Source organism: Urocitellus parryii, chromosome 2 (assembly GCF_045843805.1).
Source record: "Urocitellus parryii isolate mUroPar1 chromosome 2, mUroPar1.hap1, whole genome shotgun sequence".
Lineage (NCBI taxonomy): Eukaryota > Metazoa > Chordata > Mammalia > Rodentia > Sciuridae > Urocitellus > Urocitellus parryii.
In genome coordinates this window covers 142,511,575-142,569,479 of record NC_135532.1, presented here as the reverse complement: position 1 = coordinate 142,569,479, position 57,905 = coordinate 142,511,575, and the positions used below count along the sequence as shown (strand labels likewise).

The 57,905-nt window shown below is 40.2% G+C and overlaps 1 protein-coding gene across 2 annotated transcripts; it reads left to right on the top strand.

Moving 5' to 3' along the window:
- The first annotated feature begins 6,253 nt into the window (after window positions 1–6,253).
- Window positions 6,254–44,557, top strand: Lamp3 (lysosomal associated membrane protein 3). Of its 2 annotated transcripts, none has more exons than XM_026382934.2 (6): window positions 6,254–6,441; window positions 13,114–13,817; window positions 16,464–16,592; window positions 28,702–28,759; window positions 32,245–32,415; window positions 43,041–44,557. In XM_026382934.2, exons 1-6 carry the CDS (start codon window positions 6,393–6,395, stop codon window positions 43,172–43,174), a joined length of 1,245 nt encoding a protein of 414 aa, XP_026238719.2. In that variant the 5' UTR covers window positions 6,254–6,392; the 3' UTR covers window positions 43,175–44,557. The 2 variants fall into 2 exon arrangements, with proteins under 2 accessions (XP_026238719.2, XP_026238718.2); XM_026382933.2 differs by lacking the exon at window positions 43,041–44,557 and adding an exon at window positions 35,162–35,371.
- The last annotated feature ends 13,348 nt before the right edge of the window (window positions 44,558–57,905 follow it).

Sequence of the window (57,905 nt, the reverse complement as noted above, 5' to 3'; positions counted from 1 at the left end):
GTCAGAAGAAAATGTAGTCCCGCCTAATGGATGATGGTGTATTTTCAAACTTCTTATAAAACATATCTATACATTCAGTCTCAAATGCATGTGTATGTATATCTCAGCAGACTTCTCTGCTTATCTTGTCAATCATGATATACCCAATTCTCTATGAGAATATGGCAGAACTTCAACTACTTTTGTATCTTAGCTGAACACAAGAATCTTCAGGATGCTGACCATTTGCCTCAGGAAACACCACTTAGATGGTCTCAGACATGTTTGATCATTGAATAGCCAGCTGCTCACTACAGAAACTCAGCCCAAGGCATGTTCAGTACTTTGGGCCTGAGTCCATGCCTGCCATATGAAAATGTCCACACTTGATGGTGCTGGCAGGGGACAAGTGCCCTATCTTCCCAGAAGGAGTCTCTCTGCAGATATTATGCCACAGAGAGGTGACCAGAGGAGACTTTCTAGTACCAGGAATTGCTGGATGTCCTCAAGTGCTGGCCCCAGTGCCCCAGGACTGTCCACTCTGATCTTCTACTCCAGAATCCTTGTCAAAGCCCAGGCTGCTGCTCTGTTGGGCTCCAGGAATCACAGAGCTCATGGTGGGCTGCAGGGGACACAGAAATAGGGGAATATTCCTTGTGAAGCCATCTCAGTTATCAATAGATCTCCAGTGGACACTACAATCTCTACTGGGGCCTGGCCACACTGTTCACTCAGGAAGTAGTTGTGAACCTTTAGGCTTATTAAAAACAGGGTGGTAATGCAAAATAATAATAATAATGCTCATGTAAAAAAATAAATAAAAATTTAAAAAAAAAACAGGGTGGAGAAACAAAGGGTAGTTTTCCGTGAATTAAATATGTGTTCTCTTCCCGTTTGAGTAAATGGAAAGGAATCCAAAACCACCAGATGAAACCCCTCAGGCCTCTTTTAGAGTTGTTCAAATCCCCCATGCCTTTAAAATGTGGCCCACTAGAGGGACTTGGATTTCATTGTGTTGCCAAGGGTTGAGAATGCTGTGGCCACAGATTATAATGGCCTGGCTGAAGCAGCTAAATCCATAAAATCTAGAGGGGTTCTGAGTCTGTACTAAATACCAGCCATACATTATGCAATGTTAGAACTAGAAAGTCAAAGATCCTCTATCCCAGCATTGCTACAGTATATTTTACAGAATATGCAGAAGTTATTCAATGAGTTAATCCATTTTCTGCTAGGCAGAAAAAAAAGTTTTTAATAATCTATTCCTCTCTTGGTAGATGTCAATTAATAGATTCAAGAATCTGAAAGCTCTTACAGGAAGGAAGTCTATACACTTTTCCCAAACTTATTTGATCATGGAACCCCTTTTTCTTTTGTGAAATATAATATCCCATGTATATTAGTAAGGGGAAAGGCTAAACTTATAACAAAGAGATACAATAAGATATGATGACTTAAAAGAATATTTTCTGAGAAACACTTGGGGGGATTCCACCACTATGTGGAGAGAGAGAGGACAATCAACAGGAAGACCTAAAGCTAGAGTGGAGCAGACACTGAGAAAACATTTGAGCAAACAAATGCACACACACACCAAACATATCACTTGAAGTGCACCCAGTGTACTTGGGGTAACCATAGCAACAACAAGCCCAAGGATCTATACAAAAGAAGACTAAGAGAAATAGTAATTGCAAGAGTTAAGACTAAAAGCTCCCCCCCTCCTTATTTCTTTTATCTTTAAAAAAAGATAATGACTACTTAGCTTAAAATTTATGACAATATGTTACAGTTTCTGATTTATGACCAATTAAAATGGACGAGAACAACAGAACAAAGACCAGGAGGAGGGGCTGGGGATGTGGCTCAAGCTGTAGCGCGCTCGCCTGGCATGCGTGCGGCCCGGGTTCGATCCTCAGTACCACATACCAACAAAGATGTGTCCGCAGAGAACTAAAAAATAAATATTAAAAATTCTCTCTCTCTCTCTCTCTCTCTCTCTCTCTCTCTCTCTCTCTCTCTTTCTCTCTCTCTCCTCTCTCACTCTCTCTTTAAAAAAAAAAAAAAAAGACCAGGAGGAAAGAAATTGAAATACTGTATTATAAGTCCCTTATGTGTACAGCAGCACAATAACACTTAAAGGTTCACTGTGATATTATAAATTCTGTAAACCTTAAAGCAAACATGATGGAGTCACACAAATAAGCCAACAAGTGAGATAAAATAGAATTTAATAAACATATCCAAGAGCTGATAATGAAAGAGGAAATGTGAAACTAAGAACAGAAAAGTAGAAACTACTTACCAAGATAGTAAACATTCTCATATCAATAATGAAGTAGTCCAAACATCTCGATTAAAAAAGAATGATTTGGCCAGGTGTAGTGGTGAAATCCCTGGCTGGGGAGACTGAGGCAGGAGGATCACAAGTTCAAAGCTAACCTCAGCAAAAGTGAGGTGCTAAGCAACTCAGTGAGACTCTGTCTTCAAATAAAATACAAAATAGGGCTGAGGATGTGACTCAGTGGTACAGCACCCCTGAGTTCAATCTCCAGTACCAAAAAAAAACAAAAGAGAATGATTGTCAAACTGGATATTAAAAACAAGATAAAAAAGCCATTCTAAGTATAAAGTTATAAATAGATTAAAAGCAAAAGGATAGAAAAAGTTATACCATGCTAATGCTAACCAGAAGAAAGCCAAAACGACTATGTTAACATAAAACAGTCTCAGAACAAAGATATGTTTAAAAAAAAAAAAGTCATATCAAAATGACACAATGACCATCCCACCAAGAAGACCTAATAATGTTGGCTGTTTGTGTGTCAATAATAGAACCCCAGGACAAATAAATCAAAAACAGAATTGCAAGGAGAAATAGAAAAACACAATTATATTCAACTATTTCGGTTCCTGTCTTGCAAAAATTGATAAAACAAGTAGAAAATCAGTGAGAATACAAATTATACTATTGACCAATTTAACCTAATGAACATCAACAGAACACTGGGTTCAATAATAGATTGGACATGTCCTTCCCAAGTGCACTCGAAACATTTTACAAGACATCCCGTTGTGATAGGATGAGCTGTGTCCTTCCCTTTCACCACCAAATGCATTTGCGGAAACCTTAACCTCAGTACCTCAGAATGTGATTGTATTTGGAGATAGGGTCTTTAAGAGGTTATCAGGGTGGACATTAATTCAATATGACTGATATCATTATAAGCAGAGGAGATTAGGGCATAGGCATGCACAGAGAAATGACCACAGAAGACACAGAGGAGAGAGCCCTTAAAGGAATGAACCCTACTAATACCTTAATTTCAGTTATCTCTGTTATCTAAGCCCCCTAGCCTATGGTACTTTTGTTCTGGCACTTCTCACAAAAAACATGGTCAGAAAAATGTGTCTCCATAAATTTGTAAAACTTAAATCCTGTATTTCCAACCATGAAATTAAATTAGAAATCAGTAAAGATCTTGAAAATTCCCAGAATTGATTGGAAATGAACCTACTCTATTTTAAATAACTGTGAGCTGAAAATATCAGAAAGAAAATAAGGAAGTATTTCTAACTAAGTAAAAATGGAAAGATATCAGAATTTGTGGGATCCAGATATAGAAGTAATTTGAGGGGAATTTATAGCAGTACACGTTTATTAGAGAAGAAGAAAAATCGCAAACCAGTGACCTCAACTTCCATCTTCAAAAACAATTAAAAGAAAAACAAACAAAATGCAAATTAAGTAGAAGAAAGAAAATAATAAAGACCAAATGGAAATCAATTAAATAGAAAACAGAAGAACAATAACAAAACTATATTTTGATTCTTGGAAAACATGAATAAGATTGATAGACATCTAGTTAGACTGATCAGAGAAAAAAGAGAAAATGCAAATGAAAAAGAGGTGACCTCACTACATATGCTACAAATATAAGACTAATCAAGGAATATGATAGTTTTTTGCTAATAAAACAACACTTAGTTAAAAAGAAAAAATTCTTTTTTTAAATTTTTTTTATTATTAGTTGTTCGAAACATTACAAAGAAGAAAAAATTCTTTAAAATAATAAATCACTTGATATTGTGATAAGAAACACATATTTTCTGTCCTCGGTTCCTCACAGATCTCCTAAATCCCTGTTAATAGGGTTGCTAGGAGAAATTTTATTCTAGTACTTGGTCTTTGATCCCAGTTCCTGACACAGAGCTCCTAAAACTTTTGTATTCGTTTCTTACAAAAGGAGAACAATTTTCAGAATTTGAAATATGCCTTCACAGGTCCCTGCAATCCAGCAAATATTTTGCCTGTTAATGGACAGTGGGGATGGTCTACAACCTGGCTTCAACCACTTCTGAAACTCCAGCTGTGACATTTCATCTTTAATCAAAGGCAGGAGCCCTGAAGAAACAGGCCAAAACTCTGATCCTCTGAGTGCCTGCTCAGGAGCCTGGTTCTAGACATCCTCCAGGAAATATCAGCTGAACTAATGTCTCAAAGCCACCCAGCCCTTACCAAGTGTCAGGCCAACACTTGCTCCCAAATGCACCTGCCTATTTCGAAGCCTCCAGGGAAGAAAGACTAAACTCCTGTCTGACTTCTTCAGTCCCTCCAATGTGGCACCATCTTGATCTCTTGATCCTATTCTCCACTGCTCCCCAGTACCCTCCAGTACCTTCCAGTCAAACCTGTCACCACTCCTGAGATTTTCCCCCTGTTGATCAGCAGAAGACAAGACATAGGCCATTAGTAAATTCTTAATCTGTTGTGTGATGTTGGGTGGTTTAGTTACCATATTAGTAAAACAGAGATTTTAAAAATTTACCATGTAGAGTTGCCTTATGCATTACAGAGTGTCAGACACATAAAAAGAATTCCTTATATAGATTTTTTTTTTATTTTCATTATTATTACTGCTATTCTCCAATTATTCAGATCCCCTATGACCTCAAAGCTCCTCAAAGATCCAAACATCATAAAGTCATCTCTGGCTATTTCATTCTTTATCTAGTATGGCTCTAGAAAACAATTGGTCAGTCACACTGTGGCCATTGTATATTAGTAAATGTTGTTTCTCGACTAGGCAGTATGCAATTGGAAAGCTGATAGCGTATCCTAGTCTAGAACACCTCTTAAAATCCTAGCTTAACGAGCTAGCTTCTCAATCCTGGATGAGTAACCCCGCTTCTTCGTTTATTACCTTGACCTCTCTGTGCTCAGCTTCCCCGTCTGAAATATGGGAAGGCAATTATAAAAACTGCCCACACCCAGTAACCATGAGGCTTAAATGGAATAAGGAGAGTACCTGGCACACAACATCTACTAAATTATTGTCTGTGGAATGAATTGACTAGAAGATCAGAAAGCAGGTAGTTGCTAACATTAGGCACGTTTTACCATAAAAATTCCATTTTGGAACACACTGTAAGCTTTGGTAAGTTTGCTTGATTAGGGTGTTTAGGACAAAATAGTAAGATAATTATAGCTAAAATTGTTTTTCAGAAAATGATCTGAGACTGTGCTAAAAGCCACAGACCCACTCATGGGGTGTGGGGGGGTACCCTAATACACGGCCTACACTTATTCCTCACTCAGACTCACAGCCTTGAGACAGACCATCACTGTTTTGTCTAATTACCAAAGAGAGGAGAAAAACTGGAAAAAAAAAAAGTTGCCTTTCAAAGACATTGCGTATTTTCTGTGTTCCAGGAATTCAGGGTTTGTAAAAACCACTTGGGTGTAGGCATTACTATTCCAATCATAGCCGAGGTCAAAGAGGTTGCCCAAGGTCATTCAGCTGAAGAATTGGCAGGGTCAAGTTCCTATACCCCAAGATCCCAAAGTGAGGCCTCCCTGGGCATCAAAATGAGCTGCTCAGATGCACAGGAGCAGAGCACTCCACCCTGGTATTGTAAGTGTCCCTCTCAGCCTTGATTCGGTGACTGGTTTTCTCTCAACTGGCAATGATCTCAGGATTTACAGAAATGTACCCAAGCCATCAGAGAAAGAGGACATCCAAGTTGTCAGAGACCCTCCACCTCCTAGGAGAAAAGATCCCAATGCCCTTCACCTTGGCCGGCCCCCTCCCACATCCCCACCCACGTCCCCACCCCTCACCAAAGCTCCAGGCAGAGAGGAAGGCGCCTGCTCTCCCACAAAGGGCACTTGTGGTTTCCCTTCTTGCGCAGCATAGGGCTTGGGCGGGTCTTTCAGATCCTTCTCATAACGTAAGTGACTTTAGTTTCTCTGCCACAAGTGAATGTGGGGCAAGGAGCTGAAACTTCCTAGGCGTTCCAGGGACTTGCCCTGGAATTAGCCCTGTGCCAACGGTTCAGACATCCCAGCTGTGCCCAGCGGAGACCAGAGCAGCAGAGCCTTCGCACCCCGGGTTCGCCCTCACTGGCCAGCCATGCCCCGGCAACTCTCTGCAGTGGTGGTGCTCTCCGTGTCCCTGGCTGGTGAGTGACACACACCACTTTCCGTGGTGGCCTTTGCCATATCTGATTTTTTAAACCTAAATTCATTCTGATGCCCCTAACCAAGCAGAGACAGGTCAGACTGTAGATATGGCTTCTGCCTGTAGGTGTTTAGATCAAGGATGTCTCCAACCTTCAGTTTTTCCAAGGGTTTTCACAATTTGGACGTGTTGCCTGGGCATTAGACAGAGTAGGCATCAACTCCAGAGCACAGCGACTCTATTTGACTTGCACATGGGTTGTGGGCACCTTATCAAGGGCATCCATAGAAATCTCTTAGATTCAGGAGAGGGAGAATTGAGCCACAGCTCAGAAATGGGGCTTTCATTTTGTTATCTGTTTAAAGAAGTCATCTCTTCCTTTTCCTGTTTTTCTTAAATAACAGTGCTATGTTTATATTATGTAAACAGTGAACTGTCAAGATGCATCTCATGTGGTCTGACAATTGCTCTGCTTAAGAAAGGTGTAAACCCAGTGTCAAAGATTTTTTTAAAAAATATAGTACCACTGGGGCTAAGACGGTAGCTCAGTAGTAGAGCGCTTGCCTAGCATATGTGAGGCACTGGGTTCCATCCTCAGCACCACATAAAAATAAATAAAGCTATTATGTCCATGTACACCTAAAAAACAAATTAAATGTATATAAAAATATAAATACTAAATATATAAATATTATAAATATATAAATATATATATACTGTCATTGCACTTTGGCTCAGAGAGGCCAAATGGGATGATAAACATATAATTATTATTTGATGTCCTGAGTCCCTGCTTTCACCAAAGCACCTTCTTCCAGGACATGGAGTACTCTTGGGTGCTGTGGTTCTGTTGCTGTTATCAAATTTGCCTGTCAATTCCCAATTTTCCACCTAGAGCCAGTGAACGTAGCATGTGAGAGAACTAGCTCTGTCCACACTGCCCTGTTAGCATGCTCAAGTGCAAGACACAGTGGTCCCTGGTGCCCCATGAATATTACGAATATCTTGAAACTGTGCGAGGGTCATGTCAGCTCCTCTGATGCAGGCTGTTTTCCTTTGTGCCATGCTTTGAGAATTATACTTTCGTGTTCTTTGGGATACAGAAAAAAATAACTTGGGCTGGGGTATAGCTGAGTGGTACTTAGCACCGGTGAAGCCTTAGGTTCCATCCCCAGTACCATGGACAGAAAGAAAGGAAGGAAGGAAGGAAGGAAGGAAGGAAGGAAGGAAGGAAGGAAGGAAGGAAGGAAGGAAGGAGGAGTAAAAGAAAAAAAATGATCACTACAGGCTAATACAAAAGCAAACACACTCTACCTGGTCCCTGTAATGACAAGTGTGAGCGCGAACTGAATGACTGACAGACGCAGGCACACAGTGAGTGTGGCCAAGTGCCAGCTAGGCAAGTGAGGGCAAATGCCCTTTCCTTTCTGAGCTGTAATTCTCAGTGTGAAGGGGTGAAAGAAGTGTGAGGATCTTCCTCAGGGGTGAGCCATGAGCCACATTTGGCCATGAGGCAGATCAGTGCCCCAGGATTCAACCCTTACCAGCAGGGAGGCCTTGTTTCTATAAACAGACCTTTCAGCTGTTTAGTTTCCTCACTAAAAAGTGGGGAAAATAGTGTCTTCTCCCAGGAGTGCTGGGAGGACAATATGAGAGCAAGTCAGTAAAACAATTGTGAAAGTGCTTTGCTTGACTGGGTCAGTCCCCTTCCTGTATTTTTCTCTCATGTCCCTCTCTCCAGTCATCTTTGCAACCCCCTTCTCCCAGCACAGGGCTTATGGGCACAGAGTGATCACTACTTCATGGTACTTTCTGTAGGCCAGCATTGTTGTGAGCTATTTAAACCTTATAACAGGGTCTCACTAGGTTGTAAGTACTGGCAACATCTCCATTTTGCTAATCAGAAAACATAAGCACAAAATGATTTAAAATTTTGCTAATGGTCACAAAGCACAGATTTGAGCTTTGAACCAGAGCCATGCTCATAGCAGATAAGCTAAGGGCTCCATATGTGCATCTACTTGCCTATATTAATTCATCTAGTTTCATTAAGAACTCTGAAAAGTAGGTGTTGTTCTCTTCCCCAGTTTATAGATAAGGATCCTAAGATAGGGGCAGGCTAAGTAATTGTTCATGGACTCCCTATTAGTAAGTGGCAGCCCATGGAGATTGCCGTCCATGAAGTCTGGCTTTGGGATTCATGCCCTGAACTACCGCACTACCCAACCGTATGTGCAGAGGCTCAAGAGATACTTGTTGCTGGGCATGGTGGCACACACCTGTAATCCCAGAGGCTTAGGAGATGAGACAGGAGGATCACAAGTTCAAAGTCAGCCTCAGCAACCTAGCAAGACCCTGTTCAAAATAAAAAATAAAAAGATCTGGGGATGTGGCTAAGTGATTAAGCCCCTCTGGGTTTAATACCTGGTACCAAAAAAAAAAAAAAAAAAACTTGTTGAACTGGAGATTAGCTAAACTATTAGACATCTTGCTAGGAAAGATATAGCTCCTAGGTAAACCAGATGAGTAATCTTTATCTAAGACTTTTGTTTCCCTGGCCTCAAATTCCTGCTTCAGAAAACTTCAGAAGATTTAAATTAGTATCTGTTAAGTTTAGGTTCACCTGTATAAAACCAACAAGCCCAAAATGACAATGGATGAAACAGATAGATTATTGTTTGTAACTCTTTCCTGTGAAAACAAATCAGAGGAATTCAGACCTGTTCTAGCATAGGGGCTCATCTTCAGGTACCCACCATCTTGTGTGACTTTCACCTTCAAGGTCTCCTGGTGGTTCTGGATGTCTGCAGACATCCAGTTACAGGGTTGTTGAAAGGAAAAAAGATGTGCAACAGAGAGGCAGGCCACCCAGGTGACTGAGCTCCCTTCAACCAGCCTTCCTGGAAGGCCCACATAACCCTGTTGCTTCTATTGCCTTGGCTAACACTTGATCATGTCCCCACTCAAGAAGGGAGAGTTGGATGAAAGGCTCTTTACTCCAGGAAACAAGTGTTGAGATTAAACTCAGCATTCTGTTCCTAAGGAACAGAGGAAGACAAGATTTTGAAGTAGTCAGCCAGCAGTCTCCACCCTTCTGTTCTAGGGCATGACCGTCTCTGCTCTAGCTGCCCCAGGAAGTACCAAGCAAGGTGCTGGGGTCAGGTGCTAAAATCTGGTTCCCTCCTCCTGTACGTGGGGTCAGGACTCCAATTACCCCCCCCGACTCTGCTCCTCAGAGGCCTGCAGACAAAATGTGTCCTCCAAGGCCTGTTCCTGCTGACTATCCCTGCTTCCCCAGGCTCTCTTCCTGTCCTCCCAATATCCCAGGCCTCCAAGCCTCACGGCACAGCACATCTCCTCTTCCTGTCTGGAGTACCTTCTATCTCGACTGCCCAAAGAATTTCTCCTTGATGAGATGCTCCACCCTATACTCCCCTGGCCCCCTGGGACTGTTTCAATAATAACACTTGTCACACTGAGGAGTATAAACGAAATTGTGCATCTGCCTCACAAGGCTTTGAGCCTCCAAGAACAAAGACCCAGCCCCGGTGCTGGGCATGGAGCCTACCTTCAGAGGAGGGCTCTACATACCTGTTTAGTTGAGTGTGGCAGGAAACCAACCAAAGTCTGTCTGGAAAGGACCTGTCGGGGGGGAAAAAAAACTAAAGAAGTGGTCATCCTGAGCCCCTGTGTGGCCACTGACTTTCCCAGGGACTGGGCAATGACTCAGCTCTCAGCTCTTCTTGCTGGTTGTAGGGGAACTAAAACCTTCTCACACCTCTTCCTGTTAACAGTCTCTTAGAAGAGTCAGAGCAATGGATCTAGGCCCTGGGGTATTCATTTGCTGAGCCTCCTGAATCCTGGACAGCAAATTCTGGGGTGCGAGTGGAGGTGGGGGTTGGCAGATTAGCATGTGAACTCCAATGCTATGTTCTTTTGAGTAGAGGGAGGGTCAAGACAGATTCTGAGCTATGCCCTGCCTTCCATCCTGTCCCCTGCCCTCTTTTTGGGCAGACAGAGCAGTGACCTTGACCTTTACTAAATCTCTAGGGGGTGAGGTTCTCATCTGAAAAGTATGCCCACTTTCAAAGACCTGAGGACTTCCTAGAGGCCCTACCTCCTGAAGTTTTCACCACCATTTCAACATGTGAACTTTTGAAGGTTTCACCAAGAACCACCATTATGAGAAGCTGGTAAATTAGGGTCACTGCAAAGGACCTCTCTCCTGTGATTTTGTCTCTGCATTCCCCAGTCTTCCCAGCCACACACTATACCTTCACACTTCCCCAAATCCAAATACAGGCTTTGATTCAGATGTATAAGAACTTGAGTCTCACCTCCAACATTGACAAGTTGTACAATTACAATCAAGTTGATGAAATTTTGTAACCCAAGTTTCTGCTTTTGAAAAATGGATAAAGATAGTTTCTACCAGAGGATTTTTAAGAAGAGTTCATTAAAAAAAAAAAAAAAAAAAAAAAAAAACTTTGATCTGAGGCCTACAAGTAGTAAATGTCCTGTAATTTGGTAATTTATTGTTATTTATTAATAGGAAGAAAGTAACCACTTAGAAATGTATTGAATGGAAAGAGATAAAAGGGTGTTTATGGATCATTTTTATTAGATATGATTATTAGGACTTTATAAATACCAATGTAGAACCTTCTCCTTTCCCTTTCCACATGCTTTCCTAAGTCTCAGCCCAACATCTGGAAACAATGGCTCCAATGACTGTCTGAATAAATACAATGAAACCACAGAATTGGAGGACAGAACTCTCTCCCTGTGTACCTGATCAGACTCCCAAGGACATTTTTTTTAAAAAAAACCTGAGATTAAACCCAGGAGCACTTAACCACATGAGCCACATCCCCCATTCCCACCCCTCCCCACTCTTTTTTTTAGAGAAAGGAACTCTCTAAGTTGCTCAGGGTCTCCCCAAGTTGCTGAGTCTGGCTTTGAACCTGCAATCCTCCTGCCTCAGCCTCACAAGTTTCTGGGACTACAGGTGTGTACCACCACACCCGATTCCCAAGGTCATTTTGTGGCTCCCAAGGCCATTTTGAGCCTGTGCTTTGCATACTTTTCTGGATTGTTACATGCCTAGAGAAAGCAAAGATAGAACCGCTCTATATTCTTTTTTTTTTTTTTTAAAGAGAGAGTGAGAGAGGAGAGAGAGAGAGAGAGAGAGAGAGAGAGAGAGAGAGAGAGAGAATTTTTTTTAATATTTATGTTTTAGTTCTCGGCGGACACAACATCTTTGTTGGTATGTGGTGCTGAGGATCAAACCCGGGCCGCACGCATGCAAGGCGAGCGCGCTACCGCTTGAGCCACATCCCCAGCCCAAAACCGCTCTAGTTGAAAGAAAGCCAGAGCTCTTTCATGCTGAAAGACACCCCCAGAAAGAACTGTGACGACAGTAGACACCATGTATGTTCTCAGTAGTCTTGAAGCTTTCACTAAAACCAACTCACTTGAGCCTTATGATAGCCCTAGACCTCTAAGGCTATCATCCTCATTTATCCATTGGGTCATTTATTCATTCAGCTCAGATTGACTGAACACTTTCTACACACAGGCACTGGTGGTGAAATTATACACATAAATTCCCACCTTTGGTGACTTTTAGTCTAGTAAGACATGTGCAAAAATTAATAAACCAATAAATACATGTTTTTTCAGGGCTGAACTTCTGCTGGTACCCACTGGCCAGGCAGATCCCTAGTCTTAATTCCAATACCATCTGTGGAAATAATTACAAATTGTAATTCGTACAGAGAAAACAATGAATATAATGTTGAGATGGAGAATCATGGGGGTTGGGACCTGTTTTACATAGGACAGGGAATGCTGTCTGAGGAGCTGTCATGAAGGACAGGCCTCCTAAAGAGTCAGAGCAATCACACCTTGTTTTTCCTTTTTGGCTGAGAAAGACTGGACCATACAAAAGTTTAAGAAAAACAACAGGAATTGGTTTATATTTAGAAAACTTATGATTGGCAAGATAAAAGATGAAGGGGATTATATTGTAAAGAAATGAGTCTCCTATCATTAAGGGAAATTAAGCATAGATCAGATGAACATAGAGCAAAGATTCATAGATTTAATTCATGCATCAGATTAGAGTTTGGACTCCATGACATTTAAATTCCCTTTCAAACCTGGGATTATATGATTCTATGAGAACTATAAAACTCTGGGCTGGGGTTGTGGCTCAGTGGTAGAACACTTGCCTAGCATGTGTGAGGCACTGGGTTCAATCCTCAGCACTGCATATAAATAAAATAAAGATTCATCAATATCTAAAAAATTTTTTTAAAAAACCCTCTGTATATTTTATTACCAATAGACGTGCTGCCAGATTCCATCAGAACATCACAGCAGCAGGAGCACTATTTGATGTCAACTGTCTGGTTTTACATTTAAAGGTGGGAAATGAAGAGGCGTACACACCTAGAGCTCTAGCTGAGTGTGATCACTTTAGGGTGCATGAGTGCCACATCCTGTGTACACAAAGAGGCTTCTTGCAGAGGAATGTCAGAGCTTGTAAATTTCCCTAAAATCTAAAAACATGTATATTGTCTTTTTTCTTAAAAACCAACATTAAGATGGGAATGGAAGAGGAAACTTGTAAGCAATTGATGTTTTGACACTCTTGTTTCCTAATTTGCAGTTATTTTACATGATGGTCCTCCAATAAGAGCAACAGCATTTCCAGAAAGCAGATACCATCTTCAGCCCAGGGAAGTAGCAACAGGGCAGATCACAGCAAAGCTAACTCACCAAGGGCCTCACAAAGCAGTGGCAGCAAGATCGATGGAGGGTCACATCACGTCTCCAACAGCTATCAAAACCTCCAACTCTGAGAACCCCAGAAACACAATGATGAAAACTCCCCCTGCTACCCCAGTAACAATAAAAAGTAACCCTTCTGCCAGTCCAGTGACCTTCACCCTGGCCACACCCAACAAGTCACACCCAGTTACTGAAGTCACCATTGGCCCCACCTTGACTCCTTCAGAGTCACCCATCACACCACCAGCCCCTACAGCTGGAACCAGTACATCTGCTGTCAGCCATACAACTAGGAAAACCATCCAACCCAGTGAACAGACCACTCTCCCCAAAACTTTGTCTACAATACCTCACAAAAGCACAACCAGTCCGAAGCCTAGTCCACTCACCCATGCCCCGGGAACATCCCCAGGGTCACACAATGTCACCCAAACAATCCCACCTGCCACCATAGTTCCTGGGCCCACCCTTGTACCTCAGCCATCACCAGCCAAGACCGGAGTTTACCAAGTTCTAAATGGAAGCAGGCTCTGTATCAAAGCAGAGATGGGGATACAGCTGATTGTTCAAGAAAAGGAGTCGGTAAGTTGGGGCCATAAGATTCTAATGCCACCTTTAAAATCTGTGAGTGGAATTTGCCTTGCTAGGAATGCACAATCCCCTGCATCTGGTCCTTAAATGAAATATATAACCATGAGCTCATTTTTCTCCAAGGTGCTCCTTTAAAAGGCAAATATGTTTTAGAGAACACACAAAAATAGAGAGAAGGCTGGGGTTGTGGCTCAGTGTTAGAGCACTCGCCTAACATGTGTGAGGCCCTGGGTTCAATCCTCAGCACTACATAAAAAATAAATTAAATAAAATAAAGGTATCATGTCCATCTATAACTAAAAAAATAAATATTTTTAAAAAATAGAGAGGAAGGCACACAATGAGAACTTCAATACGCATACTCTGACTTCTAGCTAACTCAGCATTGTAGGGAGTGGTGAGTGGGGTGCTGGCCACACCCCTCTGCCTGACTTTCCCTCAGCCTCTTACCAGAGACATGTGACATTTGAATCAGACACTCTGCACAGTTCTGGCCACCATGATATTAATATGAAAATCCAGATTAACAAAAAGATTGGGTCCAGCGCGGTGGCATACGCCTGTAATCCCACTGGCTCTGGATGGTTTAGGCAGGAGGATTAGGATTATGGGTTCAAAGCCAGCCTCAGCAAAAGCAAGGCACTAAGCAACTCAGTGAGACCCTGTCTCTAAATAAAATACAAAAAGGACTGGGGATGTGGCTCAGTGGTCAAGTGCCCTAGAGTCCAATCCCTGGTACCACCTCCCCCCCAAAAAGAATGGAGGGGCTGGGACTCAGTGATAAAGTGCTTACTTCGCATGTGTGAGGCACTGGGTTTGATCCTCAGCATCACATAAAAATAAATAAAGATACTGTGTGTTCATCTACAAATACATAGATATTTTTTTAAAAAAGAATGGAGAGAAGGGTTAAAATTAATTGATGTGTAAAGAAATCAGAGAATGATTCTTTTGTACAGTTAAGTAAATTCACAGTATTCTTAATTTATGGACTTAACTATTTTATAACTATGTGTAGATTTTTTAAAATATCTGATCATTCAGCAAAATTATTTAGTATCTACTCTCTATATAGAAATCTTTATAAGATGGGTTATAACAATTTGTTTTTTGTTAAATACATTATAGTCATTTAAACCAACCCTGCATGTACAGAATTCAGATTTTTTTCAAAGAAAGAAGTTGTTAATTTTTGGTTTAGCATATTTTTTTTATTGTTGGTCGTTCAAAACTTTATATAGTTCTTAATACATCATATTTCACAGTTTGATTCAAGTGGGTTATGAACTCCCAATTTTACCCCGTATACAGATTGCTGAATCACATCAGTTACCCTTCCATTGATTGACAAATTGCCTTTCTAGTGTCTGATGTGTTCTGCTGTCTGTCCTATTCTCTACTATCCCCCCTCCCCCCCTCCCCTCCCCTTTTCTCTCTCTACCCCTTCTACTGTAAATCATTTCTTCGATTTGTATTATCTTGTCTTACCCCTCCTTTCCTCTTATATGTCATTTTGTATAACCCTGAGGATCGCCTTCCGTTTCCATGTGATTTCCCTTTTCACTCCCTTTCCCTCCCACCTCTCATCCCTGTTTAATGTAAATCTTCTTCTCAAGCTCTTCGTCCCTACCCTGTCCTTGTTTACTCCCCTTATATCAAAGGGGTCATTTGGTATTTGTTTTTTAAAGATTGACTAGCTTCACTTAGCATAATCTGCTCTAATGCCATCCATTTCCCTCCAAATTCTATGATTTTGTCATTTTTTAATGCAGAGTAATACTCCATTGTGTATAAATGCCACATTTTTTTATCCATTCATCTATTGAAGGGCATGTAGGCTGATTCCACAATCTTGCTATCGTGAATTGTGCTGCTATGAACATCGATGTAGCAGTGTCCCTGTAGCATGCTCTTATTAGGTCTTTAGGGAATAGACCGAGAAGGGGAATAGCTGAGTCAAATGGTGGTTCCATTCCCAGCTTTCCAAGAAATCTCCATACTGCTTTTCAAATTGGCTGCACCAATTTGCAGTCCCACCAGCAATGAACAAGAGTGCCCTTTTCCCCACATCCTCTCCAGCACTTATTGTTGTTTGACTTCCTAATGGCTGCCAATCTTACTGGAGTGAGATGGTATCTTAGGGTAGTTTTGATTTGCATTTCTCTGACTGCTAGCGATGGTGAGCATTTTTTCATGTTGGTTTAGCATATTAAAATAAACTATCATTGCTACAAAAATAAAGAAAGAAATCAACATAAAATAAAACCTTCCTTTTTTCATAGTATTTATAATTTCAAAGAAAACTTCCACACCCAGATTTTCATTTAAAAACAGGAGTACCCCAGAACACAGATCCTTTATCTTTCAACTTGCTTAATTGAACAAATTTAAATTCCACAAGTTTATCAAGAATATTTCCACCACAAGCCACCTGTCAGGGAGCTCCTGTCACAGGCAAATGCCTTCTTGAAGAAAGCTTTGGAGCATGAGTTTGGAAGGGAGAGGATGTCATCCATCTGAGGTCTTCCCAGTTCTCAAGCGAATGCCCACTTAGTTCACTTACTAGTCTGTGCTTCGACTCCCTTGCTCGAATTTTCTTCTCTCTCTCATTAAGCTGATCTTCCTTATTCGGTTTAGGCTTTTTCACCTCAGAGATACTTCAACATCGACCCCAACACAACCCAAGCCTCTGGGAACTGTGGGTCCCGAAATTCCAGCCTTTTCTTGAATTTCAAGGGTGGATCTGTGAATTTCACATTTACCAAGGTAAGGAGTGGGGTCCTTCTCACCAGCTGGCCCCAGTGTGGCTTTGCTTGTCACCCTACCCCTAGCCCTGCCCCGGGGTCCTGGTGATGCAATGCTTCACCTCTGTCCAAGACTCGGCAGAAACAGACCTCAGAGCCTTTTGAGATCTTTGCTGTTAAGAATGAGGAGTGTGGGGATGGAGAAGAGGGAAGTGTCGACATTGTATGTTTGCTTTCATCCCCCTTCAGCCTCCTCTGTGCAGGTCAAGACAGACTTTAATGCCTCTCAGGGGAGGCTTGGCTTTTGGGGAACCTAGCCTCCAGTGCCCCTTGCAAACCACCAAAGGAGGAAGTTGTACACACGAGGAGATCTAGAAAAATTCCCAGTGAACCCCACATTCAACAGGATTATCCTACGTCCAAAACCAAATGTCACAATGGGTTCTTTCCAACCACAGAAGGTAAAATTACAGGATTTAACCAGGTCCTGGGTTTTCCAGACCATATTCAGGAAGGGGTAGAATACAGCACAGAGTGGACAGGGCATGGGTGCTGAGGTCAAGAGAGGCAGCTGCCAATTTGACTCTGTCACATGCTCTTCTGACACTGGGCAGGTACTTTAACCTGACTAAGCTTTTATTTTATTATTTGAAAAAAAAATGGGGGGAAGGAATTAGTGATCTATCAAGTGCATGCCCAGCTCACAGTAAGTGGCAGATGATTGATAGCCATCAGCTGTCACAGCAGTGACTTAATTAGGCAAATATCCTGGGAACCAGAAAATCTTATCATCCTACTCTCCAGGGAGAGATTTTCCCCAAGGTCTCTTTCAAATAGGCCAAGTAAGAGCTCAGCTCAGGCCAGGTGGGGCCTGCTTCCTCATCTGTAAAATGGCAATAATTAGACTCACCTGATAAAACCCTTTTAAAGATTGTAAGTGATATATGTAAATTGTCTAGCACAGAGCTTGGCACATAAGAATTGTCAAATGACAAAATGATAAGAAATCTAGTTTAAAGATCTGAATGACCTCTCATTTATGACTCTAGATTGGCCAACACCTCATTCTATCAGAGAGAATGAGGGTTCTGGTGAGCTGAGCAGAGGAGATTAACTTTAAGGACAGAAGAATAGGGAGGAAAGCAGAAAGAGAACAACATGCAAATCAGTTATTTCAAAGTTACTTTTCTTATAAAGGTTAAAGCAGAGGGGACTTCCTCATTGTGCCACCCAAAATTAGCTTGTGTGAGGATTTGGCTACTCTCTCTTTCTCTCTATCTGGATTTCTGGGAAGATCAGATAAACAACTTGGTTTTGGCTTGGTGGCCTGAAACTTCAGCATGAGTAACTCTATTGTGGTTGGGTCTGTTGAACCTGGAGCAGGAGCTCAGTCCAAACCAGTAGCCTCCTAAAAATTTTATTTAATACCCTTATTTTGTTCAATAAAGGGTGATTTGTTGATTTATTGTTGCTCTTGTTATTAACTTAATCTCCAGGGCTTTATTCTCCTGTTGTATACTTTTCTGAGCAAGGCAGACCTGCTTTGGAGAAGTCAGGGATTTCTTTTTGGTACCAAATGCTAAAGATATAGTTCTTCATCCCAGAAGACCACTTAAAGCAGAATTAATGCTCCATCTCTGGGCAACTGAAATTAAACTTTAGAGGTGTCAGGAATTTCTTTAAGACTCACCTTGAAAAAATGGTAGGGGCTGCAGACATAAGCATTTATGCTCCAGTACAGGGTTCACTTCCACCTGAACCACTGCTCAGAACAATGTGTGAAGGAATAATTGCTGAGGGGAAGGTACCCAAAACCTCCAACACTTGTTGGTGTTTCATTATGGCTGCTGCCACCAGGCCTGAGGGAGAATTGCCAATCAAAGTTTCCTTGGCTGCCTTTCAACCTCTCTTTTTGTCAAGTCCCTCTGTCTCCTGATGCTCTGACCCTGCCTTTCCAAGGCCTTCAGGCTAGACTCTGGTTAACCAAACTCCACCAGAGTGTAGAATCCCTGCCTTTCTGAAAATCCTCTGTGCTCCAAATTTTCTCTCCCTGCAGAGGTATGGGCAGGAAATGAGGGCCCAGATGAAGCTAAAAGCACCAACAGGCCTCCTTCCTCCCTGCCTCACCCACCTTTTGGAAGCCACTCTCCATCTGTGGCCCCAAAGTATTGCACTAATTGCTTTGCCAGAATCTCACTAGCCAGCCCACCTTAGTTACTCTAACCCCAGCACAGATTCCCAGGCAGTTGATTTGGTTTCAGCACAGGAGGAAGCAAAGAAGCTTCAAGAAGGTAAAATTTGGGCTGGGGTTGTGGCTTAGTGGTAGAGCACCTGCCTAGCATGTGTGGGGCACTGGGTTCAATTCTCAGTACTACATATAAGTAAATAAAATAAAGGTCTATTGACAACTAAAAAAAAAAAATGAAGAAGAAGAAGAAGGTAAAACGTCCTGCCAGCCTGGGAAGTTTCTGCATTTGTTTAAGAATTTGTTTAAGCCAAACAGGAACTCCAAGTTCAAGATTGTAGTAGCTAAGCATAAAATTCAATGAATGAAGCAAGCTAATAAAAACATTTTTCCCCTTGAAACAGGTAGTCTCATGTTTTTAACTTTTCAAATGTTTTAATTAGAGACAAGAAAGATATAATTTTCCCCTTCAATCTAATAAGAAAAATGTGAAGGTAAGCATGGAATGACAAGTGACAATAGACCATGCCTCAGTAATGAGGAGACACATGGGAGAAAGAAGAAAATGTCCACATCCCCAGAGGGAGCCGCCACTCCTCAGCTCCAATCACAGTGCCAATCGCAGGGTCCAGCCATTGGGGAACCTTGATCCGGAAAGGCCAGGTGTCCATTCTGAGTGGCTTCCTACTGTGCCAGTTGTTAAATATTTGACACACACTTCTTTCAAGTGGTAACAAGAGGCCAGTGTTTCTAGCTCTTCTGATTGTTCAAGAAAAGGCAGAAATTCAGATCTTTAGGTAAAAAGTATTTGTTTAAGTGTTGGTAACACGTTTAAAATATTTGAACACATGCTGGCCAAACAAAACAAGCTAGATTTATGTTATGGACCCTGATGCTGTAACTTCTGCCCTAATAAATGTATTTATTATATGAAATACAAGGCAAGAAAGCCTTCCAGATTTTTCCAAAAGAAAAATGGGCTCTACAGTTCAATCTGTCTCTTTTCAAATGTTGCTGCTTTCTGAATTTACATTTCTCAACAGCAGCAGTGTTAACATTTGGGGCCAGATAAATTATCGTCTTGGGGACTGTCCTGTGCTTTGTCAGAGGTTTAGTAGCATCCCCGGTCTCTACTCAGGAGGTGTCAGGAATAGAACTTGACACTTAAAATGTGTCCAAGTATTTCCAAATGTCTCCTACGAGGCAAAATCACCCTTGATTGAGAACCACTGCTCTAGAGAAAAGGAGGACCTTAGAGAATGACTTTATGTTTCATTATATTATAGTAGATGTTACGAGAACCGAGTTGTAGGATAATTATGAGCAGGCCTAATGCATTGACCAATTCATCAGTAAGAATTTACTGAATATCCACTTTGTCCTATTGGAGAGAAAATGTAATTTTTTTCTCAAACCTCATAAATCTGTTCCCATAAGTTGGAGACAAAAGATAGACTAATGAGAGGAAAACAAGGCCGTTTATTAATGTGTGCTGTGTACATTGCTCAGGAGAAACCTCCAGGAAAGATAACTCAAAGCCATGGCTTAGAACTCTGGCTTATATATCATCTTCAACAAAGAACAATAAATTTTGGAGATGTGACAAGACAAAAGAAAGCCATTTTAGGCTTCCACAGTTAGGAAACTGTGGGAAGGTAAATATATGGGGAAAACACTGGGAGATATAGGCTAGTTAGTAAGATTGATTTTGTAGATTGTTCTGATGTGGTGCCCAGCTGATGGGGGTCTCCAGTAGTTTTCAGTGACTCACTTTTATCCTTCCTGGTAAATAGAGAAGAGAGTGATATCTTTAAAAGTTTCTGTCTTGCCTTTAGGGACCTGGGGGAAGGCAGAGAATTCTTCTGCACCTGCTTCTTCTTAACTGTCTTTAGCTCAAGGGACCCTACACAGTGGGGACCCATGATCCAGTGAACAATGAACCAGGTATAAGGGAGAATATAAAAGAAATACAGGCTCTAGTTCTGGGTTTCAAATTATGTCTAATAATTTGCAAATTTTTTAATTGAAATACTACTAGTGATAACAACATAAAGAAAATCTGCTTTCTGAGGTGCCACCTAACCTTATTATTCTTCAATTAGACCTCTCATTTGCTCTGTGACCATAACAGATTGTTAGCTATTCCGCACCTCTTTTCCTCTTCTCTAAGAGTGGGTGGATAAGAAAAAAACAAATTTTGAAATGTTCTAAATTTAACTACAAGCGCTATAGTTGCTCAAGCCAAACCCCTCTCCACCCCCTGCCAAAAAAAAAGCTCATTTCACAATCCTGAATGTCTATTAAAACCTTCACTCAAATCCCATCCCGAGCCTCTAAGAGCCACCTCATTCTGCTTTCAGCTCCAGCTAATCCAGACCCAACCATCACTGTGCCTTATGGACTGTGCTATCCCCAAGCTTTCCCTGTTTCACATTGTCCTGCCCTCTTTATCTATAGCCAAGATAGGTTCAAGGTCAACAGCTTGTGCTTTTCTTCTCCAATTTTTTTAAGTTGAAGATGGACACAATACCTTTATTTTATTTATTTATATGTGGTATATGTGGTACTGAGGATCAAACTCGTGCCTCATATGAGTGAGGCAAGTGCTTTAGCACTGAGCCACAACCCCAGCCCTCCAATTTTTTGTTATGAATATGTTTGTAGCTCTAGGTTCAGTGGGCACTGCTTCTATCTTAAGCCCTACTGCTGGAATTTGTGAGAGCTTATCCCTAGATCTGGACCTGGACCTTTTCTGGCTACATCTGTAATAGTTAATAAACCCTTTATTCCAGAGACCCCCTTGGTCTCAAGAGTTTTATGATAATCACTGGGAACTGTGGGTCCCAGGGTGAATCAAGATTTAGTTTGAGGACCATAGTGGAGGTGGGCCAGGCTCACATATGTGAACCACTGGCCCACAGTGGGTCAGGAAAGATGGATTTCCCTCTGTTTCACTTTTTAGAGAACTGAAAACCTTTTCCTGTCAATGTCCCATTTGATTAGGGTAATATACCAAAAGTTGTTCAGATCTTTTAGGGTCAAGATAAACATACCTCCTCTCCCTCTTTCCCACAACTTCCTTCCTGCCCAGATAAGTTTGTTTTAAAACACCATCCTGTGCCTTGTAGAGATATACAGTCAGCACTGTGTATCTGCAGGTTCCATTTCTATGAATTTAATCAACAGCTCATGAAAATATTCTGAAGAAGATTTTCCTCTGTGCTAAACATGTACAGACTTCTTTTTTTCTCATCATTCCCTTAAAAACAATGTGGTTTAACAACTATTTGCATAGCTTTTAAATTGCAGTAGATATTGTAAGCAATTTAGAGATGATTTCAAGTATAAGGGAGGTTGTGCAAATATTCTGTGAATATTGCACCATTTTATATAAAGGACTTGAGCATCCTTTGAGATTTTGGTGTCTAAGAGGGATTCTGGAACCAACCCTTCATGGATATAGAAGGGAGAGTGTATTTTTCTACATTCAACATTATGCATTTCTCACCTACTTTGACTGGGGAGCTTCAGGCCTCTAGCCCTGGATCCAGGACATGGGGAAATCAATCACCATGTGGAAAGGGGGAATGGGCCAAGCAGTACACTGGCCAGCCCAGGTCTTGAAATCAATGCTAATGATCTATCTGGTGTTTTCTTCAGAGCCTTTGAGGTGTGTTTGGGGTCCTCCTGACTCATGAGCTGGGCTCCTGATAACTTAACAGTGTTCAAATATTAATACCCTCAGAACTTTCCAAGTATGCCATGCCATTTCATGCCCTGCTTTCCTATATGTTCTGCCTAGAATGACCCTTGTACCCTTAGCACCTTTTAATTTTTAATTATTTTTTTACTTTATTTAATTAATTATAATTAATTAATTAATTTTGAATTTTTTATTTATTTCATTAAAATTTATTAATTAATTTTGAATTTTGTTAATTTTGAATTCATCCTGTAAGATGGCCTGGTGATCATCAGCCTGTAAAGATGAGAATTTCTCCTCTTTGTTCCAAGTCTCCACGTCTTATTCCCCAACCTTCATTAATGCATTTGTCCATGTTGCCGTCTTGAAGACAAAGCCTATGGCTGGTTCACATTTCTCTCTAGGGTCCAACACTGACTTTATACATAGCATCTCTTTAGCAAATGTTTGATGAACAAGTGAATGAATAAAGGAGTGAATCTAAATTGTGCAGAGCACTCTAGGCCAAATTGCCGCAAAAGTAGATCAGGAGAAACAGCCTCTTGGGCTTCCTTTTCCTCTGTCTAGAACAAAGGTTTTTTGTTTGTTTGTTTGTCACTATGATTCTGAGCAAAAAAAGTCTTAATTAATGTTGAAGATAAAAATCCACACCCTGAGTATCTGTGACTATGTGCCTCCCACAGCACCTTTTATAAAAGGTTCTCAACAGAAGAACCTCAAGGCATGCTGGTCATTGGCATGCTGGCTTCCTAGAAAGACCTGAAGGGCTGATTTGCATTGGAATCCTGGGTCTTGCTGTACAAACCAGTTTGCTAAGGAAGATATTAAGGTTCCTTGAGGAATTAGGATCTCTTTGATGAGATATTCAGAGAGCTCTTTCAGACACCAGTAGTGAGAAGCATGGTGTCAGCACCCCATTGGCTGAGTATGGAGGTGAGACTTTTATAGGTGGTCCATTCAAATAACACCAGTTAAAATGTAAGTGAAGACTCTGTTCTAAGTTTCTTACATGGAGCTAAAATGCTGCATGCACCTATCAGTTAACGCCCATTCAGCCAATACCCATGGTTAAAAAAGAGGGTTTTCACTTCATCTTCAAGAGTCTAGCAAGTAGAGTTATTTGTCATTCTCTAACCCATACCCCAAAAGAGAAAAACATCTGGTGGGAAATAATGCCACATATTCTCTCTCCTCAGAGAAATGAAATGCTAAATGTCATTTCCCCAGGGTTTGGGTTAAATCTGACACCTGGGGGATGTTACTCAGTGATAGAATGCTTGCCTAGCATGTGCAAGGCCCTGGGTTCAATCCACAACTCCAACAACAACAAAAAGAAATAGCTCCCAAACCCCAGACTTCCTCCCCATTCACCCACCCCCATCCCACAGAGCAGAAGTTAGCTTTTTTTCTTCAATTAACAGAGCTAAATTGAGCTCACTTGCTTGTCCCCCCACGGTGTGTGAGTGTGTGTGTGTGTGTGTGAGTGTGTGTGTGTGTGTGTGTGTGTGTGTGTGTGTGTGTTTGCCATTAGAGCTGAGCTCTGGGAAATAGATAAAAATTATCATTTGATCTCAACGGAAAAAGTTTACTGGGGAAGGGGCAGTCTAATTTATTATCAGCATTATAAATAACATCAATTAAAATAAACGTGAAGGTTCTGCATTAAGTTTCTTCCATGGTTTTCTTCCTTTAATCCTCATATCAACATAAGAAAGAATTCCTGTTACTATCCCCATTCATTTACTGAACTAGTAAAAAAACAAAAGTTAAGGACAAAGATTTGACAACTTAAAGGATGCCAACATGGGGACAAGAAGATGTTTCAAAATTAGTGTTAAAAAGTTCTTAGCAACACTTTGTTCTCCCAGTTAGAAAGTTAATCACTCTGTTTATAACACGGATTCCTTCAGCAATAACCGACTGGCTGACTCATTACCTTTCTTTCCACTGATGGTGTAGACCAGGGTTCAACAAACAGTGATCCCCAGACCAAATCCAGCCCTCCACCTGAGAATGTATAGCCAGCCATCTAAAAATGATTTTTACATTTTCAAATGGTGTGTGAGGTGGGGTATCTTTGACATGGAAGCATATGAAATTCAAGTTTCCAGGTGCATAAATGAAGTGTTTTGGAGCATGCACAGTTGTCTATGTGTTCTCTGTGGCTGCTCAATGGCAGGCTTGAGGAATTGTATCAGGGAACAACAAAGCCTAAAGTATTTACTCTCTGGCTCTTTACACAAAAAGCTTGCAAACCCTCCCATAGAATATACTTCAGGCCTGTTCCTATTCGAATTATGCCAGATTTTGAATTCCAAATCTAAAAATGTGTTTTTCTGTAGTTTAAGACAATTTTATTTCTTTACATCCTGTAACATAACTCTTCAGAATAAGGTGGACACCATTATCTGAGTAAGATCCACTTGGGATCAGCAGTATAAATTATGTAAAACTTAGAATTCTAAGAAAACAAACATTCCCCTGTTTACATGAGATCACCTGACATACTTTTCCTTTAGCCTAAAGACAGACATCAGTTCAGTCCCAGTCAATGTTTTGCTAATTTTGAGGCAGCAAAATAGAAGTTTCTAGACTTTGGCCTATAATGTCATGAAAAAAAACTCACAGTGAATGTGAACCATCTTTTGAGCAAAGCCTCATTGTTTGCATTAGCTTGATTGTATTAGTATGATTCTTGTGGACCAAGAACAGACAGCCCTTCCTGTTGGGGCTGGTTTCCTCTGTGTGAAACTTGTGCATTTGAAAGGGTTCATGCTTGCTTTAATGATTTGCTGTTGACTCTTAAAATTCTTAATGAATTTTAAATGAGACCCTGCATTTTCACTTTGCGTAAGACCCCACACATCCCTTATGTAGCCAGTTCTGCTTCCTATGCACAGTTATAAGCTCCTGCATTCCAGGGAAAAGAAAAGAAAGTTCTCACATAACAAAGTTTTCACCTATCCCCACAGTATGAAAGGATCCTGTAATCACTGTCTTGCTTGGTTTCACTTATAAGCTATGTGAATCCGAGGGAGATGCTTAACTCCTCTGAACCTCTTTGCTCTCAGCTATAAACTCGGCTGATAATATGCATTCTATCTTGGGAGGTTGTTGTTGGGGGATGTTGCAAATGGGGTAACACAGGCAAAAGAGTTCACTTAGCAAACTGGACCCTTATAGAAATGCAAAGCACCCTTTCCTTAGGTGAGGATGGGTCAGAGAGATGCTAAAGGGAAGAGAAGGGTCCAGAAGGTTTTCCAGAGGGCTCAGAGTAGTCTGGCAACTTGCCTCCACCTGCACAGTGATTAGTTCAGATATCAGCAAGGGATGATGCAGGATTAGAAGAGACAAACAGGCACACATAGAGAGAAAATGGAGACCAGGTGAGATATTACACCTGGATGGTGATGCAATGACCCAGAGCTAGCTCAGCACGTTTATTATATAATTTTTTTCACCAAAATGTTATTTGTTGAGCTGGGTGTGGTGATGTGCACCTGTAATCCCAGCGGCTTGGGATTTTGAGTTCAAAGCCAGCCTCAGCAAAAGCAAGGTGCTACACAACTCAGTAAGATCCTCTCTCTAAATATAATACAAAATAGGGCTGGGGATGTGCTCAGTGGCCGAATGCCCCTGAGTTCAATCCCCGGTACCCACTCCTTAGAAAAAAATGTTATTTGTGGGAAAGTTTCTGCAAAGCAGGCAGGCTTGAAATTCACACGCTGATGAGACATTGTGGTTCTCTTGCTATACTCAAATTCCTCTATCTCTGGGAGTCAATGTCTGAGTTTCAAGGTTAAAACAGATAACTCTGAGCTTTTGCACAGAGTGACCACAGGTGGATGTCACCATAGCAACTGGGCAATGTTAACCTGTACTTTGGCACAGGGGGATCCCAGTGCAAGTGCACCACAACCACAAGGCAATCAAACATCTTGATCCATATCATCTCTCCCCACAGTAACTGTTATGCTGTGCCTTAAACTAATCTCACACCACAGCCTAAGCAATTTCCAAAATCACAAAGTCCTGCTTAAAACCCTTCAGTGGATCCTCTTTGCCTTTAGGATGGACCAGAGTCTTGTAACCCAAACTACGGGCCCTAAAGTAATTCCCTTTATAAAAAGAATCTCAAATAAAGAATAACCTGAATAAATGGTATAAAAAGACACCCAAAAAGGTCTAGGTCATAGCTAGTCTAGCACATTTTTCCACTTGCCTTCAAGCCCCTTGAGAATGAGCACCTCAAGAGAGGCAGTCTGGTCTTGGAACAATGGCCTAGAACAATGTCTAGCATAGAGTAAATATAAAGGAGAAATTAAAGCTAGATTTGGACACAGGCAGCTGGAGGTTTTATCTTCCTCTGCTACCTCTTAGGGCTGTGACCTTGGGCAAGACCTTGGGCATTGAACCTTCATTTCCTCTCCTAGCTTTGAGGATTAACTAAAGCAATGCATGGAGGTGTCTTGCATGAGATAAGAGGCGCATGCGCAGTAGGTGAATGTGTTAGCTTTCCATCACTGGGACAAAATCAACTAAGAGGAGGAAATATTTAATGAGCTCCTGGTTTCAGAAGTTGCAGTCCATGATGACTTGACTTGAATGATTCTGGGCCTATTAGCAGAACATTAGGGCAGGGAGGGTATTGGAGAAAAATGCTCACCTCATAGTGACCTACTTCTCCAACTAGGCCCCACCTAAAGTTTCCACCACCTCCCAATAGCACCACCAGCCAGGATCAAGCCTTTATCACATTAGCCTTTGGGGGATATTCCTGATCCAAACTATAACAGTGAATCAAAAAGTTGTAGGATCTAGAGGTCAGTGTGTCAGTATCAGTGACTGCTAAAACAATATGCAATGAATAATTTCATCCATGAATAATAGATAAATGGATTATAATGCAATTAAGATTATTATTGTTGCCAGGCACAGTAGTGCATTCCTGTAATTCCAGCGGTTCAGGAAGCTGAGGCAGGAGGATCACAGTTCAAAGTTAGCCTCAGCAACTTAACAAGTCTCTAAGCAACTTACTAATACCTGTCTCTAAATAAAATATAAAAAGGGCTGGGGATGTGGCTCAGTGGCTAAGCACGCCTGGGTTCAGTCCCCAGTACAAAAGAAAGAGAAAGAGAGAGAGAGAGAGAGAGAGAGAGAGAGAGAGAGAGAGAGGAAAGAAAGAAAGAAAGAAAGAAAGAAAGAAAGAAAGAAAGAAAGAAAGAAAGAAAGAAAGAAAGAAAGAAAGAAAGAAAGAAAGAAAGAAAAGATTATTATTGTCAAATTTCTTTAACAACTAGACTGGAAACATTTTAAAAAGTAATTTGACTTCAGATTCCAATTTTGATTACTCTGCCACTTTTTGCACTTCTTTCATATGAGAATACTCTAAATCACTAACTTTAAAAAACAGAAAACAGGCTGACATTGTAGCTCGATGATAGAATGCATCATACCCAAGGATTAAATCCCCAGCACCAAAGAAATAAATTCCCTTTTCATTTTACCTTTTCTTACTCCAATTCCATTCCTTTGATTGTTTTACACTCTGAAGAGGTTATAGTTACTTTGTAGTTTATTTGTTTTGTCCAAAAGGACTATCCCTAAATAAAATTTGGGATATTACTTTGTGTTTCTAAATGGGGGTCCTCTTCTAAGGTAAACCATTTCTTCCCAGAATCTCTCCTGTGGGTCCCATTTTACCATTTTGAGAACATGGGCCTATTAATTTCTTTCAAGCATTGACATCTCATGGAAGAAAATGCATGTACAATTATGCATACTTTATTTTTCCAAAGGGTTCTTGCATCCCATGAAGTTTACCCTTGGGGATGAGTGCTGTCAAGTTAAGAACTCCTGCCCTTAGACATTAATTATTAGAAAAGCTCATATGTGTCCCTCCAACCCTTTCACCTTCCCAATGTAGTTGCACTTCAAAGGGGAAAGTTGGCACTACTGAAAGGACTCAAATTATACTAGTGGAATTGAGTTTCAGGGTCTAGTGACAAGTAAGCCTAGAAAGTCCAGGGCCAGAAAGAAGCCATTACTTATATTTTATATTTATGGAATGGTGTGTTTATTTTATTGAAATTCTCTAACACCATTGTGGTTCAGTATCCATGTGCCCCCAGCCCCCACATCAATGATATAATAGCTGGAATCCTGACAAAACAAGTTTGTAAGTCAGAATCATAAACATAAAAATGGAGATGACCCAGACGTTAACACGCTGCTGTTTTACAGGAAGAAAATTCATATTATATCAGTGAAGTGGAAGCCTATTTGACCGTCTCAAATCCAGGTTGGTACTTAGAGAATGGCTGTTCGAGCAGCCATGATACTCTGCTTCTGGTTAGCTCATTTTTCATATTGTTGAATCTGCTAATCTTTGATGCTGCTTTTTAAGAAACAAAATGAAGAAGTAGGGGACTGGGGCTAGAGTTCAGTGGCAGAGGCTTGCCTAACACATGTGAGGTCCTGCTTTCAATCCTCAGCACCACATAAAAATAACTAAATAAAATAAAGGCATGCTGTCCATCTACAACTACAAAATAATAATAATAATAATAATAATAATAATAATAATGAAGTAGCCTGCAAGAGAACTCTGGGGTAATTTGCTATCTGCATGCACTTCCTACTGACTGAGGCAGGAGGATCACAAGTTCAAAGCCAGCCTCAGCAACTTAGCGTGGCCCTAACCAACACAGTGAGACACTCTCTAAATAAAATATAGAAAGGACTGGAGATGTGGCTCAGTGGTTAAGTGCCTCTGGGTTCAATCCCCAGTACCAAAAAAAAAAAAAATCAAGAGAGAGAAAAAGAGGTTTTTATTCAAAACCAGCTCTGAGGAAGAAAGATAGAGATCTTTCTGTCTCAAAGCTCATCAGGAGAATAGAAAACTTTTTTTTTTTTGGGCGGGGTGTGGGGGTGGAGGATGGGGGGGGCAGTGTCTGGGGATTGAACCCAAGACCACTTCATCACTGAGCTCCATTCCCAGACCCCACCACCAACTTTTGAGACAGGGTCTCACTAAGTTGCTTAGGGCCTCGCCAAGTTGAAGAGACTGGCCTCAAACTTGCCATCTCCTTACTTAGGCTTCAAATTTGCTGGGATTAAAGGAGTGCCACTGCACTCAGTCACAGAAAACTATTAAAAGAGAAGGGGCACAGGAACAAAAAGCAGGAGATTTTTGTAGATTTAGCTGTGTAAATCAGAAATATGTCACAGTCTCAGATTACCTAGAGCAGTCAGGGCCAAGGGACAACCCCTCAGCCTCCATTCTCAGTATGAAAAAGTTTAGAAGTGAAAAATAACATGTAAATTTTTACTTTCAAAGGGGCTGTTTCAGTAGAGCAAATTATTCTCTACACTTGGGATCACACACTCATTCTATGAAAATAAAGAGAAGGCCAAGCTCCATTTGTTATTAGCCATTAGGGATCCCTAATTATTCCAACTGATAATTCCTGCACTCATGGAATGTACATTCTGGAAAGGGAGGGGACCCCACACGAACACATTAAATTATAGGACACTATTTGGGGCTGGTACCTTCTATGAGTAGTGGAGAGAAATGGAAAGCTGATTCTGATCAGCCTTAGGGAACCCTCAGGGGAGGAAGGCAGCTCTGAAGAGGTGAGGTTTGAGCAGATATCACCATTAAGGACTATCTGGGCCTGAGCAAGCTCTTTTCTGATGGCAGGGCAATAGATGCACAGGCTGTACCAAGCGTGCTTAAGGACCAGCAGGGCACCTCGGCACCCAAGACAGGGAACTCACAACCCACAAGGTCTGGGGGATGACCAGGCTGGAGTATGCATCGCCTGTGTGGAAAGCAAACTGAGGACTTTGGATTTATTCTAAAGTGTGAAAGAATGCCGTGGGAGGATTTGGTGTAGGAAAATGATATATCCGATTTATGTTTATAAATTCACTTTGGTTGCTGTATGGAGAATTACCCATGGGGGGGTCCTACAGTGTTCACTACTGGACCAGTCATGCTTCCAAAAAAGTCCAGTGAGTCTCCCAAAGGCCCTGGATGTTTCCCCAGAAAGCCTACTCTTAGATAACACACCTGTATTGACCCCCTTTCTCTGTGCAGACACTGGATTTTGTATCTGTTTTCTCCTTTTCAAAGTTCTACCTTTGGATTAGTTTAAACATCATTCTATTAATTAAGAAACTTACACTAAAGAAATTTGCCAAAAAAATGAAAATGTGGGGTAATATTTATTTAAAATATTTACTATATTATGTTGATATTGTTCAGGAGGATTTTGTTAATGATTATTGGTTAAATGTAGGTAAAATATCATATTGAGAACATATTTTCATGTGCATTACTCAAACCTGGTCATATAGGCTGGGGAATAAATAACATAAATTAACTGATGTTATCACTAGGCGTGGATCAAATTTTTTCCAGTGATAAGGTAGTCATCTTAAGAGTCAGGGGAAGGGAAAGTCAGACCAGAAATTAATTTAGATGCTAATGAAGGGGAAATATGATTCCAGGTCCTAATGATCAAGACTTAGCATTGGCAATAGGAGCTATAGTGACAGTGGCTGTAATGGTGCTATTAGTAGCAGCAATCAGTTGTAGTTGTAGTATTAATGCAGTCACACTTTTAGTGGAGATGGTGATAATAGACCATGGGTGTGGGGAGAGAGGGATCAGGATCAGATAATACAGTAATATGCACAAGTTTCACAGTAGATTATTTCCCACCTCCAGAAGGAAAAGAGCAAGATGCAGTCATCTGAGAAAGAAAGACTCTGTTGATCCTCTCTTCTCTGTTAGGAGTTACTCCTGGTCATATGTAGGAAACATCTAGGGCATTTGCACATAAAATGCAGACCTTAATGCCAACTTGTTAATTGATCACGTGGCTATTTCTCGATATAATGGCCCAGAAAACAAGACAGTTGGGTCCTCTGGCCAATGAGTTTTTTCCCATTCAAGAAGCCTAACTATGGACAGGAAGAAGGGTGCTTGACAAGTGTGGAATTAGAGCCAATAAAATTCATTATGTGATTAAAATCCTTAACCCCATCTACCTTGAAGTATCACCTCCCTGAAGAGGGTGCACCTGTCATAAGACAGGGCCCGTCCTTGAGCACTCTACCAAGTAGCTTGCTGGGGTGCCAAGGGCCAGCAGGGCACCAGTGTGTCCAAGAGAAGAAACATACAGCCAGTGAGGTCTGAGGGACATTCAGGCCAAGCACATAGGGCTTATGGGCAAGGCAGGCTGAGGATAGCATTCAGAAGGGAAGAAGAGACAGGCCCTGCCCTTCTCAGTTTCCATGGGTGGATGTGACATCCTCTCCTGCTGAATTCTTCCTCCTACTCTATTATGCACTCAGCCAGTGATATGCGAATACTCCACTTGCTGACTTTGCCTATCTCTGCTCTGGGTCACTAAGGGCTCATGTGACTGTGTCAGAGAGCAGTCCTCTCTTATTATTAAAATTGCTGTGGGTACCTCTTAAGCACTGACAACCATCTCCAGTGATTTAAAAGAACTGGAGGAAGCATTCCTCAAAGTTCTCACTTCAGAATCCTCAGCATTTCTGTGAGACATTTCCCCCCCTCCAGAGCCTCCCCCAAAATAAGGGTATTTTTTTCATGAGGAGAAGGTAGCAGGACCCTCAGAGAGCCACATCTGAAGAAAGTCCTTTAATGTGGCACGTGGGTCACGTTTTTCTCCCCGTCCAGCAACAACTGGGACTCAGTGGAGAAAGGCCAGAATTTTTTTATAGGTAGATTTCACTTTTTCTCTTCAGAGAAAGCTTACAAAGGCATGAAAAGTGCTGTGATGATGTTTGAGACGGTGGTTGGGCATTCCTTCAAGTGTGTGAGTGAACAGAGCATCCAGCTGTCCCCACAGCTTCAGCTGAAAACAATGAACGTCCAACTTCAAGCCTTCGACTTCGAAGGAGATCACTTTGGAAATGGTAAGTTAAAGGTTCATCAAGCCACATACATAGGCTTCACTTCCAAGTCATGTTCTGTCTGATGCTGTCTAAGGGGCAGGAATCACATGAGCTTCCTAGAATAGAAACATCCACAAAGTTCTAAGGACAGAGTTCCCCCTGGCCACTCTCTCCTCAGAACCAGATGCCTTAACTCATGCACACTCACAGCTCTCTCCCAGCAGGATGCATTCACATTGTCCAACCAAAACACATTCTCACTCATTTCAACACACACGCAATCCATCAGGAAGCACATGTGTAACCTCCCTTATACATGCTACTGAGCCCTGGGGAACTCTGGTATGTTTGGAGAACACTTTAAAGATCCTGAGAATTAGTGATTGATGCTTTCAGAATAGATTCTTTCCCACCTACGGAAGGAAAGGAGCAAAATTTGAAAAAGAAAGAAACTCTGTTGGATCCCCTCTTCTCAGTATGGGTTGTTCTACCTAACAGTGTTTCCCCATAGTTAGTTTTAGTTTCCATCTAACTTCTGCTTTGGGTTTGAACCACCACAGGCAGAGCTTGCCTGATGCTGCCCAGGAAGGAAACCAGCCCTTGGATGAGGGCCAGGAGCAGAGTAGGGTGACTTTCCAGAAAAGCCTTTTTCTCCCCACCCAGAAAGCAGGGTCACAAGTTTTCCTACTTATGATCAGAAGCTCATGAGCTTCAGTTTCTAAAATATCCCTCACAGGAGACATCAAAAATCTTATATAAGTTCTTCTGAATTATCCAATATAGGTTAAGCTAGAAGTTTAGCCATATATTAAATTTCTATAGTAAGAATCTGATTTCACATTGGGTTTCATTATAAAATCAAAGATGTGTCTAGCAGAAAACACCTCCGATGTAGTGGGAAACACTTAGCAGACTAAGGCATCAGGCCTTGCTCGCCTTGGAGCCCTGATTTCTGCAGGTTTTACAGTCAGGGTTAAATAGTAAAATTTAGAGCTCAGGTTAAATAGTAAAATTAGCAACAAACACTTTGTCAGCTGGTCTCAAAACTTCAAATGTAGGGAAAGTATTTTTTCTAAAGCACATGATGAAGGTTTGAAACCCTCCATGACTGATCATGTGAAATTAAAATGAGGCCCACACTTGCTCATCTTCCCCATCAGAACCTCTGTGAGGCTGGAAGTGAGCAGGGCTGGAGAATCAAACCTTTCAGGAACACACACCTGGCTCCTATTATCAGTGCTAAAAAGCAGATGGAGAGAAGCTCTTTTTTTTTACTTTGTTTTCCTAAAACTCACTGTTCATTGGTGAGTCCTCAAGCATGAGGCTCCGGGTCCTTCGCTCCTCGCTCCTCTCTTCCACCCTCTCACCAAACGCTCACAAAGCCCTACTGATTCTACTGCCAGAATATTCTCGTTTACCCCACCATCACTGCTGGAGCTCAACTCCATTTTCCTGGCCTTTGCTCTTCTTCAGATCTCCCTACACATGCTCAAATGGGAAGATTTATGTCATTCCTTTAACAGTTTGGGGGGGGTTATTTTTTCATTTGTTTTGTTTTTTGGTACCAGGGATTGAACCCAGGGGCACTTCACACTGAGCCACATGCCCAGCCATTTGTTTTTTATTTTGAGACAGGGTCTTGATAAGTTGCTTAGCACCTCACTAAGTTGCTGAGGCTGGCTTTGAATTTGTGATCCTCCTACCTCAGCCTCCCAAGACCCTGGGATTACAGCCGTGCGCCACCACCTGAGTAGTATTTTTTATCAGAGAATGAGAGATGGTGATCAAAAGGAGCAGGCAATTGTAAAATATGGTGCTAAAAAGACATGTGCAGGGGCTGGGGTTGCGGCTCAGTGGTAGAGTGCTTGTCTAGCATGTATGAGGCACTGGGTTCGATTCTCAGCACTGCATATAAATAAGTGAATAAAATAAAGGTCCATCAACATCTATAAAAAAAGACATATGAAAGGGCTACTGAGGTATAGAGGAAGATTCGATTGACACAGCATTGGTGGCAGACGGAGGGTGGAGTTAGGGAAATCTTGGCCAATGGTTGACATTTAAATGGACTTGAAGAACTTGGAGAGGAATCCAACAAGTACAAAAGTTCAGCCTTGTCAAAGAAAAGGTCACCCCAAACTTCACACGCTGACCTCTGCATCATACCTCTTCTCCCTAGGACTCGGGAGCCCACAAGAAGTTTACTTTTGCTCTCTTTTTACTGTTTTTACATATTTTTTGTTGTTGTTTTTAAATTTTCTGTCATCCAAGGAACACCAGGTTGTTCCAGCAGCCCCTTTAAGAAGAAAAGAGTTTGAATAGAAAACTTGGGTGCAGGAACCCGTTTCTGGAGTTGGAGGACCCAGCTCCAGGGCTCATCTGGATTGAGAGTTAGAACAGGACTCCAGTCATAACCCTCTAGACCAAACCAGTGTTGCCCAAGGTTGGATCTGCCTCCCAGCTGCATCGGAGTCCCCAGGCCCCACCTCAGCCCCACTAAATTCCATATTCCTGGGCATGGGGCCTGTAGATCTACCTTTGAATAAACTCCTTAAGCAACTACCAGCCCTACCCATTTCAGATCCACTGTATTGATCCTTTTCCTTCCTGCTTTCACCCATCTGTTGTCTGAGGCAGCAGGTGGAGGCCCAGAGCTCCATCTCTTTTTCAGTTTCCTTTTCTACCACACTGAGACAGACAGGAGCAATATCACTTCCCAGCTTTTGTGGCCAGCCTGTGACACCTGTTACTCTGACTTCAATTACAGCGGACGAATGCTTCAGTGACAGAAACAGGAGAGAGATCCCTGTGGCCGTGGGCCTGAGTATCGCAGGACTACTTGTCATATGGCTAACCGCATGCCTGGTGGCCAGAAAGAGGCCCAATAGAGGATATGAACGCATGTAAAGCCCCACCTTCTTCAAAATGTGCAGGGCGACGGCCTTGGGAATTCTGGCTTCATATTCAGCCAAAAGTGAAAGGGTTTTTTTTTTGGGGGGGGGGGGACTGGGGAGACGGGGTTCTGGGGATTGAACTCAGGGGCACTTGACCACTGAGCCACATCCTCCCAGCCCTATTTTGTATTATATTTAGAGACAGGGTCTCACTGACTTGCTCAGTGCCTCACTTTTGCCGAGGCTGGCTTTGAACTCACAATACTCCTGCCTTAGCCTCCAGACCCCTTGGATTACAGGCGTGCACCACTGCGCCCCACCATGATTGACGGCTTTCTTTGCCTGTCCCACTTTCCCAAGCTGGTTAGGAAACCCAGTTTTCCACCAGAGGGCCAGCAAAGAGCTGTCCAGAGGGCAACCCCCACCCCACTTCCTCTAGTCAGTTGAGGGAGGCTGTGCCAGCCATGCCCGAGGGCCGCCTTCCATATCTGAATAAGACAGGTCTGGTTTCAAGAATCAGGGGGCAGAAGACAGGCATGAGCACGGTGCTTGGGAGAAGAAGAAAGCCAAAATCCAGAGGGAGGATGATAGGAAAGACATTTTAAAACTGCACTGATTTTTCTTATATATTTTTAAGAATATTCTCAATATTCAGGTTGTTTTTTTTTTTTAATACTACTTTAGGAAAACCATTCCATTTCAAAATAGATTATAAAGTGACTTTAAACTCCTGGATTTTATCCAAACTCTTACTTACTCAAATTATAAATGGTCTTAATATACTATCAGTTTTTTAAAAGATATTCTATACTATTCCAATGTATTATCATTTTAAAAAATATAAACTGTCTAATATTTCACTTTTTAATGTAAAACACATATCAAAGATCTTGGCAAACAAAAGAGGTGTAATAAATATTCATTCTTCAGTTTCTTTAACTTCATTTGTTGTCAGCTTTCTTAACACTTTTTCTTTTCTGATTTGTCTTTCTTCGATGCTATTCTGTCCTTGTATATTTATTGATCTGGGCTATTTCTGGAGGAGAGCTAGGTCACGAAAAAGAGGTTGATCTACCTAGATCATGACCTTTGCCTCTTTGCAAACATTCACCAAAAAACAACTTATAAGCCAGTAAATTCCTGATTAGGAGTGATTGTTAACTGGAGGAAAACATTCTATTAATGGTTTTTTATTACACTGAGTATTTAAATATGAGAGTTGGGATTTCAGTTCAGAAAAAAAAGAGAACATAATGGACTTCCAGATGTTCTTAACTGATTTTACTAACAGGAAGTTTCTTTCTTATTTTTTCCATCTTCCAAGGGTGCCTGCCACTCCTCATTTCTAACAGGAAATTTATGAAATTCAGCAACAGCTCTGTAACTGCTGCTTATCTAGGAAATGCACTGGCTCTCTTTAGAGGTATTTTCGCTCTCTCCTCTTTCTTAGAAGTGAAGTGGTAGAGAGGGCACTCAGCTTCAAGACAGCCTGAAGAGCCTCTGAAGGCTGAAATCAGAGTGTCAGGAAATACCTGTTTCCTCCTTAAAAAGGAGATGTCGACAGAAATCTGAGACGTGAGGGCCTGGTGTTCCCCAAAGTGACTCAGGGTTAAGAGCAAGGGCTTGGCTTTGCAGAAACACACCCTCTTCCCTCTTCCTCACTCAAATAGGCGCCTGCTACAGGCTCCCTTGTGTGCAAGGTGAAGAGCACTTGAAAGATTCTAGAGAGCAGAGGGCGAGGTGTTTATTCACTGTGCCACTAACCACCCTACAGAATAACTAAAGTAAATTTAATCTTCTAGGATGTGGCAGTTTCTCCCACAGCAGATGAAAACAAAAAGCAGAATTTCACCTCAAGAGTAGCAGGAGAAGTCAGTTCATACAAATTTAAATTTTTCCTTCTAGCATCTTCAGTGAGTTCTTTTGGGTGATGGTTGCCTAAACTCCTGTTATCTATCCCCCACTACCCATACAAATTATCCTTAAAATTAATTTGAATTGACATTGCAGTAACTGCAAAGAACAAAGGCTTCATATGAATCACCAATAAGTAAGTGCTTGGATATGTTATGCACTCACAGCTCTGTCCACCTTCTGTGGGCAGAGTGGAGAGTGGAGGGGCAACTGAGTGGGGCTCCTGACCCTGCCTTCCTCTCCCCCACCATAATTATATCTATCCTAAGAAGCCTACAATGTGAGAAGAAAAATTCTGTGAATGCTTGCTTCCATTCCATTCTTGGAGGAAACAAGAGTGGTTGCTTCATCTTCTTCCTTCTCTGACCTGGGAGAGTGACAGTAGCTCTTGGAAAGACTAGGAAAAGTGAACACGGGACATATGGGAGTGAATTGGGGAGCCAGCCCCAAACCTGAGGCTATCTTAAACTCTAGCTAATTCTCAGGCTACAAAAAAAAAGAAGAAGAAGATAGAATCCAAATATGTAGCTCAAAGGGAACCACTGACTGATCTCATAGGCAATGGGGAAAAAAAAAACATAATTTGCCTAAATGGCATCATAGGAAATTGAATTTCTGGGCTACCCTGCTCAAGTATGAGCAAGAACTGCATGACCACTATGCAAAAGTACTATAACAAAACAGTCATAAGAATGTTAGAAAATTACACTGACAAAAGGGGGAAGGGTACGTTAATTTGCCAGGAATGCTATAACAAAGTACCATAGACAGGATGCCTGAAACAACAAAAATTTCTATTCTCACAGTGTTGGGGACTGGAAAGCCAAGAACAAAGTGTCAACAGTGTTGGTTCTTCTGAGGCCTCTCCCCTTGGCTGCAAGTAGTCCAGGTCTTCACAAAGAAGACCTATATATCCTTTCTTCCTTCTGTACCTATATGCCCAATGTCATCTCCTTCTAAGGACACCATTCATATTGGATTGGATTTTACTCCAATGATCTCATTTTAACTTCATTTTTTTAGAGACAGTATATCCTTATATAGTCATGCTCTGTGGTTCCAGGGTTAGGACTTCAGCCTACACATGGGAGGAGAAGACAGTTAGCCTGTGACAGAGACTAGAAATGGACACATTTGATAAAAGACAAAGAAAACTCTAGGAACAGAAAGAAATCCCTGACAATTGCTTTTTATTGAGACTTACTTGAGAAGGTGATTCTATGTAAGCAGAGTTCAAAGATGAGGTGTTAAATGAAGAAGTAAGATAAAAGGACATTTCACTTTTAAGAAAACAAATTGAATATCAAAGCAGCATCACTCTATATTATATAGAAACAGCAAGAACAGAATAGGTAGTACTGAAATATCTGAAATATCATTTTCATGGCAAGAAAGACTGAGATAATCACAGTTAATGTAGATAAAACCTCATAAATAAAGCATCCTATGGAAGATACTAAATAGAGATGCTATTCAGACCATCCAATGTAATGATACTTGATACCTCTGAGAGAGCTCAAAAATAGAATGAAGATATATTTGAAGATTCAGAAGAATTTTTGCTGAGATAAGTAATTGAAGCTGGGATTGAAAGAGCACAGTGTATCACAGAAAATAATTGATATAGAAAGTCTAGGACATATCTGAAATAAGCTATAGAACTTGTAGGGGGATAGAGAATCACTTATAAGTTGGGGAGTTAGAGTTGGCCTCAGATTTCTTCACAGTATCATTGAAAACCAATAAACAATGAACTGGTGCCTACCAAGTTCTTAGGGAAAGAAAGTGTAATCCAAAATTAATATTTAGGTATAAACGCAATCAACAGATGTCGTCAGTCTTGAATAAATCCAAAGATGCTGACAGCACCAATATAAGCCATTCTAAAGATAATGTTTGACAGTGAAATTTAGCCAGATAGGAGATGAGCCATAAGACAAACAAGGAAACAAGCAAGTAGGGCTTCAGGAATAGGAAAATCACTGACAGACACACACACACAAATGCTGTTGAACATTTTATTCATACAAATATAAAAAGTACTAACCAATTATGGATCTGGGAATATAAATATACCTTGTGGTATATGATACCATATTTGTACATGTTACTCATTACAGTATTATTTGCAATAGAAAAAGTTGGCCAAAAAAAAGGAAGGGCTAGAGATATAGCTCAGTTGGTAGAATGCTTGCCTCTCATGCAAACACTGGATTCAATCCCTAGCACCACAAAAAGAAAAAAGAAAACAACAACAACCAAAAAAAAAAAAAAAAAACAAGAATCCATCAACTGGGAACAGATTTAAAAACTAGGATATCCCCAACAAAACACAAAATACCTATAAAAACTGAGGCTGCTAGATATGGATAAGGAAAAACTATCCAAAATATACTGTTTCTTAACATATATTTTTTTTAGTTACTGATGGGCCTTTATTTATTTATTTATATGTAGTGCTGAGGATCAAACTCAATGCCTCACACGTGCTAGGCAAGTGCTCTAGCCCTGAGCCACAATTCCAGCCCCCAAAATATATTGCTAAATCAAAAAGTATGGTTCATAATACTGAGAAAAAAAGAGAAATAAAAGGATTTTTTTTCATTTTTGTTTCTATGTGCACAAATAAACATTGGAACTACATATAAGAAAATTTTTAAAAAGTAGTTATCTAATGGGGATGGGAGAAGAGGTTAAAGAGGAACTTCTCAATGCACAACATCTTGTTTTATTTTAATGTTTTAAAAAATCTGAATATATTCTATCTTCACAACACATTGTGTGTGTGTGTGTGTGTGTGTGTGCGTGTGTGTGGGTGGTGCTGGCCTTGTGCACGTGAGGCAAGCACTCTACCATATATATCTGAGCTATATCCCCAGCCCCAACACATTTTTTTAAAAATATTTTTTAGTTGTAAATGGATCTTTTGTTTTATTTATTTATTTATATGCAGTGCTGAGGATTGAACCCAGGGCCTCACACATGCCAAGCAAGTGCTCTACCACTGAGCCACAACTCTAGCCCCCACAACACATTTTTTTGAAGACTATAGGAATCATAGTTACCAAATAGAACTGAAATGTTATGAGCCTGAACAGTGATTTTTAAAAATACAATAATATAATTATTCAAAATTTGGAGTTGGACAAAAGAGATGGAAGAGAATCTATTAATATTGATCTTTAAAGATGGTATCAACAGATAATGTTTAAATTTGGAAACAGGATTTAGAAAACCCATGATTCTGATTTATTTCATAACATCAATGCATTTCATAATCATTTAATGTGTATTTCATAATCTCATTTTTGACTTTAAAGTATCCTTTATAAAACAGTACTTCCTGTGACAAATAAACATTGTCATTCAATAATTTCTCCCATTTCATCTTAGTGTTTTTGCTTCTATTAAATTCAAGTAAAATCAAAATCAAAAGATTTAGTAAAATAGCACTTGCATGATCCTATTTTGGTAAAAGTACTTTACTCATTTTTCTGCCCATCAATTCTTATAGTTTTAAAGAAAGATGCCTGAAATAGTGCTTGTTCAAGTTAACAATTATTTATGGGTGGGTAGTTTTGAGATAATAGGTTTTTACTTTTTTACTTGTACTTTTCGTAATTGTTTTAATCATTTATAGTGAGTATAGATTATTTAAAATAGAATGATTTTTATTTAAGCACGTGCATGAGCACACACACACATGCACATAGGAAGCAAATGTCTACCAAGATTTACAGTGATTCATTCAAACCAAATGTAGTGATTAGATAGCTACTTTTCTTTGTAAATTTTTCTACATTTAAATATATTTAAAAGTGTTAAACTAAATAAATCAATATAGAAAGTAAAATTTGCCCTCCACTTTCACCCCAGTCCTTTTTTCAGGTTTTTGTATATCTTTTCACATCGGATACACTGTACATTTGTTTGGGTTCTTGATATCCTTTGAAGATCTTTAGGGAACTTCTAGTTGCCACATTGAGAATTTTCACATTATATTTTGGGGTGAAGGTGCAAGGCCTTGTGCATGCTAGGCACACATACTACCACATTCTTTTTAGTGGCTACATTATATTCCATTGTATGAATATCAGTTTAAATTTCTGATAGATTCTCTTAGAGTGGTTGTATGAACATATCTCTTGTTTGTCCAGTACTGGGTATCAAACCCAGGGCTTTTCACAGGCTGGACTCATTTACCACCGCAGCCCCTGAACATATCTTTACTATGAACTCCTAGAGAGAGATTTATTAGATCAACAAGTATGTTTTTTTTTCCACTCATTTTAATTTCTTGTCAAAATTCTTTTTCTCATTTATCTTTAAGTAACTAAAGTCTCATTTACTACAAAAGGGGTTATGAAAAGCAGCATTTCTCTGCTGAACCCTTGAGAGATAAAGTGCTTTAACTACTTTTGACAGCTTCCTCTGATATTTATCTCCATAATTCTAAAAAAGTTAAAAAAATTGTATAATGATATTTCTTTTTTAAATATTGCTTTAGTTTAGATGGACATAATGCCTTTTATTTTTCTGTGATGCTATGGATCTATGGATCGAACCAGTGCCTCACAAGTGCTAGGCAAGCACTCTACCACCGAGCTGCAACCCCAGTCCTCACGATATTTCTTAATTGGTCAGTTTCCTGCTATAGCAGGTAAAGGATTTAAGGTTATACCACTATTTCTGGTTAATTACTAAAGCACGTGTTATTATAATTACATAAATATTGCCCATTGCCAATCAAATAGTGTACCACAAATACAGTTTCTTTCTTATATTAATTTTCTTTATTCTGAAATCTCCCTGACCTCTCTTGATCTTTTTTTTCTTGGACTTCAGATACATAGGAGTGGGTGAATGGTGACCATTGGTTCAGGACACAATTTGTATATGTGTGTGTGTATGTATGTGTGTGTGTATACACACACACATATATCATATTTTAGATATGTGTGTGTAAGATAAATAAGATATATCTATATATAAATGTATCTTATCTATGAGTAAGATATATAGTTCTCCACTTATTTGCTTTTTTCTCCCAAACTCTTTATCACTGAGTATTCTATCAAGTTCTCCTTAATCCCCAGGCCCTTCCATTCTTCTTCAGCCAAGATTGATTAATCTCTGACCTAACTGATAATATTTTAAATGAATCGAATAGGTACTCTCTGATGGAATAAAGAAAAAACAGTATTGACAAGTTTATAAACTTTTGTTTTCAAACTTTTTTGGTTTTGCTCTTAACTTGTCCTTTAAAAAAAATTAGTTGAAATGATACAAGAAAACCTTGGGAGTGACAAAAATGTTTTAAAAGTGGATAAACATCCCAGTTTTCAAGAGATCATCTAGAATCCTGTGACTCAAATTTTCTTTTCCATTGGCACATCCCATATTACAGGGAGCACACATGGGATTACTTCTTGGCCAATTCAGGAAATAGAGCTAACAATGATTGAATATTAATAGCTGAGGGGAAAAAAGGTTATTTTACTTAATCAACCAATAATTTCATATATTATCTGCTCACTTTATAAATGAGAGAATTTTAAAAATAAATAAATAAATAAATGAGAGAATTATAAGGGTAAATTACCTAAGATCACACAGTTAATTAATGATGTAATTAAAAACCAAGACCAGAGGCTAGGGATGTAGCTCAGTGGTAGAGCATGTGCTTGTCATGCTTAAGGTGCTGGGTGCAAACTGCGCCTGCGGATACTCACACACGAAAATCATATTTGACTCCAATGCTCATGTCCTTTCCACTTTCCTTTCTGGTCTGTCGTCACCAAACCTTACCTACTATATTGTATTTGTTTTCTCTCTTAGTGGATGAGTGTTCGTCTGACTACACAATTGTGCTTCCAGTGATTGGGGCCATCGTGATTGGCCTCTGCCTTGTGGGTATAGGTGTCTATACAATCCGCCTAAGGCGTCAGTCATCTGGATACCAGAGAATCTAATTGGTGCCCAAGGGAAATGGAATTTAGAGAATTCGTTCATCGTTTTCAGTATGTTGGGGGCTTAACTAAAGGTGTGGGTTCTTCCAATGATGTAAACCACCATCTTCCTCTAAAACCAAATTGTGATTTAAGTTCAAGCAGCACAATTTCTAAATATTTCCAAATATTTCACAATTTCTAAATATTGTTCATCTTATGACTTAGTGTTTAAGAGTATTTTCTAGCTTTCTTCAGAATATTGTAACCAAAAATAATTGAGATACCTTGAATCAACATAATGCATGTAAAGAGGGTGTGTGCCTCCATATTATAAAGTGTCCATTGTAATTAATGCTACCTGTGTTTGCATTGAGAATTTTATTTTCCCCTATATCTTTTCCACGTTAAAAAAAAAAATGCCTTTGCTTTGTCTATCAAATGGACTTTCAGTGCTTTTACCATCTGTGTTTATTTGATGTACATATGCCTTATGAGACTTATCTCCTTTTTAAGTTTAAATTTTCAAAAAGATCATCAGAACGTATCTCAGATTGTCTAGGTTTTTGATGTGAGACCAACATTAAAATCTCGATGATTGCTGTTCCAGATTTACTAAATACTACAGACAACAGAATTAAATAAGCAAGCAGCAATAACCATGGCCCTATCAAACACATGTGTCAGACACTAGGCTAAGGCATTTACACACATCTAATTTAATCCTCACAATTTACAGATTAAGAAACTCAGATTTAAGTGCTACAGATCACTTAAATACCGTGCACTTAACAAGTGGCAGAGCCAGTATTGGAATTCATGTTGGTCCAATATGAAGGTCTTTGATATTTTCATGGTACCAAGTGGCCTACAAGAATAATGAGACTAAGTGCTTCTCACACCTCCCAACCACATCTGCTCCATTTCTTCTGAAGAAATGGATGAACCCAGAATCATGAGACATTAGGGTACATGAAAGGAAGATTGCAGATAATGAAATCGTCCATTTTTAATAAAACTTCCCAGCCTCCTGAAAGAGACTGAGGAGCTCTGTAAAACATGCGCCAGTTTCCCACTCTTATTGTTTAGCTGTGTCTGTAAAGATGAAGGAAAGCAAAACACTTCTCCAAGTTCCTTTTATTCAAAAACCAAGACTGCAGACCACGGAACAATTTTTCTTTTTTGAAGGTAGATATCGCCCTCTTGTGGTAACATTCTGCTTCTGCATGTTGTAGTCATTTTATTCTGCAGTTCACTTTATTCTGCAGAGCAGCCAAAAGTAGTATTCCTGCTGGGTTTTGCTGCTAAGGAAAGGAAGAAAGTCAGAATGTTAGCAACAAAAACCACATGACCCTACCCTCATGAGCAGAGTGGCATTCAATTCAACCTAGAGAACATACTGACATTCCTGACTTGTTCCCTTGTGAATCCATAGGATCAGTAAGATCCTAACTTTTGTCTTAATGGAATATTAAGTGTATTTAAAGTTTTTGTAATAAAATTTTATTTTGAAGATTTATTCATGTTATTTATTTCTTGTAATTAGTTTTTGTGCTATTTAAATTTTTCTTTCTTCTTATTTTTTTTTAATGGGGATAAAATGCAGGGGCACTTTACCACTGAAGTACATCCTCAGTCCTTTTAATATTTTATGTTGAGACAGGGTCTCACTAAGTTGCTGAGAATCTCACTAAGTTACTAAGACTAGTCTTGAATGTGTGATTCCCCTGCCTCAGCCTCCTGAGTCGCTAGAAATATAGGCATGTGCTGCAGTCTGGCTGGGCACAATTCAGGAGCCACTTGTCAAAAGAAACGAACTTTATTTTTAGAACCACACAGCCAAACAAAACAGCACCTCAGGAAAAACCTTCAGAGACCAACTGCCACCACCGGCTTCCCACAAGCCTCTCCACCTCCCCCACTCCTCCTGCTCTTGAGGCCGATTGGCTGGGTCATGTGGGCGGAGCCAAAAAAAGTCCCCCAATGAGCAGCTCCGTGGTCTGAAAGGGCAGGGAAACAGCCCAATGAGCATCACTGCAAAGCAGCCAATCAGTTGGCAGCTAGAAGTTGCTGGGGCCGCTGTGAGCCAATCATCAGCTAGAAGCTGGAAGTTTGCTGGCAGCTGGAAGTTTGCTGGCAGCTGGAAGTTTGCTGGGGCCCCTTCGGCTGTGGCTCTCAACATCTCCCCCTCTCTGTTTAAACAACAAGCATGTGGCTTAGGGACAGTGCCTGCCTTAGGTTGTCCAATAGTACATATGGTCCTTACCCATTATCGGATGAGCTGACCTCAAGGTGTCAGCCTCCTGTCTTAGGTTGGTACCATTGCAATTGGATCTTACCCTTCACTGACTACTGGTCCAGTATACAGCCACACCTGTGGATAGGTCTTTGTACCAGCGGGGGGGGGGGGGGGTGAGGTTCTTTGCCTCACCTCTGTTGGCCCCCAAATTTTAGCTGAACGACCATGACAAGCAGAAGGGAGGAAGATACACCAAGTCAATTGACGGCTCCTTTTGGAAAAATTGTACCACCGATGACATCATCAGCAAAAATACCCCAACACTACCACAAGTCGCTGCACCAACAGATAGTTCACAATGCATACAGGTGAGTTCACAATGCATACAAGTGATACATAGTCCAGGCAAGTTCGGCAAGCAGTTCAGTGATGGCTATTGCAGAAGCTGTAGATTGGTTTTATCTTTGTCTTCACCAGCACTGGGATGAAGATAGGAATTCTGGCAATAATGGTTAAAGAAAAATTATGTAACATTCCAGAAGGCACTAAAAGAAAACAATTTTCTTAACAATTTACATTGTCTTGAACAGAATTATTAAATATAATGAAAAGGAAAGGTGAAAGTAAATAAACAGATCTGTTAACCTCCTTTTTTTGTTCACATATTAAAACAATCCTCAGGGCTGGGGATGTGGCTCAGTGGTAGCGCGCTCGCCTGGCATGCGTGCGGCCCGGGTTCGATCCTCAGCGCCACATACAAACGGGGATGTTGTGTCCGCCGAGAACTAAAAAATAAATATTAAAGAAGTTCTCTCTCTCTCTCTCTCTCTCTCTCTCTCTCTCTCTCTCTCCCTCTCCCTCTCTCCTTAAAAAAAAAAGAAATATCTCTATCTCTCTCTCCCTCTCTCTCTCTCACTCTCTCTTTAAAAAAAAAAAAAATAATTAAAACAATCCTCAACAGTTGTTTACCCAATTTAAATTAAACCATTTAAATCACGTGAATAAAAAAAATATTTGGATCCATCTTTTCATGAGCACTCATCATATATGATATATGGACATACATACATACAAACATACAACATAAAACACAAGTATGCACACAACACATAACATAATAGTAAAGGCCTTATAACTTTTTACAGGTGAAATCTCCATTGCAATGTTTAAAAACTCTATAGTCAAAAAATAGAACTGATCAGCAAAACATTAACCTAGGTCTGTATGAGCTCAAAAAACAAAATAGAACTTCATGATGTGGGAAAGGGAGATAATAAAATAGATATTGAAAAAAGCATCCTGGTTCTGTCGCAGATGTAAGGATAGCCAAACTGGAGTTTTGGATATCAGTTGTTATGGATTTGAGCCAAATCATCTTCTTTTTGGTCTGTAGAAATCACTTCAGTTAATCTTTCTGGAATCCAAATCGGCTGCTGTTCTCCCTGTGGAAACACATAAACAGACCTTCGACTCCAGACAATTACTGGGTCAGGACCTTTCCATTGTCCTGTTAGAATATCCTTCCAAAGTACCTTGGGCTTATGTACATTTTTTGGACATATATGCCTTTCCGCAGCACTAAGCCCTGATGAATCCAAATTTAAAAAGTTTAGAGTAAAAATGGTTATTTTAAGTTTATCTTTGGGGAATATATACCCCTTCCCAATTCCTTCTTTTTGCTTTAATAAGTACATTTTAATAATTTGATGAGCTCTTTCAACTATGCCTTGTCCCTGTGGATTGTATGGGATTCCTGTTATATGAGTAATGCCAAATGATGAGCAAAATTGTTTAAAAGAGGTAGAAGTATAACCAGGGGCATTATCTGTTTTTAACTATTTTGTAACGCCCACAGTGGCAAAATTTTGTAAGCAATGAGCTATAATATCTTTAGTTTTTTCTCTGGCATGAAGGGAGCCCATCAAAAATCCAGAAGAAGTATCAACTGTAACATGCAAATATTTTAATTTTCCAAATTCTGCCAAGTGTGTGACGTCCATCTGCCAAATATAGTTAGGTATCAATCCTCTAGGATTGACTCCAAGATTAACTTGTGGTAAAAAGGTCACACAATTTTGACATTGTTTTATTATTTGTCTAGCTTGTTCCTTAGTTATTTTAAAACACTTTTGTAAAGTATTAGCATTGACATGGAACTTTTTATGAAAACTCGTAGCTTCTTCTAGTGTAGAGAAAATATGTATGTCATGTGTAGTTTTATCTGCTAAATAATTGCCCAAACTAAGGGCTCCAGGCAATCCTGTATGTGCCCTGATATGTCCTATAAAGAACGGATCTTTTCTGTCCCAGATTAGACTTTGTATAGTGGAAAGCACTGTATCTGGCTAAAATTTTTCTTATCATCTTTCTTTATATGGGTGTTGTTGCTTGAATCAATAAAGTAAATCATCTTTCTATAAATAAATTATTTTTAAATATTTTATTTATTTATTTATAGTTGGACACAATACTTTTATTTTATTTATTTATTTACTTTTATGTGGTGCTGAGGATCGAACCCAGGGCCTCGCATGTGCTAGGCGAGCGCTCTACTGCTGAGCCACAACCCCAGCCCAAAATAAATTATTCTATCCTATTCTCCATTGCCACATTATTACTCAGTGGGAAGACCCTATTGGGAGAAGCTGAATGGCTACACCATTCAAGTTACAGAGACTAAATCTCTCAACTTTTAGTTAGAACAACCAACTGCATACTGTCTTAAGAGCTGCCATTATTGGCCCATACAGCCAACACTGATGAAGAACTTACTCTGGTAGGAGTTCAGATAACTAAGAGGTCCTATATTAATCGTCAATAGTGATCCAATGGAGAGAGACAAAATAGTGTCTTCTTTAATAATAAAAAGGAATGGAAGAATAACTTCTGCCAAGGAAAAAGAATTTCATCTCATAGAAGAACTGGTCCCTCTTCAATCATTAAGTTCTTTCACTCCCACCTGGGTACTTTTAAGAGAAAACCAATTTTGCATTGGAAAAGAGATTTCAGGTAGTTTTGCCAGTTTTATTGTTTTTATTTTACCTGGTTTTAAGAACAATTTTATGGACAAAAATTATGAAATAAACTGTTTGAAAATTCCCTCTCTTGCTTTCTGGATATGACCTCCTGACTATGCTAGCAAAGTTTTTTGTTAAGTACCTCTATCAGTTTTCTATTGTTATAATGAAATACCTGAGGTGGACTATTTTATAAAGAAAAGAGGTTCAGTAAGACATGATAGCACATATCAGTAATCCCAGTGGGGGCACTGAGGTAGGAGAATCCCAAATGAAAGGCCAGTCTCAGCAATTTATCAAGATGCTTTCTCAAAATAAAAAATAAAAAGAGCTGGGGATATAACTCAGTGGTAAAGTTCCCCTGGGTTCAATTCCCTGTACCAAAAAGAAAAAAGAAAAAGAGAAGAGGTTCATTTAATTCAAAGACTAGAGGGAGGATATTCAAGGCTGGATAGCTCCTTTGGTTTGGCCTCTGGTGAGGACTCAATGGCAAATGGTATCAAGATGCGAGCACACATGGGAGTAAAAAATTGCATCCCAACAAAAGCCAAAGAGTGATTTGGGAGTCAGACTCACTATTCCAAGAACCATGAGAACCACCCTAATCCCTGCTGAGGGAAGCACCACCAATGACCTAAGATTTCCACCACCTCTCAACATCGCCTCACTAAGGACCAAACCTATGAACCCTCAGGGAACGCACTCAAACCATACCTAAGCCATGCCACTGCCCACAGAGTGTTTTAATTTCCTCACATCCCCACCAGCCTCAAAATCCTACCTCAACTTGCTTCAGCCATTCCTCCCAAATTTTATTCTCTAGTTGATTATTTCATGTTGGTAGATAATTATGGAGTTACATTTTATTCCTCCAAAGGCCATTTGCATTTTGTCAAAAGACACTACCTTAATCAAAGGCACAACACTTTGATGATGAGGTCTGAGGTCTGAGCAAACATTCGTAAGAGAAATTTTTCAAGGCAGCAGGATCCTCTAGTCTCTGGCCTCCACCAGATGAAAAAGACTGTAATAGTTAAGAAAAGACATTACCTCCAATTTTCTTTCAGATAGAGGTAAACCGGAAATAATAGAGACTCAGATGATAGGAAGATATTTGAAAATAGAATTCTTCATGACCAAACTTTCCAGTTTCCATCTTCTTTAACTTCTCTTTATGATTTCTATTCATGCTATAGATTGAACCCAGGGATTCACACAAGCTTGGCCAGCATTTTACAACTGAGCTATATTCTCAGTCTTCTCCTTATTATTTGAAATTGTTTTAACCAAGCTTTCGTTGAAACTGCCATCTGTTTCCCACTATTCATCCATGCCCCCTCTTCACTGGTCTTTCTGCCTTCCTCCAATTCATCAGTCAGCATCTCTAGAAAAAAGAAAAAAAGAAACAAAACAACCAGTAGGATATATATACATATATATATATATATATATATATATATATATATGATGTCTCTCTGTGTGTATGTATGTGTATGTGTGTCTGTACACACATGCATGAATATATGTGTCTGAAATCTCAGACAAAAGTTGGTGCTGCAGTCTTATGTCTGAATTACTTTTTCTCTGAAAAATAGCAAGTTTTGCTCTAAAACCTCCACCTGATTGGATAAGGCCCACTCACCTCATTGAGGAGAATCTGCTTTATTTAAACTCAACTGATTGTAGATATTAACCACATCTAGAAAATATCTTTATAGCTACACAGAGCACTGTTTGATTTAAAGCTAGTTAAGTTAACACATTAAACTAACCACACGAGCTTTGGAGAAAACTAATATATGGGTTTCCCCAAAGTTTTTTCCTCAGCCATCTTTTTTTAGGGGGGGGGGGTGGCAGGGTACCAGGGATTGAACTCAGGGACACTCAACCACTGAGCCACGTCCTCAACCCTATTTTATATTTTATTTATTTAAAGACAGGGTCTCACTGAGTTGCTTAGCACCTTGCTTTTGCTGAGGCTGGCTTTGAACTCATCATCCTCCTCCCTCAGCCTCCCAAGCAGCTGGGATCACAGGCATGTGCCACCGTACCCATCTCTCCTCAGCCGTCTTTTTTCAACATCCTCTGCCTTGGTGTTCCACATGGAAGTGTAACACACAGATCTCAAACCTAACCAGTTGAAAACAAAGTCTCAATCTTTATCCTTCCCCCTCCAAACCTGCTTCTTCAAATCTGCTTCTTCCTCCCACCTCAGCACCACTTAGATTCCAACAGCATTGGAGGCATCTTCGTCCTTCTCTGTCTCTCAGCATCTAAACTCAATCCATCAGCACATCCTGTCCATTCTGCCTTTAAAATACATCAGGGGCTGGGGTTGTGGCCTCATGTGAGGCCCTGGGTTTGATCCTCAGCACCACATAAAAATAAATAAATAAAGTAAAGGCATTGTTTCCACCGACAACTAAAATAAATATATATTTTATATTATATATATTTTTTAAAAGTCAGGATCTAATCACTTCTTACATGGCCACTACCTCAATCCAAGTCCCCATCATCATTCTTCCAAGCCACTGTAACACTCTTCTCTTGTGGCCCCCTGGAGCCCATTCTTTAAAACATAAAAGATCACATCAAGCCTTTCCATGAAAAGCTTCCACTCTGGGAACCTGCCAATTCTGGGCCACCTTCCCCCTGATCACAGGCCCTGTCTCTCTCCCCAGCTCACACACCCAGCCCTGCTGACTCGCTTCTGGTCCTCCGTGTAGGCCTCCTCAAGGCCCTTACCCTGGTCCTCTCCAGCCCTTCCGTTCACTCTTCATTCAGGGCACAACACTATCCACAACAGGCCCACCACACACCCTATCACTCTTGACCTCAGAACCCTGTTCACTTTCTTCATACACTCAATCACCAAGTGAAATGGTCTAATTTGTTTGTTGTTGCTTTTTCTGTTTTCCACCTGTCGTGTAAGTTTTATGAAGAGGCAGGGGACATGGTGTAGGCAAGAGGCATTTACTCTGTGTTGCAGCCTACGGTGACTATGAGCACCACTTTGCAGACCTCTAACAACAGAACATCAGCCAAGGGTTCCAGTGGCTGAGTTCAGAAAGCTTTTGCCATGTGTTATGGTTTGGATGTGAGATGTCCCCAAAAATCTCACGTGTGAGACCATGCAAGAAGGTTCACAGGGAGAAATGATTGGTTCATAAAAGTCTAAACCCAAACAGTGATGGAATCCCCTGATAGGGATTAACTGAGTGGTGACTGAAATGGTAGGGTGTGGCTGGAGAAGGTGGGAGGTGGAGCGTGGCTTTGGGTATATATTTGTATCTGGAGAGTGGAGTCTCTCCCTGCTTCTTGATCACCATGAAGTGAGCTGCTTCCCTCTGCCACATGCTCCACCATGATGTTCAGTCCTATCTCAAGCCCCGAGAAATGGAGTCAGCCTTCTAGGGACTAAAACCTCTGAAACTGTGAGCCCTCAAATAAACCTTTTCTCCCCTACAATTATACTGGTTGGGTCTTTAAGTCACAGCTGCAAGAAAGCTGATTAAACTATCATGTTCACACCAAAGCCATAGCATCTTCCACAGGAAGCTCCCAGTCAATGACTGAAAATGGTGGGAAACTAGAGTGGGACCATTCCTGGGGTGCACAGCTCTCATCTGACAGCTGATTGTGGCTGGTGGGCTTCCCAGCGGTAGCCAAGGGTTTTCCAAACTTTCCTCAAACTGCAGAGCCTCCATCCAACCCTTCTTCCCTTTCCCTTCATTCATGTTCAGCGCCATCATGGTGGGAAAGCTCCCCAAACTCCTGTGGCTCCCCTACCATCTTCTCCCACAGGCTTTTCTCCTAATAAAATTCTTACATGTTGCCATCTTTCTCTTGGAACACCTGGTCTAACAAGTGGCCCAAGAAAAGAAGCAGTAAGAAGTGGATTTGGAACTGGCTCACCCATTGCCCAACAGGTGGAGGAGTACTGTCTTGTTGATAAGTGAGCACAGAGTCCCTGGCTCTGGGAGGCAGCTCAGTTGCTAAAAATCTCAGTGGTTGTGACTTAAAGAGTAGATTTTTTTTTTTTTTTTTTTTTGGTACTGGGGATTGAGCCCAGAGTCGCTCAACCACTGAGCCACATCCCCAACCCTTTTTATTTTTTATTTGGAGACAGGGTTTTACTAATTGCTCAAGGCCTCACCGAGTTACTGAGATTGGCTTTGAATTTTTGATCCTCCTGCCTCAGCCTCCTGAGTAGCTAGGATTATAGGTATGCACCATGGTGTTGGTGAGGGTAGAGTCTTGAAACATTATATTTAATACCTCACAGGACCCCAGGAAATGGACACATTTGCTAAGGAAGCCTGGAAGACATGACAGCCAACACTCAGCAAGGTGGAAATTCCTGAATTACCCTAGTAGATGATGAAAGGAAATAAAAGGAAGTCGAGGGAAGTAGGCATGTTGGAATGGATATATTTTGGAATGTCAAAATATACACTGGAGGACTATTTTCCCAGGGAGGCTCAGAGAATATATCATTTATTGAAGCTATCACAAATATGTTAGTGACAGTGTCACCAGCATCACTGACAACTTCAGTGTGGCTCTCTTCTGTAATGCAAATGGTAGGAAAGTGGTCACAGAGCTGGAACCATAGGAATGATCCCCTTCCTAAACGGTAAAGGCCAGGTGGCAGCATTTAACTGCCACAAGACAGGAGAATGCCCTTACTACAACAGGTGGCAAGGAGCAGCCAGGGGGCTTGATTTGTGAAGATAGGGGATATGATTAATAGAGCCTGGCATCCTCTGGAGCAAAAGAGATGAACAGCCAACATGGTGCTACTGAACTTTTATAACAAGAAGAACAAAGCAAGAATAGAGGAGCAAGAGGCTAAGGGTGGCTACTCCCATAAAATTCCATAACCCCTAGCTCAGTTTCCAGAACTGAGTCAATTTTTCATATCTGGAACCCATTGGTTAAGAGGTGGCAAAGTCACTATGAATATTTTAATGGTTTCCCCTCTCCCCCCAAAGGAAGTGGGAATGGCTATTTACTCAGTGACTGTATACAAGAAAAAGAAAATAACCAGATAGTCCAATCACTATTTGATACAGGGTTTGAGTTGATATTGTTACTCAGAGACCCACACTATTATCACAATATTCCTGCTAGATATGGGGCCTACAAGAATCAAGTAATAAACGGAGTCCTCTAAAATCTGGCTCACTGGGTGTGTGAATCCATTCAGTGGTCACTTTTAAAGACCAAGAGCATCTAAGAGTTGATGTATTTAGCAGTAACCCTTACATTGGACCCCAGTCTGGAGAGTAAGAGATTTGGTCTTAAGGAAAAAAAGAAGAAGAAAAAAAAGAAAAGAAAAGAGCTATCATTGTAGCAAAAGCCACGTGGAAATCTCAGAAATGCCTTCCTCCTTGTCCCCACTGAAATAATAAATAAAAAATAATTTGGGGCTGGGGATGTGGCTCAAGCGGTAGAGCGCTCGCCTGGCATGCATGCGGCCCGGGTTCGATCCTTAGCACCACATACAAACAAAAATGTTCTGTCCACCAATAACTAAAAAATAAATATTAAAAATAATAATAATAATAGTAATTTGGTGTCCTGGAGCAGGATGGCAGAAATCAGTACCACCATTAAAGACCTCCAGAATTCCCAGTCATTTCTCTGTTGAACTCATTGGTCTGGTCCCTGCAGAATGAACTCCAGAGAATGATTCTAAATTCTTGAAAACTTAATAAAAAAGTAACCCTGACTGCAGCAGCCATCTGATGGGAGTCACTGCTAGAGCAGATTAATAAGGCCATTAGTACATGGTAGGCATCCATTGATTTGGCAAATATGTTTTTTTTTCCCATTCCAACTAAAAAGAAAATCAAAACCAATTCACTTTCACATGGATCAAACAACAATATTCATTTACAGTTTAGCCTCATAGCTTTTTAACTATCCTGCTCTCTGTAACAATGTAATCCAAAGAGACCTGGACAAACAGAGATATCCTGAAAGACATCACACGCATCCATTACACAGGCAACATCATGCTAGCTGGAACGAATAAGCAAAAAGTAGTTAGCATGCTGGAGACCTTGGTAAGACACATGAATTTCAGGAGGGAGAAGATGAACTTGATAAAGATTCAGGGATTGTTTTCAGTATCTTTAGGGAACCAGGGGTCAGGAGTATGCCAGAATACCTCCCCCAAAATAAAATACGGGTGATTTTTGCATTCTGCCTCCCTTTCACTAAGAAGGAAATATAGAACTTGGTGGGCCTCTTCAAGTGCAGGAAGCAACATTCTCAAACCTAGGAAAATTCCTCTGTACCATTTAATAGGTTACAAACTAGAAACAATCCAAATGTGTCTCATCAGGAAAATGGAAAAGTGTAATATTTTTCATGTAATAAAATACACACAACAGGGCTGGGGTTGTGCCTTAGTGGTAGAGCTCTTGCTGAGCATGTGTGAGGCACTGGGTTCAATTCTCATCACCACATATAAATAAGTAAATAAATATCCATCAACATAATAAAATAATTTTAAAAATACACACAATGTAAATGAAATTCAAAGACATTGACTAAAAGAAGTCCACTAGAAAAGAGCACACTCAGTGTATCAGTTATCTTTTGCTGAGTAACAAATCACCCCCAAAACTTAGTGGCTTAAAACCACAGCTATATTTTTAGCATGAATCTGTAGGTCAGCAGTATGATGGTCTCAATGGGGCTGTTCTGATCTTGGCCAGATTCACTCACGCATGTGCAATCAACTACTGAGACAGCTGGTACTGGCCAGTACAATTACCAATTTACATGAAATGCCAGGGTCAAATGACCATGTTCAAACAGATCAAGAGAATAGAATCAGCAAAACCCAAACCCAGAAGCTATAGGATAAACTGTCACAATCTAACTTTTTATGGCTGGGCTAGGTGGCGCATGCTGCCCAGGAGGCTAAGACAGGAGGATCTCTGATACAAAGCCAGCCTCAGCAAAAGCTAGGCACTAAGCAACTCAGTGAGACCCTGTCTCTTAATAAAATACAAAATAGAGCTGGGGATGTGGCTCAGTGGTTGAGTGCCCTTGGGTTTAATCCCTAGTGCCCAAATAAATAAATAATCAAGGGAATTAAATGAGAAATTGAAGAACCTGAACCTATAGGTTAGTAGAATCATAAGAAATGTATCAGCCAAATGTAAAGTTTGACCTTTTTAAAAGAATCTGGTTCAAACAAATGCAAAAATTAAATTTTAAAAATTTTTAATGAAGAAAGAAAAATATTTATAAAACAAAGAAACTTGAAATTCAACTATATCTGATAATATTAAGAAATTATTGTCAATATTTTTGGTGTGATTATTATATTTTAACTACTTTTAAAAATATTCTTGCTTTTGTATTTATACATTCTGAGATCCTTGTGGGTAAAATTCAATGATGGTTGGGATTTGACTCAAAATAATTTGCTGGGGGGTGGAATTGGGTGGGATAGAAATGAAAAAAAAATGAATTGGTAATGTTGAAAGTGTATAATGGGAGCAGAGATTTCTTATATAATTCGATCTACTTTTGTAAATGTTAAAGCCTTTTTATAATAAAATGTTTTTAAAAACCAAAGGAGAAAAACTGAAATGCATGGGGGAAAAAATGTCTTTTTTTTTTTTTTTTGCTGGGTGTTGTCTGCTATGCTGGTGGGAACTTGAGCAGCTTTCTTCTGACATTGAATGGCAGAGCAGACCAGAGAAGCATATGCCTGCATCCTTGGTAACAGCTACTGAGCTATGGAGTTCATCAGTCCTGGAAACAGTCTATCTTCTATTCTTGTTATATGAGATGATAAGTCTTTCTCATTTTTGGTTGGGTGTTCTGTGACTTATAGGCAAACGCATCCAAACTGATACGGAATGACATGAAATTTGTGAGATTGACAAGATCACAGATTTTAATTAAAAATGTGAGACTGGTGATGAAGAAAATGTCTGAGCCTCTTTCAGATACTAGAAAGCCAAGCTGGTATACATTTGTTTTCAGTGCCACTGAGCCTTGCTCTACTTTACTAAATGGATTTTCAGAGTTCTAGAGACAATCAGAGCACTTTCGTTTTTTGAGGAATATATTTTTTAAATTTTAGGAAAGCTAAAACAATGCTTCCAAATTGTATATTTTGAATATTTATGTGTAATGAAATAATATTTTAGCACAAAAAGTGCAAAATTGTGGCTATTCACAGGATAATTATAAGATAAAAGCAAAATATTGGGCCGGGGTTGTAGCTCAGTGGTAGAGCACTTGCTTAGCATGTGTGAGGCACTGGGTTCAATTCCCGGCACCACATAAAAAATAAATAAATAAAGACATTGTGTCCATCTACAACTAAAAAAAAATATTTTAAAAAAGCAAAATATTAATTTATCGTCTACTGTAGGGAGTATAGCTCAGCACAGAATCACAAGTTCAAATTTCTGTCCATCTAATCATTCTACTAGGGGAACTATATAGATGAAGGTTTAAATTTAAGACTTTTTATGAGTAGAAATTCTGGTTTGCTAGCCCTCCAGGACATCCTGATCTTTCTTGCAATAAATCTCTATCTCTTGCCTTGCACAAAACTCAACTCAAAGTGGATCAAGGACCTAGGAATTAGGCCAGAGACTCTCTACCTAATAGAAAAAGAAGCAGGCCCAAATCTACATCGTGTTGGCTTAAGACCTGTCTTCCTTAACAACACTCCTAAAGCACAAAAAGTAAATCAAGAATCAATAAACGGGGACTGAGGTTGTGGTTCTGTGGCATAGCACTAGCCTTGAGCATGTGAGGTACTGGGTTTGATCCTCAACACCGCATAAAATTAAAATAAATAAACAAAATAAAGATTGTACCCATGTATAACTAAAAAAAAAAAAAATTAAAGAGTGGAAAATGTAAAGATGGAATTGGAGAATAGCATGCTAAGTGAAGTAAGCCAATCCCAAAAAACCAAAGGCCAAATGATTTCTCTGATAAGTGGATTTTGATCCATAATGGGCAGGGGAAGAAGGGAGGAACTTTGGATTGAGCAGAGGGGAGAGAGTGAGGGAGGAGAGTAGGGGAGGTTGTGGAGGGGGAGATGGTAGAAAGATATGTACATTATTACCCCCACGTATGGGTATGATTGTACAAATGGTATAATTCTACATCATGTACAACCAGAGAAATGAAAAGTGCTCCATTTGTGTAAAAAAATAAAATTAGAATTTTTAAAAACTGTAAAAAATTTTTACAGTTTCAGAGGTCACTTAACATAATTTTTTTAATTTTCAAAATGATCCAGTGAAGTAATGTGGGCTTACTAGATGAAGACCCCAAACTCTGATGGTGACCAGTCATTCTTGTCTCTTCAGTTGGATGAACAAAACCTCTGCATATTCTCCTAATGGATCAACTAGAACAAAACAATTAATTTAAATGTCACCAGATTGAAAGACATGCAAAGTGCCCACAAATGATTTACAATTAAACTGACCAAAGAGAAACA

What these genes read in the sequence shown, in the direction of transcription:
- Lamp3 (XM_026382933.2), top strand. Translation starts at nt 6,393, where the DNA reads ATGCCCCGGCAACTCTCTGCAGTGGTGGTGCTCTCCGTGTCCCTGGCT. An exon ending in GCTCTCCGTGTCCCTGGCTG is followed by an intron (nt 6,442 to 13,113) that starts GTGAGTGACACA and finishes CCTAATTTGCAG; the next exon opens with TTATTTTACATGATGGTCCT. An exon ending in AGGAGATCACTTTGGAAATG is followed by an intron (nt 32,416 to 35,161) that starts GTAAGTTAAAGG and finishes CTTCAATTACAG; the next exon opens with CGGACGAATGCTTCAGTGAC.